The sequence below is a fragment of the Corvus cornix genome, chromosome 1 (assembly GCF_000738735.6).
Source record: "Corvus cornix cornix isolate S_Up_H32 chromosome 1, ASM73873v5, whole genome shotgun sequence".
NCBI classification, from domain to species: Eukaryota; Metazoa; Chordata; class Aves; order Passeriformes; family Corvidae; genus Corvus; species Corvus cornix.
The window spans coordinates 36206067-36277856 of NC_046332.1; the positions used below are offsets into that span (position 1 = coordinate 36206067).

At 38.9% G+C, this 71790-nt stretch overlaps 3 protein-coding genes across 5 annotated transcripts; 2 read left to right on the forward strand and 1 right to left on the reverse strand.

The window, feature by feature from the left end:
* Positions 1 to 1681: 1681 nt before the first annotated feature.
* Positions 1682 to 33615, forward strand: LOC104690326 (N-acetylated-alpha-linked acidic dipeptidase 2-like). 3 transcript variants are annotated; one of them, XM_019286761.3, is made up of 20 exons: positions 1682 to 1815; positions 3323 to 3434; positions 6377 to 6563; positions 8138 to 8239; positions 9063 to 9188; positions 9862 to 10048; positions 11141 to 11234; positions 11517 to 11615; positions 13298 to 13383; positions 13989 to 14108; positions 14505 to 14587; positions 17448 to 17511; positions 20316 to 20383; positions 23762 to 23853; positions 25289 to 25379; positions 26039 to 26303; positions 29549 to 29630; positions 30061 to 30177; positions 30628 to 30720; positions 32308 to 33615. In XM_019286761.3, exons 1-20 carry the CDS (start codon positions 1728 to 1730, stop codon positions 32495 to 32497), a joined length of 2346 nt encoding a protein of 781 aa, XP_019142306.2. In that variant the 5' UTR covers positions 1682 to 1727; the 3' UTR covers positions 32498 to 33615. The 3 variants fall into 3 exon arrangements, with proteins under 3 accessions (XP_019142306.2, XP_019142307.2, XP_010399383.2); XM_019286762.3 differs by having other exon boundaries at positions 8174 to 8239; XM_010401081.4 differs by lacking the exon at positions 30061 to 30177 and having other exon boundaries at positions 1683 to 1815.
* Positions 33616 to 40241: 6626 nt separating this feature from the next.
* CHORDC1 (cysteine and histidine rich domain containing 1) lies at positions 40242 to 56518 on the reverse strand. Its single transcript, XM_039563068.1, has 11 exons — positions 56363 to 56518; positions 52943 to 52992; positions 50851 to 50907; positions 50208 to 50368; positions 49548 to 49648; positions 48563 to 48621; positions 47479 to 47549; positions 47097 to 47202; positions 45978 to 46097; positions 45282 to 45344; positions 40242 to 44754 (listed from the first exon to the last, which is right to left on the reverse strand). Exons 1-11 carry the CDS (start codon positions 56424 to 56426, stop codon positions 44611 to 44613), a joined length of 996 nt encoding a protein of 331 aa, XP_039419002.1. The 5' UTR covers positions 56427 to 56518; the 3' UTR covers positions 40242 to 44610.
* Positions 56245 to 63677, forward strand: LOC120411024 (RUN and SH3 domain-containing protein 1-like). The gene is made up of 2 exons (XM_039563078.1): positions 56245 to 56701; positions 63102 to 63677. Exons 1-2 carry the CDS (start codon positions 56425 to 56427, stop codon positions 63122 to 63124), a joined length of 300 nt encoding a protein of 99 aa, XP_039419012.1. The 5' UTR covers positions 56245 to 56424; the 3' UTR covers positions 63125 to 63677.
* The last annotated feature ends 8113 nt before the right edge of the window (positions 63678 to 71790 follow it).

Sequence of the window (71790 nt, forward strand, 5' to 3'; positions counted from 1 at the left end):
GAAGACAGATTTACACTGTATGTTACACTTGCATTTAATTGTAACATAATGTACTCCACCTGTGGCCAATCCATGGCGTGTAAGAACATGTCACAACTAACAACTTACAGTAATAGGACTGTATTTTAAGTGGTAGAAGCCACTTGGCTGCTGCTCGTTGTTCAACCTCAGCATTGCTAGTGCCCTTGTCACTTTAAAAAGACGTACGCATAGAAATAAACGCATTTCATACATTCTTGCTGTTGCTATTCTTGCCTTCTTCCTCCACTGATGTTATTATCATGTGAGGTCTAATTTTGATAGTAATCTCCAAAAGCCCTTGTCACTTTGCTGTCTATTATGTGCCAGTCCTACACCTGTGGTGCTATATAAATGCTAATAATACATCAATATGCTCATTCTTTTTGAATTCTGTAGGTGGAATTCCATCTGGTTTGTATATGTCAATTCAGATGCTGGTGTGAAATGTCATTGCTGTTCAGAATTTGTGATGGCTTATGAGCAGTTGGGAAATGACAGGAAAAAATCACAAAACTGGACGTGTTTATCATTTGAACAAAGACATCCAGCCCTATGCTTAAAACAGTGGCTGTGACTGGTGCAGAATACCCAAGTGGTGTAATTTTTCTCTGAAAAGCCTTAGTTTAAGTAATTGGGACATTAACCAGTCTTTTCTGCTTTTTCTGAATATTTTCAGCTCATCAAAATGTATTTAAGAAAATTTTGATACTCGGAGTACTGACGTTTCTTTCACAAAATGTATCTACTTTGTCCTTTGGGAGTGAGTGGTAGGAATTTGGAGCAATCCCAGGCTCCCAGAAAAGCGTTCCTGCCTTCAGCCATATAACTGGTCTCAAATGGGTGAGTCCTCAGTTCCAGAAAGGTCAGTCTTGGCTTCTGTGTCCCCATGAAGGGACTCAGCAGCAGGGAGTGATGTGCAAGGTCAGAGCAAGTTTGTGCAAAATGTAACGATTCTATGAATGTATGTTTTGACTATTCCTTGGGCTGCAGTTGTTTCCTTCCCCATGAGGTACTGATGGATTTGAATAAAGTAGACTAGGAAAACTTGGTCTCGAGAACCTTGTAATTCTAAGTGCAAGTTGCTAGAGAACACAGGAAATAAATTTGCAACTTTTCCCAGTTGCAAATTGGATGATATCTGGAAGTGTTCTTGCTGGCCGATCTAAATTCTGTTCTCAGCTGCTCCATGTACACATTCCTTGCTAACGATTAATGTTACCATGGATTAAAAAGGGAAGCAATTCAGTGTTTCATTGGTAAAGAGAAAACAAGTTTTCCCTTAATTTCATCTCTTGGCCACTTCCACTGGAACACATTGTGAACAAGCCTAAAACAGGAACTTTCAAAACCAGAAACTCCTAATAACTAATAGAAATTAGCCTCTTAAGTAGTATATGTGCATTGTGTGGTGCACAGCCTGGATACATATTTGTTACAGAAGATACACATGCAGCTACACAGGAGCTGTCTGGTGGGGTGAAGCTAAGAAGTGGAAGAGTTTTGTTTCATTTGGAAAATTGTATCATCATCGCCTAGCGATTAAGGCTGGTTAGGCAGCGTGAGAGTTGAGAAGCAAAGAAGACAGGGACAGCCCTGGGGCTGTGGGTGGAAAGGGGAGGAGGAGAAGGAGGAGGAGGAGGAGGAGGAGGAAGGCAGCTGCTTGCCAGCCCTCAGAGCCTGCCAAGCTGCCGGCCAGTGCTGACCGTATGGCCAGGAGCAGGAGCAAGGCCGCCCTCCGTGCGTGGCTCGTGTGCCCTGGGCTGCTCGGCTGTTTCTTGCTGGGCTTTCTTACAGGTGAGTGCAGAGACCCAGGGGCTCAGCCCCCGGCTTCTTTCCCCTGCACATACTTGTGTGCAACGCCTGATGTGATTAACTCACCATCAGGGAGATTATAGCGCTCTTTAGCGACATGGTAAAGTACTTGTCCCACTGCTTTTCTAAGAAGTTTTTCTCTCAAGCATTTTTGGTCTTTAGGGAGTGAGGAACAGAGTGGTTCCGTGCTTCAGCTCAGGACGAGCCCTGGTGAACTGGCAGCTTCCCGAAACAGGCAGCCAGGCTTTCAAAGAGGAAAGATTAATACAAGAGTTTGAGACTTCAGCGATTGCAAGATCTCCCAGATTGTTTAAATTTTTATTTCCTGTTTTTTACTGAAGATATATTTAAATACTCCTATTCAGTTGCTATTTTAGAAATTAAGGGTAGAATGTAGAGAAGGAGGAGGAGTTTGACTGACAGCCAAGTTACTGAAATTTTCATCATGCACAATGAACTTTGCTAGAGATTCTTTTCTGATGTCACTTGCAGCATTTGATTTTAAATCTAAAACTGCACGTCCTTTTTAAACTTGTGTTGTAACACAAACCTAAGGCTAAAGCATGAAAGAAAAATCCATGAGGGCTATTAAATATATAAAATATTAGTTTAATTTAGGAGATCCCTGAGCAGCAAATTTCTGGTACTTGTGCTGTGCTTATACATTTCCCTGAACATCATCGTTTGGCCCTGCTCCAAAACAGGACACTGGGAAAAATGGACTTTTGGTCTGATCAAGCATCACTCTTCAGTTCAGAGAGTTACTACAATTGTATTTAAGTGTAACAGATCATATATACTGTGCATGTGACAGCACATATATTTGTCTTTCTTACAAAAAATTTCCCAGTTTGGGATTGTCTAGCTATAATAATAAAAGGATTTTTTTTTTGGTTGTTATTTTCTTAAGACAAACTCATACAGTTGATATACCCTCTCCTACTACTATTTATGGTTAATGAATAAACATTTTAAAACTGGATTGGGTGACAGTTAACTTTATTCTTTTAATTGTTAAATAGACTAAACCCACCCTTCCCCAAGTCTGTAACTATTACAGTGCTGTCAGGGTGGCTGTTGAGTCCTAGACCTTCCATTTAAATATGCTAACATATATGTTTTAAAATATATGCATAAACTAAATAAAGTAAATTCATCATGAGTATCAGGAGTTCAAACCTCACACTGCAAACAGTTAATTGAGAATTCAAACTATAGTTTAAAATTAATGAGAGACAAGTGCCTTAAAAAGGGGATTTACCAGGGATTTAGGGTGTAGTTTTTTCATTATGTTACTTTTAGGTATTTCAGTCAATGAAATATATTTTACTTTTCTGCTTCACTTCTCTGAGCCTACAGACACTGACAGAGGGTGCTCTAAGCTCTGCTCATCCTTGTGGTTTTAACTGTTTAGTACCACAGGTGGCACCTGCGCTCAAACATGTGAGGACATTCTTGCTAAGTCGGAAACTTTTCAAATGTGTTTCAGGATGGTTTACAAAACTGACGGAGAAAAACCCCAACTCTTCAGATGTCCGTCAAAATGTGAAACAGAAACTTGTGGCTGAAATGAAAGCAGAGAACATCAGGAAATTTCTTCGGTAAGCCTTGTGCATCCTGTTTTTTGAACAATGTTATCAGGCAAGAAAGCCAGAAAGTAATAACATCAGCTCCAAGGAAGGGCCTCTGAAAGCAGAGCTTTTAAGATGCTTTGGAAGTATTTAGTTTGTATGGAATGTCTGAGGGAAGAAGAGAGAGGCTTACAACTCTTCTGTTCCCCCTTCCCCATTTTTGAAGTTGCCTTTTTGAAGTGGCTGTACTGTCAAGTGTACTTCCCTCAGCTGCATTACTGCCAGTGCTTACCAGTCTTCATGATTTCCCATCTTGGTTTAAAGAAGCATGCCTTTTTTTTCTTGCAAGTGTCTGAAGCTCTAACATCAGATACCTTTGCTTTCTTTCAGACTGAGATGATTTTACTGTATTTGGGATACAATGATTGACATGAATTACATCTGACTGATCATCTGCTCAGTGTCTCCTTAAACTTTCCATTTGAGCAGCTAGTCTGAGTAGAAAATTAATCTGTTAAAAATTAATGCTACAGATTTGCAGAGCACTGAGTTGCATGTATGCTTACAGCTGATATTTCCTTTAGTGTGGCCATACTGGATAATGTGCTGTTAATTGGGAGCTCTGACATCCCATTATACCCTGTCTTCTGGTTTAGAGATAAAGGGCTCTGTCCATGGTCAGTGTGCTTGTACAGTTGATTAAGGTTTGCATGATGCAATTGTTAGTAAATAATCTTTTTTTGCATCCCAGTGCATCCATGCAGTTCTTTCAAAACATCTAAAATGCTAGGGATAGAAAAAACCTTTTTTTTTCCCCACAGAAAATGAAAAAAACACACATTATTGTGTATATTTATATTTTCTACAGAAGAAAAAATATATTTATGTGAAAAGTAAATATATACAAACTCTGGTTAAAAAAGTGTTGGTATTCAGCATGTAAGTCAGCAGCTGCAACAAGAACATCAAAGGATTACTGACAAATTAGATTTCTATACATTTATTCTAAACCCAAAAGGTTTCATACCTAATATCAATTAGCTTTTTAAGTCTACAGGCCTAATCTTATTTTGTATTTCTTGCTTTCAGTACATTGCAGAGTTCCTGAAAATTATGTTTGCGTGAGAATCAAGGCAACACAGCATGAAACAGCTCTGTAATTATGCCAAAGTCTCTTGGCTGTGGGACATTAATGGCTTCTCATTTGTCTGCTTGCTTTGGTGATGGGCCAAATGCTTCATGCTGATTGGGGTTTTTTTTTGCCTAAATTCAAATAAAAATCAGGAACTGCAGAAAAATTGTATTAACACACTATCCAAAAAATTTGTTAAAAGCATAAAAAAATGTGAACTTGAGAATTTTGGTCCATGTTCTTAGTTTTTCACAGTACTAAATCTGCTTTTATCAAGTGGGGAAAAAATCTGTGAGTCTCAGAAAATGCAGACACTTTGGTCTTAACATTGTATCATAGCTCTGAAAAGGATTAAACTGCTTAGAAGGGAAAATGTGGAAAAAAAAAATCATCATGTGTGTTTTTCCTGACGGCATATGTAGTATTTAGTACACTTAAAGAATTAAAAGGTACTTAAAATGCTTGTGAGAATTAAAGTGCAAGAAGACAACAAGCAACAAGGTTTGGCAAAGGTTGCTCCCAGACTTTGGTGCGTACCCACACAGTTTAAAGAGCGGGGATGGCAACAGCGCAGAGGGTGTGGTATACTTAGAGAATCTGGATGCATTCAGATCTTGGGGCCAGGTGGGACTCATGTGAAAGACCTTGATATTATGATTGCAATGTTGCTGTAGTTGAGAGGTTCTGATGATTGAAGGAGGCCGCAGGTGGCTGAAAAAGGCTGATATTGTGCCCCTCCTTTAGTAAGGGCAACCTGGAGAGACCGTGAGCTGGTCGGCTTCAGGTCTGGAAGGGCGACAAAACATCCTTCTGGAATCTGTTTCCAAACACATGAAGGACAGAAATACAGTTAGGAACAGTCAGCATTTATTTCCTATTTGTTTGTGTGATCAGCACGATTGCATTCTGTAAGGAAATGACTGGCCACATGCATGAGGCATTATAGTGGCTGTAACATCCTTGACTTCAAAAAGGCTTTGAATATCATTCTCCTTTGGAAGCTGAGGAAGTACACACTGCAGAACATGGGCTGAAAACAGTCTGAAGTGATATTAATCATGGTATTTGCTACCACTTATTAATGGTAATTAATAAGTAATTGCTGGTATCTGACATCTGTGGGGCAACCATTGACAAGTAGCCTGTTGGGAATTGGAAGCTGATGCTGAGTACCCGGCTGACTGATGAGCTTTCACCATTACTTTCTTGTTCAGTGGGCCGAACAAATTGCAGACAGATTTCTTTAGGGTAGTCCAGAGGGACTGGATCCTGTTCCTGACTGTTTATCACCAGTATGTGTTTTCTGATATGGAAGTAAATGTTAAGAAGGATTTTGTTACTCAGGCTTTTGAAAAAGAAGAAAAAAGAGCAAACCTATGCAGATAATTTAATGTAATGATTTTCAAGTTAAACTTATTAGGACACTTTATACCCACAGTACAAATCCATCATCAGATACCAGAATTTTCTGGAAGGCTCCTTTCTGAATGTGTAGCTCTCCTATATTTATTTCTGCTTCTTGCATACTGCTAATATTCTTTTGCTGAATATTTGACACTGATTTTCATTGCTTGTGTGTAGATGTGGCCATTCTTGTCATGCAAAGAGAAAAGTTCAGCTGACTTATTTTAAGGCCTGAGGAAAGATCCTCTGCTCTGACTATATTTTCTACATGTCATGAAGCAGACTCTGATGAGCAATCATGTTATACAGCTCAAACTTTAAGACTTTACTGTCCATGGAATGTGTCTTGAAGATTAGCTTTATACACACTGATCCTATTTCACTATTGTATCTCTCTGCATTTGATGCTTACTAGTGGTTTTCTGTTTTATTTTAGCTCATTTACCAAGTTGCCTCACCTCGCAGGAACTGAAGAGAATCTTCTTCTTGCCAAAAAAATTCAAGGCCAATGGAAGGAATTTGGACTGGATTCAGCAGAACTTGTTAATTATGATGTGCTTCTTTCATACCCAAATGAAAAGCAGCCAAACTACATTTCAGTAATTGATGATCAAGGGAATGAGGTGATCTTTTCAATGACAAAACTATATTTATGTAAAACCAAAAAAACCCCAGTGACTTCCTGTTAAAAAAACAGTGTCTTCCTCTGTATTCCTACCTACTCAGCTCAGCATGTGCTTTATATTATTAAAAAAATCCAGTGCAAAGGGAATTCATATTTAGAAATGGTTTTCCAGGCTATGCAGAAAACACAGCAGAGTGGCTGAGATCTCAGTGCCTCATAACAGAAGAGCAGGGATGTGTGGTGAGACTGCAGTTAACACCAGTAAACCATAAGGTGTTAGAAGAGTTCAGCTTAAGGATATATCTAGGCTAATTTCCTGCTTCCATAAACAGCCTTAAGTGGATGCACAGGGACGTTTAAGAACAAAGAAATGTACTTCAGGCATGCAGTTCTTCCCAGTGTCCTGCTGTTTTCAGCTCAGGGCTTTTCCAAATGTGCTGCAATTAGTCTCTTGAAAAAATCCTTGTTAGACCTTTTCCAAGTATTTATCCAGTCAGTGACCCTCATTACATCTCTCTTCCAAGTACCTATCCAAACCCTGCTTGAACATCTGCACAATATTTGCTTCCACAACATACTGAGGTAAGGAATGCAGAGATATTGTCAATTTTATGTAGTATTGCCTTGTTTTCCTTGCTCTGAACCTGATTCCACTGGCTTCCCATGGTGTCTCTGAAGTTAGTGTTGGAAGTACTAATGAACTAGTCAGTCTATAGACATCTTCTCCCTTTTGAATACCCAGGGAAATAAAGAAGTAGATGTAGATTCTGACAAGGAGCCTGAGCAAGGAGAGGAGGTGGAACTGCTAGAGAAGCATCATAGCATATAGGTAAGGATGAAGAGCCAGGATAGAAAGTAAGGAATATGTGCTCAGGGATGACATGAGCTTAGAGGTGAAAGAATGAAGAAATTCTTCCAGAAACCCTGTAACAGTGTCTCAATTATAATCTCACAAGGTGACAAAAGGTGGTCATGAACCTTAAAGCAACATGAGTTTTACAATACATAATGATAAAAGGCAATATGTTTAACTGGAGCATTACTAGAAGAGACATGAAGAGAATAATAATAATAATAATAATACAGGTGGGAGAAACCACAAAAGACACCTGGGATGGCATGGATGAACCAGGTGCGTTTTACTGTCCCCACTTCTTGGCAATTTTCAGTTACTTCTTTCCTTAGGTTTAGGCAGTGGCTGATGAACATCTTCTGACACGTGATCCATCTCTTTGTATTTATATCTGCATTCTATTACAAAAGTTCAGCTCTGGATCCCTAGCTGTGTTTTTGTTTGAACTTGTGTGCTAGTTAGAATTGTATTTTTGCTAGCAATTTATGAAATTTATAGTTTAAAAAGCTAACTAACTTGGCAAAAGCCAAGGCTTTTGATATTTTTCATCCATAGGACTGCAGTATTTTGAAACAGTAATTATTTGACAAAGATCCTGATGCACAGAAACTGAATAACTGTCTCTTTTGACTTTAGTTTAAACTATAACTAGCATTTGCTTAGTGTGTGAATTTGTGCCTGGAGTGTTTGACCAAAGACTACTGTTATTTTTTTGATAGGTTTTCAATACATCATTGTTTGAACCACCTCCACAGGGGTATGAAAATGTTACTGATATACTACCACCATATAATGCTTTTTCAGCACAAGGAGTGCCAGAGGTAAGAAAAGAAATTATGTCAGGGTACTATTACTTATTTTTTGAAATACTTTCTGGGACAGTTGCTCCAACTTCTCAAAATATTTGTTGTATTAGTTTTAATTACCATTTGTCTTAATTAAAGAACACTTAGGCACAGATAGGCCACATATTATGCAAAGGTTAGAAGTCTTTTATGACCAAAAAAAGATCTTTCTTAAGTTGCTGGAACTCTGAATCACATAACAAGTGAAATGTTTTTATCTTGATGGAAAATTTAGGATACATCTCAGATTGCTCCATATTATTCAGTCATATGTAGAGGAGTTGTTTAAGGCACAGGTAGAAGTAGCAATATTTAAATCAAGTTGGAAGACATTTCAGATTAAATGAATGCCTTCAAAGGCCACAAAAGTTCCTCACTTAATCTGCTAATTCATTATGAAGCAGGTCAGGGACAACATTGCATTGGATAAATAAATGAAATTATATAGCAGTGAGTGTTTGTGTATGCAAAGCATGCCACTGCTTTGTCACAGCCAGAGAAGTTTGTCGGTTTAGCAAAGTACATTGGTTTATTTTCCAGCCTGTTTCTAGGACTGTTGTTAAGTGTGGGATAATATCCAAACATCAGAAACTCAAGCCAAAGCTTCCTAAAGAATATTGTGGATATCTTTTGCTACTGTTTTTATGGGCACTGGATCTCATTTGTAGAAATGCAAAAAAAAAAAAAAAAAAAGAAAAGTCCTCTATGATACATTGTGAATGAAACTGCATTTCTGATAATGGGTATTTTGTTTGTTCACTGGCCAGTTGCCACGACGTTGCTTTTCTTTTCTGCCCAGGCAGATCTGGTGTACGTGAATTATGGTCGTACAGAAGATTTTTTTAAGCTGGAGCGTGAAATGGGAATTAACTGTACAGGAAAGATTGTCATTGCCAGATATGGGAAGATCTTCAGAGGAAATAAAGTAAGGGTTGTGTTTTAATTTTTCCTCCGTGGGTCAGGCACTTTCATGGTAGAGCTTGAGGGAAGCAGTGAGGGCTGTTTGTTGGAACATATGAGCAGAAGGAAGCCTGCAATGTATCCATTGTGACTGCAGTCTAAGAATAACTTCCAAAACAATAAAACCAGATGAATGTATTAAACTCCTGAGACAGAGATGACTGCAAACTCCCTAGGCAGTTCTTGCAAGAGAATAGTTTAGGCAACTGAGTAGTTTGTAGAGCCAAGGCTTTTGATACTTGCCATCCATAGAACTGCAGTACTTTGAAATAGGAGCGTTTTGACAAGGAGTCTGATGCACAGAAACTGAGAAACTATCTCTTCTGACTTTAGACAACAAATCTGGCAAAATTTGTGATAGTGGGGCAGTGGGGACAGTGCCTCAGTTTTATGAGTGAGGTTTTGTGCCTCAGTTTTATGTTCTGTGCTTTATTTCATAGCCTTGACCTATGACTAAAGGTTTGACACAAATAATGAACATATTGTGTTTCACTGTGCTTGGTCCTTCTGCTGAATCTGGGGTAATTTTCACTCTTTCACATACTCATCTTCTTGCATGGAAGCAAATCTCAACATTCAGATTTATTGCTGCATTAAAAAAAAAAAAAGCCACATCTTAAAAGCAAATAATTTCACAGGTTAAAAATGCCATATTAGCAGGAGCCCAAGGGATCATACTTTATTCAGACCCTGCTGACTACTGCGCACCTGGAGTAGATCCTTATCCAAATGGCTGGAACCTTCCAGGTGGAGGAGCCCAGCGTGGGAATGTTTTAAACCTGAATGGGGCTGGGGACCCTCTAACACCAGGTTATCCTGCAAAAGGTGAGTGAAAGTTCTGTAGCCTGGGCCATCAAGTACTTTATAAACTGGTGCTGAAAGTGTGTCACTAGAAATTCAATTATTTTCAGTACAGATGCAGAGAAAAATGCTGCTTGAAATTATTATTGACAGTGGTTAATTTCCTATTACATAGCAAGTTCTATCTGTGTCATTCTAACTGGTTTCAGTTAGGCAGGGGAAGAAAGTTCCTAGCAGAATCTTGGTATGGTCCCACCCTTGTGACACTTAAAAAAGCAGGGTGTGTAGGTTTACAGACTGAGAAGCAGCAGAAAATGACTGAGAATTTATAACCATTTTAAAATATCTGTGTTTCTCAAGAGGACCAGTTTAAACTAGATTGTACCCTACCATCAAAGAGGGCTAATAGCTTTACATGGAGGTATGTTTCCTTGCTGATCATAAATTCCAAGCAGAAAACCAGTTTAAACTCCTTTTTAAGGGGAATTAAATTCCTGTAGCAAAAATAATAGTAGCCCGGAGTCTTTCAAAAGTTGGCACCATGTGCTTGTCTTGTCCTTGTTGGCATCCTAAACTCAGTCTGAACTAGGTTGCCTGCCAGTGCTGTCTGCTGATGGGATGGCTGTACAGGGGTGCTTCTGGAAAGCTCATGGGCTTGTGTGACCACTGTTGGGGGTGTAAGACAACCTAAAACCAGGTGAGATTGTGTGTGCCAGGCCTACCAGACTCAGAGGGACATTGCCTGTCTTCAACCCAGGTAAATGCATCTGTGGATGTTCTCTGTACCTTGTCAACCAGCTGCACAGGTGCCATCTTCACCTCACACACCAGCTTGGTTTCCCCACAGCTAGCCTAGAGGAGAAGTTATGATATGGTTGGACTGCAAATGTAAGCTTGCATCAAGCCTGGGGACTTCTTTTGCACAGCTGTGCAGATGCATTCCTGGGTTTGTGGTTCTGTCATTACAGTTTGGTTTCCTAGAAGCAGTATGTGAGAAATGATGTAAGAATCAAAAAGAAGCATATATGCTTGTGGCTGCACTGCTCAGAAGTGTTTCCAGTTTGGCAAAAGTTGCTCAGAACACTATAAACTTGACATTTTGTTCTGGTTTCTCAGAGTACACTTTCAGATATAAAGTTAACGAAGGTGTAGGGATTCCCAAAATCCCAGTTCATCCCATTGGATATCATGATGCAGAAGTATTACTGCGGTGAGTATACATCAGTCCTCCTCACCAGAAGTCAGTATTCCCAAATGTATAGATAAATTTTTCACAATAAGATGGCAAAATCTATGCTGTTACTTGTATTTGCTACTCTTTTGTAGTAATGTGTGCTTCACAAAATGTGAAAAATTCAAAGCAATCTGTTTTTTGCAATAATGCTTTTAGGAATTTTGTAAAGCCATCTTGGTTTTGCTGCAATAATTATTAAGGGAATTTAAGATTTTAGCCTACTTGTCAACTACATTTGTCTTGGTTTTCACTTCACAGTGCAATGGGAGGACCTGCAGCACCAGATAGCAGCTGGAAGGGAAGTCTCAATGTGTCTTATAACATAGGGCCAGGATTCACAGGCAACTCTTCTACAAGGTCTGTTTTAATACTTGCCTGTTTATACAATATTGCAAAAACAAAAAAAGAAAAAAAAAGAAAAAAAATCCCCCTGAAGGAAAGACTCTGAAATGATACATCTAGAGAGACTTGGGAGAAATTTGCTACCTTCTGCTACAGTTACATTTGGTGATAATTATTAGAATTTGAAAATAAATTACATTAAAAAAAGATCATAGATTAGCAGATCAGGCCACATGACAATGACATTTGGCAGTAAATTGCAATAAATCTAAAGATCACTTTTGTGTGACTTTTCCACATAAAAATAGTTTCAGTTTACATGAGTTATTATTCAGTGAGGACTGGTAGAGGACCTCGATGAACAGGGTAAAAATGCTATATCATTATCACTACTCCATCTCCTGGATAACAAGAGTATGTCTGAATATTTAATTTTATAAAGACTTCATTTATCATTATTCTTTCCTGCTCTGCTTTAACACTAGCTGAAAATGAATAAAGTAGGAATAACTAAATAAGAAAGCATATTTGACATAATTACAGTGCTTTTTAGAGTATCTTGAAGAACAACAGTGAGAAAACAATATGATTCATCTGCAAAACTTTATTATTGAATTCACTTTTTAACATCTTCCTACTTGGCAGAATAACATTTTTTGTAAATATGGATTAATTCTGCACGTAACTTCTTTCTCAGAGTAGTTCCATATCAAAATGAAGCTTTTGATTCTAGGTAGAAAGTCACTTGCACATGGAAAGTGTGCACATATACGCATGCCCAAGGCACTGGTGTCAGTTATTTTCTGGGCAAAGATCCAGTGGCTGTCCTGAAGTAGGTTTTGATTTTGACAGCCATGCAGATCTGCTGCTGAAAATATAACTTCAAATGTGAAACTCCTGAGGTTTTGCCAGACACAACCCCCCCATTGTTTGGTGCTTTGCTTCTCCTACAGGTTAAGGAGGACGAATACTGTATCCATTTTATCTCTCCCAGTACCTGGATTCCCTTTGTTTTTATGACATTTCACAAGTGGATTTTATTGGTGGGGGACAGGGAAGAAAAACCTGTGCTTCTAGTGGAAGGTTTCCTGCCTCTAATGGAAGATTACCTGCCCATGGCAGGGAGGTTGGAACTAGGTGATCTTTAAGGTCCCTGCCAACCCAAACCATTCCACTATTCTATGACTGACAAATCTTGTTCACTTAGGTCTGCTGTCCTAAACAGAGATTTCAATTTATTCCTGGATGAATATTCCTAATGAACTTTTCTCCAAGTTCTATATTATTACATGGACCTGTGCTAGAATATCAAAATGTATTCTTTATAAACATATGCATATCCACAATTATCATTTTGGTCAAAATGTAAATATATTTTTAATTACTGTGCATGTTTTTCAGTTTACTCCTCTAGTACACAATTATCTGATTGGCTCCCATAAATAAAAATTCAACAAATTCTGTAAATCTTTGCAAATTTATAGACTGGACCAGCTTGTAGGGTTTTTTCTAAGGCATCACCAACAGGCTAAGCTGAAATAAAAAATGGGACTCTGAGACAGCATGACAATGCTGAACACACATAAAAAACACAAAGCAGGACAGAGGCACAAACTCTGGTTTATATGTTAATATTATTGGCTTTTTTATTGGCTTATAAGTCAGAAATGGATATTCCACACTGCCTTTCATTTCAGAAAAGTCAGAATGCATGTTCATACAAGCAATAAAATAACACGAATTTACAACGTCATTGGCATCCTCAGAGGAGCTCTGGAACCAGGTGAGCATCAGGTGCTTGATGACTTTAATTCCTTCTTTATTTGTGTTTGTTGAAGTTGTACTTGTGTTGTAAGAAGCTTAAAAATTTTTAAATGCCCATATAATATGGAGTCTTAAGAAATTCTTAATAGTTTTTCTGTCCTTCCCATCACACAATTTTTCATTGACATTCCCAAGAATGCATTTTAATGGGAATGTTACAATGGTAGATGTCAGAGATTTTTTTTTTTTATGCTGCCTGCCATTTTACAGTAGGTTTCCCCTTACATCAGTCATACATTTTGCCTTTGCAAAATTTAACATCATCCAAATTACAGAAAACTAGTGATGATTTGGGACCTTAACATTATACTGTTGATACTTAGTAGCAGGTCATACACATGAAAGACTTTTGGATGGAAAAATATTTATTAAATATTTCTTGTCTTTAGTTGCATACCTCAGTAGAGTAAGCGACTGATTGCAGATTCCCCTAAAAAATAAACTTGTAGCACTGGTATTGATCTTGGAATTTCATTTGATACAAGTAAGGATGCAGTCAAAAAAAAATACGGGTAATCCATGTGCATTTTTAATTATGCCTTGATGGTGTATGTTTGTTTCCAGACAGATATATTATTTTAGGTGGTCATAGAGACTCTTGGGTGTTTGGTGGCATTGATCCAACGACTGGTGCCGCTGTTCTGCAAGAAATTGTACGGAGTTTTGGTAAAATGAAGATGGAAGGTAACTTACTACAGGTGTGAAGTAATGGATATGGAAAACAGGAGCTTTGAGGGACAGTGTTTTCATAAGCTGCTGTATTGATTTAACTTTTCACCTCCAGAGAAAGTTTTATTTCTCATTATGAAAGATGCAAATTCATTGAAGAGATGCATATGTAGCATTGTGTGGTAGTTGGGTGAATTTATTCCCTCATGAGCGTAATGGTACCCTCTTAGCTGTGCAAAATGAAAATATTGGATTAAGAAGAAATGCCTCTACAATAATGTATTCCTCTAAGGATTTTGAGAGGATTTTTTTACTGTTATATCAGTTAAGTGCTGTTTTTAAAGCAATTTCAATTAACTGTAGTTAGTCGATTTTTAAGTTGCATTTTCAAGTTTAACTATGTGATTGCAGGTTGGAGACCTAGGCGAACTATTATTTTTGCCAGCTGGGATGCAGAAGAATTTGGATTATTGGGTTCTACAGAGTGGGCTGAGGTAAATAAAAAACTGTGTAAAGCAAAGCAAAACTTGGAAGTGTGTTGCAGGTGGCTGCAGTACCCAGCATCTATTCCTGGACTGCAATCAAAAACTTCAGGGTAAAATTGGAGCACAACAGACTCCTTCAGGTGCTGTGAGGCACTCATATATTTATATAAATTACCTACCTACCTACTGTCTTACAACATAAGTGCACTAACTCTTCTAAGATTTACAAATCTCCTTTGATTCAAAGCTAATATTCTGCAGTGGTCTCTATGTGGTAATCTACCCCATCATTTAACAGAATGATAGTATTTTATATAACACAGACCAGTCCGTTTTCTAACTCTCTATTTGAGAAATTCCTTAGTTTCTCTAAATTTAAGTCCAGGTCCTGAGGCTGTAATCCATCAGCACACCAAGCCCTTTGTATGAAAATCAGTCTTAGTGGGCAAAGCAAAGGATAGGTAATCTGTGAGTGAATAGCTCAAAATTCCTGTGAATTCCAGCATTGTAGAGTCTCAGGGGCAGGACAGTCGATTAATTCTGTAGGAGGATCCCTGACTATATTCCTGCCTGAGAGAAGAATGTTGGAAAATTCAGAAGTGAGGTTCTGAGTGTTTCTGTCTTCCTTTTCCTATTGGGCATGTTATTTTTATCTTCCTTTTCCTGCCTGAGAGAAGAATGTTGGAAAATTCAGAAGTGAAGTTCTGAATACTTTTATCTTCCTTTTCCTGTTGGGCATGTTCAGTTCTTAGTGGATTGTTCAACCCCAATAAGAAATATAGGTCTTACGAGAGTTTTCCTTGCTTTGTCTGTAAAATCCAAATTAGAAATAGAGCAGGCAGAAATTTGCCTGATGAAACACATTTCTGCTGAACTATGTCAATTTATTAGTATTCAATGGTTTAATAGAAATGTGTTGTCTTGTTCTTCTATTAGAATTTTATTTACAAGTTAATATTTAGCTATGTGGATAGAGTTTTCAGAATCCATAAAATAAAAAATTTTAATCTTTTTAGTTTAGTTTATTGGCATGTATTTCAGCAAATCACAAAATTACATAGCAAAATGGCACATGTCAGAGGAGGTAACAAACCCAGAAATAGGCTCCCAAACACCAAAGAGATTCCATCATTCTTCTGTTAACAAAACTGAGATTTTTATTCCTTCAGATTTGCACTAATTTTTTCACTCATAAGTTGTTTGTCTTCCAGCTGTAACAGAGTCTCTTCATCTTACTGTTGGTTTATGAAACATTAGAGGAAGAAAAAGTAATTTAAATTATTTTAAATCATTTACTGAGAAATTTTAAGGAGTTGGCATTAAAGTTTCATCCCACCTGAACTCTACTGGTGGCAAAGTGTGCTGTATATAAAACTTTATTTGTGATTTCTTTGTCTATGTATCTCTGCATACATTTACATGCTGTCAAGAAAAAACACACAATTGTTTTAATTATGAGACATACAAAACAATGATACTTAAAGGATCAATTTCTCTTGAGCAAGTCATTAATAAATTAGGGAGTTTTCTTACGTTCTATTTGTTAAATATTGCTACTGCTGTTCTGTGATGAGTTTTGTTTAATAATTTGGTATCTAGTAATCTGTCATTCATTCTTCCATGAAATGGCAGCCGTATAAGGTTAGAAAACTGCAAGTGCAGTTCATATTTGAACCTGTGTTTTGATATTATTGTTTCCTTGCTTCATCTTGGTGGTGTGCATTACTACTCTTTTAGGCCTAAATTAGATTCAGTTTCCTAGAGACATTCCTCACAGCTTACATTCCTCTTCTCTGCAGCTGCCAGATCTGTCATGTATTAAATCTCAAGGAAAATTAACCCATGATATTCAACGTCTTCTGTGTAACAGAAAGAACTGTGATTGTGGCAGCATCCTTTTGCTACACAGATGATCTCCACTGCTCATAAACAAAGGACTTTCTTTTGCTGCAAATATGATTTAGCATGCAGGCAAGGCCCCATGAAGGCATATACAGGCTTGCTCCCTCCCGTCATGTTCTTTTGCAGGGTCTCCTCTACTGTTTTTTTTAAGATATTAATTTCATTAATGTAGTGTGTAGCTATCAATTACCAATTAAAATTTTAGTTCCCATGACTTACAAATTATTAGTTGGGTTATTAATTGAATGAATCAAGTAACAATTGCTAACCTAATTAAAATATCTGTCACAAAGCCAAAACCTCGTGGAATACCACTTACTGAGTAGAATATCAATTTCAAACATAATTACATGTTTGCAAAAAAAATAAACAAGATGTGTGTATACATTTAGCATGAAAGCAATGCTTAGGGGACTCAAAATAGTCAATCAACTGCATTTTAGTAGGGAATTTCGGGCTTTGACTTATCCTTTTTTGAAATGGAAGGCTGTAGAAATGACAGGAGTGCTTGGTTTATCAGTGTTAAAATTGAGTTCAGTGCTGGGAGCACATATGAATAACTAGGGATTAAAAGCATGGAGGAATTCTGGCTGACCTCACAGTCACATCTTGCATGTTCAGAAAGTCCTGAAGTGCAGAGCTAAAATGCATGTAATAACCCTATTTTACCATGTTACAATTCTTTTCAATAATTTTCTTGTTCCATCTTGCTCCTGTGTGATGCAGCAGGCAGCACCTACATTTTGTGGATGTTTTCCACAACAAATTAAGTCCCAGAAAGGAATAGTGAATTTCATGTGCCCAGATCATTTACCCATCTTCAAACAATATAATTAGTAAGGTACACAGTAGTAATTATCCTGACTGAGATCTTAAAGGCAATGCTGTAAAAAAACAATGTACTTAACATGCTCTTGACTAAATTCCACTAATCGAAAGTAACACATTTACACATTTACAACCCTAGGAAAACGCCAAAGTCCTTCAGGAGCGGGCAGTCGCTTACATCAACACAGATTCTTCTATAGAAGGTGGGTCTTTTATTTTTAACCTTACCTTACTTCACAGATGTAATTTTTAATAGTTCTCTGTGAATTATTTATTGCTTGAGATAGGTATTGTGCTGTACAGAATAAGTGTTGCAAATACAGAATTAAGTGGAGAGAGAGAGCAGTTTAAATTTTGATGTTGCTTTCTTTGGCAAAGAGTGCCAACCATGAGCTGCAGTCCACATGTCTGAGTCAAGAACGTCTCCTCTGAAGGAGTTTATTATTCTGTGCTAAGGAACTGAGAATTCTGTATGTTAAACTGTCTCTTAACAGCATTAGCTCTAATTTACAATTGTAGTTTTAATATATGACAGTCTGCTCCTTGCCCTGATCACAGCCAGCTCCCTTCCCTGTGGCGTTATAATATTTTGAGACAGTAAATTATTATGATTATAAGACCTCAGGCTTACACTTTGTGGGGGTGGGAGACGCTTTGGTGCTTTGAAACAGTGTGCTCACCTTTGTTGATTGCCAGGAGCAGGGAGTTATATATTTATTACAGCAGGACTTTTCTAGAAAAATAAGCACTGAAGAGTGTTTCACAAAAAACCCTTATGCACCATTATCCAACTATGGTTGTCCTTCAGACTATGAGAAGAATATGTCATTCAGGAATGCTGCTTAGAAATTGGCCTTTTTTTTTGAGGCGGCCCAACACTATGATCTGTATCACAAAATCCTTCTGAAAATAGGCTGTGCTTTTTTACAGAAAGACCTTTGTTGCTGTTGTCTGTGCTGAAATAATAGAAGAGTCCTGTGAAGCTGCTCTGCATCATAACCTCAGTTATTCAGGGCATTACTCTTCCCATGTCAAACCCAACTTATTTGGGCTTCCTGCATGAGAATAAAATGGATATCAACAGGCATATTTAGGAACTCTTTTTATTACTGTCAGCTGAAAATTTTGTCTGTCACAAAAGGATTGTAAAGAAAGAAAAGCCAAACCCAGTTTCTAAATGCTCAGTTGGAGTTGGGGAATAAGGAGGGTTAGAGCTGTTTCTACATTTATGCTGCCTACATGCTGTGTAAAAAGTAGAGCTGAATTTCATGCCTAGAAAATCTCACAAATGAAATAATGGCTTTACAGCTGCTTCATATTCTCACCATGGATTGTAACGCATATTTTTTAGTTGGTTTGAAGCCAACATGCTGCTGCCTTAAAAATTTTCTTCTAAATCTTGATTATTCAAACATGTCTCTTGCTTCATGCATTAAAGAAAATGTGAAAGCAAAACAACTGGAAAAGAAGTCTGTAATAAGGAAAAGAACACCATGTTCAGTGTGCTGGTTTAAGTATCTTGGACATTTTGTTATGATCCAGTTTTAAGGTTCTTAGAAATGCCTCTGCCCAAATTAAGGTGCAAACGAGACCATATGCCAGTGACAATACTAAGGGTTTTATTTGATGGTAAATATGAGAGAGAGAGAGAGAAAGAAAGAAAGAAAAAGAGAAAAAGAAAGAGAGAAAGAAAGAAAGAAAAAGAGAAAAAGAAAGAAGGAAAGAGAGAAAGAGAGAAAGAAGTAGAAGATAGGTGGGGGGGACAGAATAAGGAAAATATCACCACTCCATGGATCCCAATGATGTTGGTTGATCCTCTCCAGCTGCTCTCTCGGTGGTGAAGGTCCCCCCAGAAGGCACAGAGTCCCATGGGTGTACATGCTCAGGCTGGGTGGGCACGTCTGGCCATGTCCCCCTGGGGTGGGGTCAGTCTCTCAGGGCAGACTCTGGGTCTGTTGCACCACGTGCAGCCCTGTGGGGCCAAGCCTCTCACGGGAATGTCCCGTGGATGTGCCCTGTGGGGCTGGGGGTTCCACAGCTGGGCCAGTTTGTGTAATGGAGGATGGGTGTTTATTGCCTCTCACCGGAGGTTGCACCATGCACCCAAAACCTCCTCCTCCCCCCTCGGTTGGGGGGAGTCTGTGTAAACCTGGCTTCTGTGAGCTGTGCTCTCCCCCCACCCCAAACTCAGCCAGGGACAGTTGCAGCTGGTGGCTTTGGCCTTTTGTGGATGCAAACCTTTCCCTCAGCCCAAGATGACTGAACAATGCATTTCCCTTTATCTAATCAACAGTTTGACTTTCAGTTCAAAGTCCCACTCTTCAGGGAAGCTGCTTCGGTTGTAGCTTCTTTATAATGAGCAAAACTTTATATTAATGTTTGAGGCATGAACTATTTTCAGTCTCTTGACACATCCCTCACCTGACTGAGCAGTAAAATCCCCTGTAGACACATAGCATCCATATACTCTTTTGAGATTTTGTTTTTTTTATTTATGTTCTTCACAACACTTCTTATACCACTTTTTGGACAGCAAATCATTTCTATTTATTGTCCTATGGCAATGAAAAGAAGCAAAGCAGGTCATTGTTTTAAGCACTTTTGTAACTTGAATTTCCAGTTCTCAAATTCTGACTCTCCTTGGAAGTGGTATTTTTTCCATCACCTTACTTTTTTTGCCTTCGGTTTAACAAAAGCTTTGGGAAGTGTATGAGTGACAAGGGCTTGTAGCTAATGAGGGATAATTAGGCATACTTTAGAGCTATGGGAAGGCTTAATTACATTACTGTGGATGTACTATACCCAGTACATCATCGTCATGTAGTGGCAGTAACTCATACAGTGAGACCATGCAGCCTATTTCTGTATATATTCTGAGGCAAGATATGAATTCTTCCCTTAGAGTCAAAAAGTTTATCTAAGAAAGGACTGCTGGGTTTAATCCACTAAGAAGATAATGCCACTGGTACATGAAGGGAAAATTTCCATGTCTTTGTTTTATTTTCAGGTAACTACACATTAAGAGTTGACTGTACCCCTCTTCTCAACAAACTGGTGTATAATCTGACAAAAGAGGTACAGAATCAGTCTATTTTTTCTGCATTTCTAAGAATAAGTAAGATTCCAAGTTTATTTGGTGAAATTGGATTATTGAATAATGTCGGATTTATTTTATTGCTGCGCTGGAAGAATCTTGATCCCACCAAAATGAATAGCAAAACATCCCATTGGCAGTAAACAGCCCATGCTCACAGTTCCTCAGTATTCTTAAAGGGATTTAAACATTGACATAAGTGAGATCTTATTTGCAATATATAGTAAAAATAATAATAATAAAAGCAAGATGGCAAAACGCTTCAGCAAGATCCATTCTCTAAAGTGATAAGCATTGAAGGAAAAAATTTTCACATTGGCTAGCTATCATTTTCTCTCTGTCTGTTCCCCTGAATCTCCTCCATATCTCACTGAGCCCCTGAAATATGTGATAAATACTGAAGGATTGAGAAGGTTTTGTAACAGGTCTGATGTATGGATTTGCATGATTACAAGTGCTCTAACCGTGACTCCTTTACTTTCACCTCTCAGGATACTTTATCGTAAGGCTGAAAGGTTGTGATCCATTAAAGCATGGAACTTTATTGGCCGTGTGAGGAGTTAACCAGATTAGGCACCTCTCATGAGCCACTGCCACCATCCTCAGATGTGGATTCATCTCAGTTAACAGAAGACAGCTCTGTCTGACTTGAGCGACATGGGCTCCCTGTAAAGGCATTGGGTAGAAATAGGTGCCTTAAGGATGAGATTAATTTGACCAAATGTGGTTGTCTACCTTTGTATGTGCAAAAGTAGACAACCTGTACTATTGTATAGTACTATATGTACTGTTTTCCCCCTGATCTTAAGGGAACTCAGGTCACTTGTTCCAGTGTAAAAATCTGCCCTGCAACAGGACTTGGTAGGATGACTCCAGGTACCCATCTCCCATCCTGCCAGATGCATTCATCCTGAGTTATTTTGAAACCCAGTATGCTTTTACCACCTGAAATGCCACGGTTTAGATCTGGCGAGATTTATCTATGCTATTCCCATTATTTCCTTTCCTTTCCTTTCCTTTCCTTTCCTTTCCTTTCCTTTCCTTTCCTTTCCTTTCCTTTCCTTTCCTTTCCTTTCCTTTCCTTTCCTTTCCTTTCCTTTCCTTTCCTTTCCTTTCCTTTCCTTTCCTTTCCTTTCCTTTCCTTTCCTTTCCTTTCCTTTATCAAGGGCCCTTGCTGCAGGGCCCTTGATAAAATAATTTACTTTCCCCTCTTCCCTCTCCCCTCTCCCCTCCCAATTTTCCTTTCCTTTTTCCTTTTTCCTTTCTTTTATTTTCCAATCAGTTCTTTCTATCTTAATCTTTCATCCTTGCAGAGGGAAGAAGCTGTGCTGTTCAAATATTAGCTCTGACACTTGGCACGCTGAAGAGAATTCTCTTCTGACTATAAAAATTTTCATGTCCTTAGTGCTGCAGGGCCCTTGGTAAAATAATTTACTTTCTGTCTGTAGTAAGCCACTAACTCAGGAAGACATTTTCCTGTGAAAGATAAACAAAGTTTAAAAAAAAATGCTCTGGGCTAAAAATAGTAACTTGCTCTTGATCTTAAGTCAACTATTCAACTATTGCTGGTTAGAGTAGAAAACTGACATTAAAGTACCATGCAAAGTACTTGAGACTGACTTTAAAAAAATTAATGCCATATTCACTGTCATTTTAGCTTTTAACAGTGGAAGCATGATGTAAACAATAGAAAACCTGGCATCCTGACCCCTGATTATGCATGTCCAAAGGAAAGTTATTTCTGTTCCTATTAAGGAGTCCAACATCCAGTTATCCAACATCCAAAGATCTCTTTGCTCTTCTTGTTTTTTAGTGAGCCAGTTCTCACCAGAAAGAAGTGCAGTGTGCACGTGAAGTGTTTCCTTTCAGGGAGTTCTCATTTAAGTGTGGTCCCCAGCATACAGATGGGACATTCACCTATTGACTGTCTTTTTGGCCCTGCTTTACTGCCAGGGTTTAGACATTTGGTTAGCACCAGAGAGTGTCTGCAATAGTTCAATTCCAATTCCCCTGTGATTATCACTTCTCCTTTTGCATTTATACTTAAAGAACTCTGCATCTTCCCTTGAGTTAGCAGGAAGCTTATGCTGAGCTTAGATTGGGATCTAAGTCAGGGTAAATATTATGTTTTACTATGCTCTCAGTGTTGTATGAAAAAGCTGACCAATGCTTTTTTTACATGACCAGAGCTGTCGGAATAACATCTTTGCCAGAGCATAGAGTGCTTTTGCTCCCATATGTCAGAGTTCAGCTTGCTCTTATTAATTTGCCATTTTCACTTTAGCCCTAGGACTTGACCAAAGTACCCTGAAAATGACAGCAGCCAAGCAGTTATTTCACAAAATTGTTATTTTCCTGCTAGCTGCTGACAGAATCTCAGAGGTCAGAACTCTTTGGAATTTCAATTTGGACTCTGTATGTTTTTCGGTGTCGAATTTAAGTCCCAACAATATGGTGGGACTGTGTATCTATCCATGAATATTTATGCTTTTTATTTTGGGGGAAAAAAAAATACATTCCTCTGCACATAGTAACTAATCTTATAGGTTTATATTTAAATTTAAATTTAAATAATTTTAAAGGACAATGTCTATTAAAGGTTCTTTAAGTGTAGGTGGAGACCAGGGCTGGAGTCTTGATTTATTTTCACTCTGCCACAGATTTTCTAAGAGCTTTGGTCAACTTATTTTATACTCTTTCATAGTTTTGTTGGCAGCATGATGACAGCACTAATACTTACCTTTTCCATCCTGGTTACAGAGATTTTGGGGGTTTTTTTAAGGTAAGGGTGACACCTACATTTGTACATACAGTGTCTTGCACAATGATTCTCCAGGCTTGGTTGAGTCCCCTTGGCACAGCTGTAATATGCCTGGTTTGGACCCTTCCTTCCAGTACAGTTCTTTTGTACCTTTCCTACAGAAAAAGCAGTCAAATTTTAGGTTTAGCTGTGTTGATAGAATATCGCTGCGGTGCAGGCCAAACAGGCTTGTGGTTGTCATCTCCCCATGCCTGCTGAAAGGAAAGCAGCTGGGACACCCTAGTTTCTGGAGAAGTCCCATAGTATTTTATATGCTGTTGTGTGTGTACACGCACATTCCCCCTGTAGTAGATGAGCTCCAGGTAGCATCCTAAAGTTTTTAACCTGTTCTTTCCTACTGTCTGAGGTTGGTTCCAAGTGCCTGTGACACGCTTTCCTTGTTGGGAATGCATAAATGTGTGAAAGAGGCGCCAATATTCACTTCCCTGCACGCAGCAACACTGCTGGTTAAGAACGATGCAGGGAGCTGTGAAGATGTCCTTTGATAACAAATCAAGCTAGAGGTACTTCCAGTGAGATCTAATATTTCCCTCTCCAGATTTTAAGCCCTGATGAGGGTTATGAAAATAAGTCTCTTTATGAGAGCTGGCTTGAGAAAGATCCCACGACTGAAAATAATACCTATCCCAGGTAAGCTCTTAATATGTTTGGGTTTTTTCCCCCAGTATTTTAATCATATCATGGCATGGCTACTCACCAGAATTTTTCGAGGTGTGCTACTTATGGCAGCAACACAAAACCTTTTAGCACAAGGTGACTCTCTAGCAATATCTTTTATAGTAAAATAAAATAAAATTTTATTATTTTCATTCAATGATGGTGACATTATTCCTGCAGTAAAATGAAACCTCATACTTTAAAAAGGCCTTTTTATTAGTAGAAATGCAATGTGGAAAGCAATCAAAAAAAAGCAGGGTGGGGAAAGAGTTCAAAACATAGTTTAGTCACCTACTAGACAAGATAAAATCAAAATTATTAGGATAATCAAATGCTCAGTTGAAAAAAGCTGCCTAGAGCGGTAATTAAAAAGCAGTAATTAAGAAACTTGTGATAATTATTCCTTGTTTATACAATGGGTGTAAATGTATTATATTACAAATCTATGTATGAGTGTATTAAGACTTCATATTTGAAGGTATTAAAACTCCAAATCACTCTTTCAACCTATGACTCAGAAAGGCTAAATCTTATTCACAGTGTGGCATTACTGATGTAAGGTAAACAGAACCGCCCCTTTTTGTGATCTGACCAAAATGCTCTGCAGGTTTCTGGCCCTGCTGAGTTTCTGGATTCATTAGACTCACCGAGATGTCTTCCTTTTGAAAAAGCTACCAGATCCAATCTTAGTTGATGCAAACAGCTCCTTGCAGAAATGTATACTAACTATGTATACTAACTTGAGCTGAACAGAAAAAACTTTTTTTTTTAGCTGAGAAACATTAATTATTCGCCAGGCCAGACATGTACACCAAAAACTGAACATCAAACGTAAATATTTGAAAATACTTAGAGTATTACGTCTGTCTACTGCAGTTTTCCTCCCCCTGCCACGCCGCACCTTCCCACCAGATGGCAGCAGTGGCCCGCAGGTGCCGGGTGCAGACCGTGCCTTCCGCAGCGGGAATTATTTATCGGTCTTGGATTCTGCGGTGGAATGTGCCAAGTACACAAACACATCTGTCTTTACACACGCTGCTGCCCAATTCGTATTAGTTTGGAAATAGACGATTGATGTTTTAAGACGGCAGAGACATGTCTGGTACAGTTTTATGGCTCCTGTGCATAAAGTGTTTGTTTGTATTTTTAATGTCATCGCTGCCATAATTAGGATTGCTACAATTAAAAGATCTTCCTAGCAATATTGGATACTGAATCAGAGAGTTGGAATAAAATCAGTTAAGTAATTAAGCTTGCCACGCATCTAGTCTTTGATCTTACTAGTGTCCCTGATGTGCCCTTCAGAAGAACTGACCTCAATTTCTCTGAAAAATCTGCATTTTGCATAAATTAGTACCGTACTGTTCAGTAAGTGCTCTCACTAAGATGTTGCCTTTTCAACATGCAGAATAAATAAACTGGGGTCGGGCAGTGATTTTGAAGCTTACTTCCAGCGACTGGGAATTGCATCAGGCAGAGCTCGTTACACCAAGAACAGGGTAAGTCTGACAGATTGCTTGAAGAAGTTTGATAGTGCTGAGCAGTCATCCTGTTAAAAGCATTTATTCATAATCAATTAAAAAGCTTCAAAGCATCTTTGAATGGTTTGTATATCAGTGACACTTCTTAATTTAGCAAGAAACCTAAATGTTTGGAGAATAAAACATGTTACAGTGATATGTATATCCTATAGGATGTCAAGTTTACGGAAAGGTATTTATGGAGTCTGACTGAAGGTGGATAGTTTGTTCCACCATGCTATTAATAGTCCTCTTAATATACAAATCTTCCATAGTTGTGTTCAGAAAGAGCTACACAAGGAAAAAAAAGGCTGTGATTGAGGACTTTTGCTATCCAAACTCCAAACTGTTTTGACTCTTGGAGAAGGCAATCTGTGCAATGGAACTGAAGGCTGGTCTGTGTAGGTAGAGAGAAGGAAGCCTGCTCACTTAATCCTGTGCAACAGTCCATGGATTCAGGTTGGTTTAATTTTTTAATAGGAACACACAAAAATGAAGGATAGTAAATTGTGTTTTGTAGCAAATAGCTTTTTTGATTTGGAAACCATAACGAAACATCAGAGTCATAAAGTGATCAATACATCTCCTAACTGCAGTCAGAATACAGAGCACTGACGAATTTTCTTGCTCTTTTCCAGAAAGCAGACAAATTCAGCAACTATCCTGTTTATCACACTGTTTATGAGACATTTGAGCTAGTGGAAAAATTTTACGACCCCACCTTCAAGAAACAGTTAACAATTGCCCAGCTACGAGGCAAACTGGTTTATGAACTGGCAGATTCCCAGGTCATTCCATTTGACTGTAGAGACTATGGAGAAGCCTTAAAAGGATATAGCAACAGAATTTATAAATTGGCCAAGAAGCATGAAGAACAGCTGAAACTTTACAAAGTATCATTTGGTGAGTTACAGCCACAAGATTATTTCTTAGGTGCATTAATTAGAATCGTGCAGGGACATGTTACATCTGTCACAGCTCTGCAAATTTATTCCTTTCTTTCCTGTTTGAATTTTGCCATCACAGTAAAGAGCCTCTAGTTTTTTTCCTAAACACAACATAGGTTTGACACACTGTCTTGATGAGAGAGTTATAACAACTTTCATGCATATTATTAATGACAGGCATTATTAGAGTGCTCATGGGCAGTCAAGGACCTCAAATGTAGGACAAAGAGGTATCTCAGCCTGCTTCTCCCTTCCTTGCTTGAAAAAGAAGACAAGTCAAGTGCTTATGGCAACTGCTTGGAACTTGAGGGACACGGGTGATCATTCCTCTTCAGCCAAAGACTTCATCTGACCCCAGGGAGCTTCACCATCCCCCTCGGTGCCTGGTTGCCATTTTTAGGCCACAGGAGCACTTCTCCAGCTCTTCTGCATTAATACATCCATTCATACATTTGCTGGGCACTTGAGCACATTGGTCTGGAGCACATAAAACAGGTCTAAAACAGCAGAGTGTAGCCAGGCTGGGATAGCTTCCACAGTCATTTTCTGTCTCCCCTTTTTTTCTTCTTTTTTCCTTCTTGCCTCGATCGCTCCTTGTGTTTCTGCACCAAGGAGATTATTCAGTCAGTCCTAATTCACTGGCTATCTGACAAACCCATGATTTAGAGACAAAAACTGCTTTTTGGAGATGCAGTCCTCGTTTGGGGTGTGTGAAACATTGTAAGTAACTCAAATTGAACCCACATTCGGGGGAAATTAAAAATTACATTTGAAACTTCATGTAATGGTTTAGGTGCAAAACTCTTGACTATTTTAAAAAGACACCCTTTTTTGTAAAAAGGCCAGTTGAGACAGAGGAAGCCTTGTGGGATGGATCATCTGGTCTGAGATTCTGCAAAACACAAGGAATTATTTCAGTATGTTCTAGTGTTCACTGCATCATGTCTTGTAAGATCAAATCTAATTATTTTGCAGTAGTGGAATATCTATCAAAATTTCTGTGAAATAATTTATTTTCATTGTTTGAGTTTCTATCTATTTTCAGATTAGAAGTTGCACAAACTACTTCCAGACCAATGCATCTATTCTTGTTCCTAGAATCTAGAAGCAATCTTTTTGATTGCTTTTTTTGGATCTTTTTGCTTTTCTTTTCACCCAGATAACACTGAAACTTCTCCTTAACAACTTTATAAATGTGTCATTCTGACCATTTTTTTACAAGGCATGTTTTTCAGTCTTTTCATTATTTTCATGGCTCTTCTCTGATGCCTGATGAATTTTAAATTATTTCTTGAACGAACCTATAATTTCTAATTTATTTATTCTATTGCACCAGAGTACATTAAACAACATAGGTGGTTTTTACAATACTGTGAAACTTAAAGTTTATTTCACTCAGCATTTTCATAGAATTGCTTATTGACAACACTGAATGTCAGAAAATTGTTAATTAAGTCTGAATAAATCATATAATTGTCCTTTAAAATAATAGATTAAGGTTCTTATTTGCATTTAGATTCATATTTTAGCTGTTCCTCTGCAACAATGAAGGCTGGAAACCTTTTTTTCATAAAATATGTGCTTGTAGCCATATGCTGTCAGGAAATAATGTTTTCAATTGGGGAAAAAAGAAATGTGATGTTTTCTAAAATAGCCAGCATTGACAACACCGAATAACTAGCAAACACAAACAGAAAGTTTCTTACATATTTTCAGATGATCTTCTTTTTTTTTTTTCTCTCTTAAATCCCCTCCTACTGCTTCTGAAATATAATCTGTTGCTGTGATATAGCCATGGTGTCAGCAGGGCAGAACTCTGCCCCTGGGAAACTTAGAGCTCTTGCCACAGGGTTGTGGACAAGTGTGAATTCTCACCCTCACGAGGTGATGTGTCCCTCTGTGCTGCAGTCCATAAACAACTTGGATACACAAAATCTGTGCCTCCAATTGCATCAACTAAACAACAGTATCAAGACAAGAAGAAGCAAGTGTAGGCTCGTGATGAATAAATAAGTTTGCTAGAAATAGAAGAGCAAATGAGACTGAGGAACAGCTTTCAATAGGAGTCCTGGGAACAGAAAGCCTGTCATGTGAAATTGGGTGATAAATGTATAAACAGTGAAGGGATAACAGTTGCCAACGGAGGACTGGATTTAGGAGATGATCTAATCGTATGTCCTATCTTCCTGTGCAATCGAAGAGAGGATACTCTGGTTTAGCTGAAGTTTTCTGAAACCTGTGGGCAAAATTTACAAGTCTTAAACTTTCCTTCTTTCTAATTGAGTTGAGTTTTGGTGGGGCCAGAAGTTAGCCTCATAACATCCACCTGTTACTTATTCTACAAAAATTACTTGCATAAATCGACACTTTTCCCAGGTCTGTGTTAAATAGAGCCTTCCGCAAGAACATCATCACAGCTGCTACTGCCATTAAAAGGAAGGCCTGCTGCTAATAACTAAGTTATTCCACATGTCTTGGACGTACTGGCAGGGAGAGGGCAGGAAGAAGCAGCAGCCATTCCTGCCAGCCTGACTGCACACAGCCAGGCAAACCCCTGGGGTCTGAGTGGCAGCGCGGCGGGACAGCACGGAGGGCCATGGCAGCGACACCTCCTGTGCTGCAACTCCAGCGTGCAGAAAGCTCAGGACTCGGCTGCTTTAATCCACCGTGTCTGCCACTGTGTGCCACGACAGCTGTGCCTTTTGTGCCTCACCTAACACTGCTCAATGCACGTTATCACACTCTCCTGTTGTGCTGTGAATAGGACATCTTTCTCCTAGAGTGAAATCCTGCTGTTCTTCCACAGCCCTCTGGAACAGCTGGTATTCTTGATGGAAGTCAGGCTTTTTATACCTGAACACTGCAGGGCATTTGTTCAACAGGAAACTGCAGAGCTCTCAGTTTGCAATGACAGCCAATTTTTTCCTTGCAAGGCAGAGGGAAGATGTATGGTTGTGAAAGCTTTACCAAGCATTCTGCTTTACTGTTGGTTTCATTGCAAAGGGTACTTGCTAGTAGTGCAGCTCTTTAAAGTCTGCATTAGGGAAACCTCAATTATACAAAGACAATTATATAAAGACAAGAAAATTAATGCTATTATATCAGCAAGACAGACGTAGATCTTCTCCCACTGGGCTACTGAAAGGTATATTTGGCTTAGTAGATACTGTGAAGTTGTTAATGTAGTCCTTCCATTCCTAGATCCTCTTTTTTCTGCTGTGGTGAACTTCTCAAAGGCTGCTGCTGAATTTCACAGGAGACTTGAACAAGTTGACAAGAAAGAGTAAGTCTGAAAAAAAAGTTATATATGTATAATGTATATATTTACATCTATTTATATACATAAATATATGTATATATACATATATACATATATAGATGTATATTTATATACATCTATATATTTACATTAGGTACCCAGAGTGGAAGTTCTTTATGTCTTCTATTATACAAGGATTGTCTCTGATTAGTGTAGAACAGAGCCCTTGAACTCTGAGTTAGGCAGTGTCTGCTAAGATGAATTAGCAGCTATAAGAATGTTTCCTGTGATTGATAGTATGAGCTGTAGAGCTTATTACTAGTATCAGGTTGTCATTAAAATTACTGTAATGCATGGAAAGGCAGGTAGCAATGAAAGTTAGACTTGGACTGAGATCTCTATTTAGACACCTACGATTGAGTGCTGTAGGTGATGCCAGAATTTGTACTTTCAGCACACTTCAAGGAGAGGATGATGCTTCGGAGTATCTGAGATGCTTTCAAGCTTTCAAGCCTAAGGGCCCTGCAGGACTACTGTGCCCTCTGAGTGCAGTGACTGGAGGCCACATATGGTACCAGTTGTGTTTAGGCAGCTGAATCTCTTCCTTACTATGGTACTGTAAAGATTAGAACAGGACTATGGACATTTGGCTTATGGGTGGACACCAAAATTTAACTATCTTCATCTTGATGTATATCTCAGCCTTCTACTCCCCTCTCTTAGGTGGCATATTTCCAGTGCCATTTAATACTAAGCAAGTATCTGACACTCTCAGGAAGTTTCCCATTTTATTTTGCATAGTGTGAAATCTTGTTGAGTTTTCTAACACAAAAATACCAATGCATTAATATAACATGGATTCAGTATCTCCATTTGCAAAACCTCATGGTTTTTTGTGAACTGTAGACCGCACTTGTCTTTTTTTTTTCTTTTCCTGCCAAAAAAAAAAAGAGAAGAAAAGTGTTTTAAATGAAACATGTTTCCCCACTGTGTGACATTTCTCCACCTCCCTCTCCTGCAGTTCACTTGCAGTGCGCATCATGAACGATCAGCTGATGTTGATAGAAAGAGCTTTCACTGATCCTCTGGGCTTGCCAGGAAGGAAGTTTTACAGGTGAGGCTAAAAGTTTCTTGACCTGCTGTCTGAGGCACTGTATTTTTGCAGCTGACTGATCAGCTGAATTGCTGTATAGGTCTCACAGGAATTACAGTTCAGCACATTGCTTTAGGTACAATCCAGTGAGTAGTGGACTTTGTTTATAAACCTTAAGGAGAACTCCTTGGCTACATCAGTCTCATGGAGCCAAATTCCTCTCTTTTTGCTCTCTCTATATTAGCACAACACCATCATACTCTGCCTTTTACTTGTAGGTGTTCAGTACTACTGCTGTTACAACGTGCTCTTGTGAACGAACATCTGCAAAGTGAGGACTGAGTGGAAAGTGAACTGTATTGAAAAGAAATGTGAAAAGAGGGTAGAGTAGAAGGGAGACAACAATGAGAACAGATGTGTAGTGAGGGTCAGTTGAAGAGAGAAGCCAAGAAGGGAGAGCTTGGGGAGAATTTGGAGAGGGAGAGACCTTTCGACACAGGACAAAGGCCCGTGTGCTGTGCTGCAGAGCCCCATCTGTTGCAGCTTTGGCTGCTTCTACAGGTGCTCCAAAAAGCTTAAACCACTAACTACTATATCCTTTCTAGAAACCCAGTGCTTTTATTAGGAATACCTGACGAGAACCCAGCTTTCAGTGTCAGGCATGTGACCACCTCACTTTGCTCTCAGTATCCCCCTTTTCCCAATGACTGGATATATCTGACTCACTGATGCATGGCTTTCACACCATGCCAGAAGTTCTCGTTCTCAGTTCTTCAGGTAGAACTGAGAATCACACTTCCATCCTCCTAGGATAAACTGTCATTCACACTTCGGGAAGAATGAAATAATTTCTTTCTGGAGTTCTTGTTGGGTGTTAGGTATTATTTAGAGCTGTATGGGATTTTTAAATTATTATTTCTTACTTGCTTGCATTTATTAATGTAATTTTAATGTTTCTTTTCATTTGGGAGGACTCTTTCACATGCTGTGAATGTGCTTCGATACTTCATAGTTAAAATCAAGTTGAGGAGATCTGTAGCTATTCATTATTTAGGAAAAAACCCCACACCAAAAAAATAAGAGTGATATTTGTGCCTTTCTGATCCAATATGATCACTTCTTTTCTGAAGAATTGATGCTTTTCTCAAGAATTCACCCACAGATTTTTTTCCTCTCCTTTAAAATTCCCTTCCCAGGTAAGTAATCTGCTGATCATCATGCACTACTTAGTTGTTTTTGAGGTTTCTGTTCCATTTCTCACAACACACCTATAACTAGTTTTATTCCCTGTTCCAGACTGCCAAATTACTTTGACAAGTTTGTTGAGCTCCCATTTTCAAAAAATGTAACATGGTTTTGTTCCTAATTAGACAAATGCGTCATTTCTTCCCAAGGAGAAGGCCACCTGACCTAAATCTGTGCCCTTTCCAATAGATTTTGCTCTTGGGACTGCTCCTGTCCTTTTAAATACCAGTTTCCTGTGTATTTAGTAAGTTCTGATCTTCCTGGGATTCACAGCTGCTCTATATAGCACACATACAATGAACACACACCCCAGTAATAGTTTCTTTTGTTTAGTATAATTGCATTTTCCTTCTTTCCCCACAGACATGTTATCTTTGCTCCAAGCAGCCACAACAAATATGCAGGAGAATCCTTCCCAGGAATCTATGATGCCATGTTTGATATCGAAAGCAAAGCTGATCAACATGAAGCCTGGGAAGAAGTGAAGAGGCAGATTTCCATTGCAGCCTTCACTGTGCAGGCAGCAGCAGGAACACTGAAGGAAGTGGCATAAGATGATGGCTTTGAAAACTCCCACAGCAGAGTCTGGCATGCAGAGTTATCAGGCTACTGCAGTGGTCCTGTCTCCCTGAGTGCCTGCTCACCTGAGTCTCCAGCATCCCAAACTGCATGGCAGGTGAGCAGAGCTCTGTGTGTCAGAGAACTCCTGAGCTAGGAATTGCTGCCTCTCTGGTACTGACAGAACTGTAGCTTTATGAACAGCCCTGGATGGAAGCAAATCTGGATGTGGGGAGAAGTGGGAAGCAGGGGAAGCAGGAACAATAATTTTCTGCGTAAAATTTTCTGAGAGATCTGCCAACTTTGAGGACCCAATATTTTGGATGTACAGTTGCAAAAACCATTACTTGCCAAGCTACCTGCAAATTTTGTCCATCGCAGTGTTCAACAGCACACATTTTGACAGAAAAAATGTAGCACTTGGCCTGTCCATTTGTCTTGTTCTGATAATTACTTTTATAATATTAGACACCAAAGGCATCTCTGCATTTCAGAATCTATTCTGCAAGACTGGTGAATGCTTTTTACACTGATTAGCTTGCTTTTCCTTTAAAAAAAAAAAAAAAAGTGACCCTCCTACTGATTCCCAAAGCAATACAGGTCATTCTTGATAATCAGGGAAAACAGCTGCTTATATGGAGAAATGCAGAAGCATGTTCTCAGTGGAGTGCATGTCCATCCCTCTGAAAGTCACTATGCATCTCCCTCCTTTATCTGCACTTTGGAAAATAAAGATTTTGGGGGGTAACCAAAAGCTGACCTCCCTGCTCTTTTTGGCACTTTCTCTTGTTCCAAACCCATGGCAGCTTTTGTTCCTATTTTTGTCTGGGCAATCTCTTTCATATTTTTTCCATCTGAAGGAGCTCGAGGACATTGTTACTATTGACATGGGGCTTGAGATAATTCTGTCTTCAACTAAGACCTGAAGAACGTTTCCCAGCAGGAGCTGATTTTGAGTTCAAAAAGGAACTGAAATGCATGGGAAGGCCAGTTGTACAAAACCATTTAATTTGTATAAAATGGAAAAAAATAAATTCTTGCTTCATTTGCCCTTTTGATGTAATTCTCACTTACATGCTTTAAAATGAATAAAATTGCTAGAATTTTACTGAACCACTTGTGGGAACTGACACTAACCAATTTCTTCTCTTATGTAAAATATACTACAGTTTTTCTCACAACCATAAATTGCACCAGGTTGTGGGAGTAAAATCCTCTTTGTTTTATGGGGAATAGAACAGATGTGGTACTAAAAAGGACAGAATTAGAGAAGCAGGACAGAGGAGTTGTTCTCATCTCAGATGCCTTGAATTCAAACAAGGGAACCAGAAATTACTTCCTGTGGGAGGTTGTTTTGGGGGATATATGCCACCAAGAAGAGAGGCTTTCACTGGCATCCCCTACAATAAGCCTTCATGGAAGACAAAGAATTGTGTACTTGTGGATGTTGTCCTCATAATTTACTGTTCAATTGCTTTTCACAAGTCAAGCCTTAGGCACATAAGGAGGAAATTGCACTTCCACAGTCCATGCTTTACCTCTTTTGTTGAGAAATGGAGTGCAAAACTGACCTTGCCAGCCTGCGGATAAGAGACAGGAGTAGTTGATGCTGGGGCACAGAACAGGTGATTCTCTCCCTCTGCTCTGGTGAGGCTCCACATGGAGTGCTGCTTCCAGCTCTGAGGCCCCAACTTAACAGGGATGTGGGCCTGTTGGAGCAAGTCCAGAAGAGGCCATGAAGATATCAGAGGGCTGGAGTATCTCTCCCATGAGGACAAGACTGAGACAGCTGGGATTGTTCAGCCTAGGATAGAGAAGGCTCTGGAGAGACCTTGTTTACAGCCTTCCAGTATCTAAAGGCTGGAGAGGGACTGTTTACAGGGACTTGCAGTGATCGGACAAGGGGCAATGGCTTCACACTGGAAGAGTGTGGGTTTAGAGTAGAAGAAATTCTTTACTGTGAGGGTGGTGAGGCACTGGCACAGGTTGCCCAGGGAAGCTGTGGATGCCCCATCTCTGGAAATGTTCAAGCCCAGGCTGGATGGGGCTAGTGGTCTAGTGGAAGGTGTCCCTGTCCAGGGCAGGGGGTTGGAACTAGAGGATCTTTACGGTCCCTTCCAACCCAAACCATTCTATGATCCTATGAACAGTGACTACATTTTTGTGGTTCTCTTTATTTTTACCTAACTGAGGACACTCACAGTTAATAAGTTCATCTCCACATCTGTAGCTGAACTTATTGTTTAAGGATATCTTGCAATGATGTGACTGATACATAACTGCACTGGCTTTTTTTTTCCCTTTCTCCGGATCGTGTGCCCTTCCTGCTCCATCATAACATTAACTGCAGTGGGCAGTACTGAATGTGCCCCCAAGGGAGGGTTAGGATATCTAGATGGTGGAAAAAAACATTAGTGCTCCTTCCTTATGAGCAGCAGCCAACCTTGAATCTGACAGTTGTTGCTGCTGTAGCATCATCAGAGTATAAGGCAAACAAGGAGTTTCCACTAGAAAGGAAGTATTTGATGAAACTTGCTTCCTCCTTCATTCACAGAGATGTATAAGGCAGTGAACAAATGTTTCACCAGTAAACATAGTCTTTCAGTGGTAGCTAGCCTTTGAGGTTCTGTACTGTTACCTTGCTGCTGCAAAAGAACATACAATCTCTCCTCGTTTCCCTGTGCAGTTTGGAGCTGTAAGAATAAATTACAGCTCACAACAGGCTGAGTGCACAGCTGGCATTGATCGCTTTGTTCCTCTTGTCAACTTAATTGATAACTGTGTGAATGTGAGATTCATCATAGCCAGCTACATCCTGAGAAGTATACAAAATAGATTAAATCTATTTCCATTCCTGTCTATTAATTTCTACTGAGGGAAGCGACAGCCAAACACTTACAAATAAGGAAACCAAACCACTTATAAACGGCTTATACTAACTGATTTCCACAAAATCCCTTACTCTTGGTATTGAAAGGATCAGTTACTCAGAGCTCCAATTGCCTTACCTTCCTCAATGAGTAGGATCTTATGTTCTATAGACAAGCAAGTAAGCCTCTGTTCCTCAGTCCAAAGCGTAGCTCTGCCTGCCCATAATTTTAAGGTGTGGGAAGGGACTTTTTCACACTCTCTTTACAAATGGATAACACTAGATCACCTACTCGGTCCTTCCCCAATTCCATTTGCACAGTTCCTTCACTCAGCCTGGCTGAAGCAATCAGTGAATCCTACAGCTGGGAGAAACTGACCCTTCAGCCTAGACTGGGGCTGCTAAACCATATGGCAAAATAAAACTTGGATGAACAAAATATCACTTGGATATTTGGGTTGTCAATTGTCTCTTTAGAAAATCAGTTCCAAAGGGACAGTGCCTGGAAGTTTATTTCAGCCTGGAGACAAACTTTTTTGGCAGGACCTGTTGCATTAGTACAAGAGGTAACAGTTTGAAACTGGAGCAGGGTCAATTTAGATTAGATACAAATAAGATTTTTACAATGCAGATGGAGAAACACTGGAACAAGTTGCCCAGATTGATGGTAGATGCCCCATCCCTGGAAACATTCAGGGTGAGGGTTCTGAGTAACCTGATCTAGTTGAAGATGGCAATGGGGTTGGAGTAGATGGGCTTTAAAGGCCCCTTCCAACCCAAACCTTTGATCCCATGATTCAGATTCTCTTATGGTTGAAATACCTTTGGTTTGTCTTTGGAAAGAAATCTGTAACACTGGGTAATGGAATCTCCTGGTGACACTGTGTCAAACTTACCTGGGGACCTCTTCCTGCAGCTGGTAGGAACTGGACATACTCAGCATGACCTGTGTTTTTCCTCTAGTTTCATTCATGGGATTTCTATGTACAGCTAACAGTGCTATTGAAAAAGCTGAATGATGGTGAACATCATGAACTTCCCTATGGCAAAGCAGAGAAGACAACACTTATTAAATGGAATACAGAAATCTTGCTTCTGCTGTTCTGAGCAGAACCAAAGTGCTCTGTTCCTCACTGAACAGCACCTGCTCACAGGAAGTGTCCTTAGAGAAACCAGTAGGAGCTGAATTTAGTCTTTGTTAAGGTAGAAGATTGTTCCCATTACACCACTGAGACTTGTGCCAGTTAGAAACTATGAAGCCAAGGATGCTCCTGCCAGCATCAATACAGTGCTTCTCCTGATGGATCCTGCACCCTTAAACATCTTCTTCAGCTTGGGGAGCTCAAAGAATCTAGGAGGAGGAAGAGGAGGAGGAGGAGTAAGAGTGCTTTGTTAGGCACTTCATGCGGAAGGGCTGGACCTGATACAAATAAACTCCAAACACATTCCAACCTCTCAGTAAGGGAAAGAACACGAGAGGCAATAATAGAAAAGCATTTCACAGGAGGGTATCGGATAAGAATAGACTTGCTAAGTTCACATGGCACCTTCCCCAGATGTGCTTTGCTAGCTTGCTGACAGTGCAGCTGACATAGTCCTGATGCTGCCATCCACATTGCTTCCAAACTTGGCTGTACTTTTAGAAGTCCCAAGTCACAGTTGCTGACTGTTCTGACAACACACCCTTACGTAACCCATAAGAAGCAGGAGTTCAGGCAGAGGAAACATGGTCAGCTGTGAACACTGAACACTGAAAGATTTAGATCTCTCTGAGGTCACTCATCCTATCAGATATTTCTGGAACCAACACCTCCCTACTGAAGCACGGCTTTTGTTTCCTCAGCTCTCTCCCAAGCCATATTTCCATACTCTCTGCCGGAGCCTGCATGCCTGGACACCTCCTGCCTGTGCTAAAGCTCTCTTCAGCCTGCAGCACACACCAAATTACTCTGGCACTACCCGTGCAGGAGTGTGGGCACTGACAGTAGGGCAGTGCTGCCCACTGCCACGGCAGAGGAGTCAAACACAAACATCCTGCCAGTCTCATTACAGGCAGAAAGAAACCCACTTCGTAAGTAAAGACAGGTTCATTGTTGGTATGCTTGAAATCATAACTGTGTGATCAAAGAATAGTCTCTATTAGAAAAGAAAAAGAAAGAACAAAGCAGTTATAACATTTATGAGCTGATTATCTTCCTGGGATCTCCACTATTCAGAAGTGCCCCTTCTCCAATCATCCCATGTCTGTGGTTCTCTACACCACATCCCATGCCCCAGTTTTCAAGGCCCCTGCTTGTATCCTTCTGCAACATGGCACTAGAATCAGAAGTATGTTGCTCTACACAGTAAACCTGCTTTAGTTTTAGTAGTTATATAAAACTATGTCTACACCAAGTAACTATAGAATGAGAAACAACGTAAACCAATTAAGACAATAGATACCTGGCCATGAGAAAAATTTAACAGCCAAACAAGCAAGAACAAAGCTGCAGGCAGGTTAAAAGAAATTCAGACAAAGCAAGCCTGGCAGGTTTGGGGACCCTGCAGAGCTGGAATGAAGCTTCTGCCATGCTGCCAGCCATGGGAATCCTGTGTTCATTGAACTGTTAGCAGAGATCAGCACTTGGGGACTACTTTGGGGAGGTCACAAATTTTTTAAAGAACAATCATTAAGGACAGCTACTTTCCATAGTCATATATACACTTAGTGTTCAGTCCTGGTAAACCTGAGAAATGGATGAAACGAACCCAGCTTTTCTTTCTGTATTTTCAAACCACCCCTGCCCATCTAACTCAGTCTGACTGGACTCTGGTTTTGCAAATATTCTTGTCATCTACAGTCTGATAAAGAACAACTTGCCTGAGGACCAGATATGTATATAGGATTCAGAGTGCAACTGCAGAACTCAGCACTTGCCTCTCAAGCAGCTTTACACTCTTAAAGCACAATTACCAGAAGAGAAGAAGCTGGAGGAGCTGGCCAAATCTATCAGCTCTCCCACAGCTACTGCTCAGTCTGCACAAAACTCTATTTACAACTTCAGGGAAGAACACCCGCAATGCATGGAGGAAAAGGGAGGACGTACAATGCTGCAGGTTGCAATATATTCCTGAAGAGTTATACGTATTTAAGTACCCTCATGGGACAGTTTAAGGTAAAACATATGTGCATTATATAATACAATTATGAAATACAAAAACTCGTTAAAATTACACATGGTTTAGCTTAAGAATTATCCACTCAGCATTTGGGTATTGCCACTCAACCACACTGAAGTTTTTGGCCACTTTCCATTGTACAAGTCCCAACCATACCCAAGTCTTCAGGCAATGTGTGCCAATACAACTGTGTAATAATAAATGAAACAAATTTAATTGGCTGTGTTGTAAAGTAAAATGTTGACGAAAAATAACAGCAAAAGAAGTGCTGATCAATGCCACGGTGCTCACACAGCAAGGAGATGAACTCTTACAAAAGTATGTGAGGAAACTATGAAACACTGTCAAGTTTAGCAATTGGGAGTTGTTGCCTTGTGTTATCCTTATCATGTTTTCTCTCAATTATCTCATTTTTCTATTAATATGTGAAAATCTTTCTCTTAAAAGCTTATTTTGAACTACATTTCAATATCCTCCATTCATTTTACCAGCCTTCTCTTCTTTACAGTTGTTAATTACTCTTGGAAAGCAGAAGCATCCCAGTTAAGTTACTAATCCAGTGAAGTAAAACTGGTAACAGAAGAGCTGACAAGCTTCCAGTTCACAAAGCTGCAGTTAAAGAACTTAAAACTACCTCTTTATTGTAGGTTTTGCTCATGAGTAGACACTCCAAATCTTAACTGCTTTCACTATAGGCAGAACACTTAAAATTTGGAGTTTTATGCATATAATGATATAACCTGATTACAAGGCATTCCCTTAAAAAACCTCTAAAATTAAGTCCCCTGGGGTACAGAAGCACAACTCTGCCTCCTTATACACAATTTCCCATTAAGGAGGAACAAATTAAGTTAAGCACACTGGGCACATTAGGTTAGTTTTCTCCCAAGCATGGAATTCAGCAATAATATTGCAGTATCAATATTTATCATAGGTTTAAATCACATTTCAGAGAACAAGGTTACTGGACTGAAAGTATTTAATAGATCATTGTAAGGTAACAGCTCTGCCTTCAGGTAGCTTTAAATGAATTTTGTTGCAATGCAGCTTTCATTAAAATTTAACAAGTAACTAATTTTCCAAATACTTGTTTCCAGTAGGTAACAACAGTATTTTATTCAAAAGGATGCTTCCTTTTTTGCTTAACACTCATTTGACACAGTAACCTGTGGATTAGTTGGTAGTATCTGTGACAGTACCTTGGTTACCTGTAGTTAAAACATCCACCCAACTTTGGGAAAACACCAAGTATTTATTACCATAGAAGATAACAGGCTTCAAGAGGTGAACCCTTTTTCTACACTGAGTGAATGCCAGAGGTTTTGAAAAGTATCTTTTTTTTATCCGAGCAACAATATCTTCAGCAACTTTAGAAACAGCTGCTGTATCTGGAATAATTCCACTTCCATTAAGTTTGTGACAGCTCAGAATTCTTGGACTGAACTATTTCTGTGAATGAGAGAGGCCCGCATCTCAGTAACCACACTCGGATTTCTGCAAAACTCACATATCCTGACTAGGCTGTAGCATTAGAAAGCAACAGGCAAAGAAAGGACATACACATGGGGAAAAACCCCTTGGCGATGCAGTTTCCCTCCTATATAAACTCACATGTGGAAAATGTCCACTTACATTTTATTTCAACAACCATGTTGCAAACCGACAGGGAAGTTCTCACCCATAACAAAAGAAGTCAAAAACCAACCCCAAATGCAACCAGCATGTAATAAGAATTTTATTGAATACATTTAGAAAAAAACTAGAGCATGAAGACATGAGATTAATTTCTGCATGTAAGTTTTACGAATGTGCAGAATCAAACAGCCATGCAAAAAGTCATCTCCTCTTCAACTGCAATTCAAGACTCTTATCATGGCAAAATTATTACCGCCCTAAATCAGTGTTCCAGACACATAATTCATTACTTTAAAAAGGATCTCCTTCCTGGACAGAGGTAAAAAAAAAAATTTGTAGCAAATTCTGAAAGAATAATGATTAACAGGTAAAGTATTTAATCAATACTCATGCCATGTTTAGAGAATGCAAGCCAAAAATGCATCATTATGTAGAATAGCTAGATTTTTTTTTCCAAGGCAAAGTTCCTAGTAAAACTAATTCCTAAACTACTGAAATGGTGACTTGATAATGTACATGATCCAGAATACCATCCAATGGAAGATTTTTTTGTCAGGTTGTATCAGTGCCATGTATGAGCTAAGAGTCAGAGTAGCTGAACAGCCCTGTGCTTAAGTGTATTAACATTTAACATAAATTCCAATTCCTCCAAGAAATGTTGTTACAGATACAAGATCGCAGAATTGTTAAGACTGGAAAAACCTCTAAGATCACAACCACCAAGGCAGCACCACCACTATATGTTCATTAAACCATGTCCTTAAGTGCTATATCCATGTTTTTTGAACACATCCAAGGATGTGCAGACTGCACTGCTTCCCTGGGCAGCCTGTTCTAATGCCTGACAACCCTTTCCATGAAAAGCATTTTTCCTAATATCCAATCTAAACTTCCCCTGGCACAACTTGAGGCCGTTTCCTCTCATCCTATCACTTGTTACCTAGGATGTAATGTTAGGGGTACAAAATGTGTTATGTTAGGTAGGAAAATGGGCTTATACACGAGGAAAAAGATTAAGATTCCTGTCATAAACTTGTATACTCATGCAATTTTCCATATTATAAAGGGATTATGAAGGTAAAGTTTTATATGCACCTGGACAGTCAGTTCTGACTTGTGTAACATGCTTGTCTACACGTGTAACACATAAACCCATACTGAAACACACTACAGCTCTTAAACACTTATAAAAATATAGCTAGACTGTATCAACCTAATCAATTTGATAAATACAGCACAACTTTTGAAAACATGAAAAAAGGATAAATTCAACACCAAGTACTCCTGTTCATACTGGTTTGCAATTTAGTGTCATATTAGACAGGTGAAAGACTGTGATCAAAAATCACTTTGCTTACTTGACAAATCTTGCTTTTGGGAAAGTATGATTAGTACACTACAGCTGGCCTCGCCTTCTCTCCACACTTACTAATAAAAGTTACAGCCAAGCCAATATTCCATCAAAGTGTCTGCTACCACCATGCATGTCAAGATGTCATTGCATGAAATACCAGGATCACCATTTTCCTTGGTATGTTGAAGCCTGTTGTGAGCAACTGCTCAAAACACACAAATTCACTGGTGATACAGATCTTGCAGCTTCAGGACAGAGGCAGACATATGGTTATAAAAAACTGCTAAGAATTGCTGCAGTTAAACAGACAGTTTATGGCAGTCTAGGCCATGTGAAGGTTTATCTTTCTATTTTGAAAAGGATCCCAGGCCATAGAAACTATGCTATTATTGTAAAATCAATACCTTCTTGCCTCACCAAAGCTGGTGGGGGTTTTATGGGTTCTTTAATTTGTTTGCTTGCTTTTTTAAACAAGATAAGTTTTAGATGTGGTTTTATTGCCACTGGTAAGGAGAGTCATAACAGAACATCTGAAGTATCTTTAGTTTTGTGCTGAAAGTATAAACAACAGGAGAAGAGCAGGAGGAATGAATAAAAAGCAAAACCAGAATTTGGGACCATGTTTAAAGGAGCTTTCTCCCTCCACTTATGGCCAAGGTGACTCAACTACCAGCAGAATGTAGTTTGGAAGGGTGTAACAAGTAGTTACAGGATCCCAAAGCCTGCAGGAGTCACAGCAGATGGTCCATTCATCCACATTTCTCTCCGTTTAGGGTACTAAGGCAGAATATGACTCATTTCAAAACAGAAATTCTGTTTTCCCAAGGAATTCCATTTTCCACGTAGTTCTTTAAAATGGGTTTTACATTATGTAAACCTACTGCATGTGAGGATGCAAATTAAGTGAAAATTATGTTTTCCACATTTTTAACATATTTAGGATATTTATATATCCATATGGATAGACACATTTGAACTTGCTTGAACTTTATTCTGGCATTTAAGCACTACTAATTTTGCTGTCCAAGTTCAGAGTTCTGCACACACAAACACAGATGGCATGCTAGCAGCTACAGCTATCTAGAATTTTTCATCCACTGATGTTCTCAGTGTCATACTAGTAAGTGCCCCACTTGTTGGTTCAGAACACATCAGAAAACATCTGTTCAATTTTCAGAGGACTGCTTGGCAGGCACACATTTTATAAACTTGTACCCTATCATTCTGCAGTACCTGACATTTTCAATTAAAAAGAAAAAGGAAAAAAAAAAGGCATTATTAGAGGTTAATACAATCTATTCAGCAGATCTTAGAGCTGGAATTTTTAAAAAGGGCCCAAGGGAGTAAGCAACCATGCTCAAACTAAGTGATCGAGGAAAATGGATCTTGAAAAGAAGGCAGAGAAGCACCAAAACAAATTTTATGTATGTGTGTATATATACATACATGTTACATTTGTATCACACCGGTGTTACTTTCTTGGTGATCAGGGATGGTTTCTTTGGTAATGTATTTCCTACTACTTTAAGCATGAAGTAGGACTTCAAGTACTATTAGAGACAGAAGTCTGAGCTCAAGTCAAATTATACCCATTGGAAAACAGCAAGATTCTTAGAAATCTGTATTTCACTTCAGAATGCCTTTACAACACCCTGTATTTTTCTTGGCACTATTCCAGGTTCGCCAAGGCTAGTAGGTGAGCATCCATCATTTTCACAGTCCACAAGACCTCTTCTTTACATATACAGGATTAGGCACAATTAATAACAGTGTGCATTTTGTGTTACTTTTATAGGAAAACATTTTAATTTCAGCTGCAAGCCAAAATTAAGGAACTATTCCAAGCAGAAAGAAAAAGCAACATTACTGCATGTGTTGCTGCTTGGATAAAAAAAAAAATAAATCTCATCTTTACAACTATCCTGCTTTCAGCCACATACCTTTACTGATGAACTGAAAACAAAACTAAGGTCTTGATTTCTAATTACCTCAAGAGATACAGTATTTTTTTAAGTATTTTGATTCAAAGGTACAATTACAATTTGAGACAGACATTTTAAAGCATGTTGTTTCTCCTAAGATTTGTCCTGTACATAAATGCAGTTCTTACATTACCATCCTCAGAGTCAAAAGATATACACATCTATGTGGAAATTATTTTACCAAGACACCTACAGTGTGTCCTGGCTTCTCCTACTACACATATCCACCTACTTTGAGAAGAGTCTTGAGATTTTCAGTGTTGTAGAATAGGATAGAATATACATTCTAAAGGCTGTCAAATATATACTTTGGCAATTTTATAATAGTTTGCTGTTTACATACTCTTCACAGCTGAAATGCTAAGTTATCCAGCCATTTCACTGTCCATTTGCTTTTTTATTTAACTATTCAAATAGCAAAAGTAAAGGAGTTAAAAAAAAAAAATCCCTTCTTGCCAATTTTTAAAATTTTAACCTGATCTGCTTTGATACATGAAAGACAGCAGGAGTCAGCAAATACTAAAATCCTTGGAATAATACCATTTATTTCATCCCTCCATAGCCAACAGGTATTGAAACAATCCTTCGTTTCAGAACATGGAAGTCTATGAGAGTACAACTTCATATTTCTGTTTATGTAACCTTTTACTCTAGATGTGGAATTGCATGCTAATCAGTTCAAACTCTGATTTTTGTATCTGCATTACCGTATGCTTCCTAACAGTGTTGGATTTAACACGGGCTACTGAATGCATCCAGTCTAAACAGAACAGCTGAAAAACAAAGACACCCACTGTGAACAGAGAGCACATCTACTGGGATAGTCAGTGCATGGCAGGGAAGGTTGCAAGCAAAGGGCAATAGCTGTTTTACTCCAAATTCCCATGGAGACACTGCATCTAGCATAAACATACCCATGGGAGCAAGAGCAGAAATAACTGTTACCCTTTTAAGTTTACACCCCCATTTACTGTGCGTCAAATTTCTTTCTAGAAGGGAACAGATGATCTAGCATTAAAAAAAAAAAGAAATCTATACAAAAGTTAAATATTTGATTACAGTAGCAAGTCACCACTTCATCATGGGAAATAACTTGTCTCTTGGAATCGTTATTGATCTGAACCTTCCTGTTTTGGTTGTGTGTTGGATACTGGTAATTCCAGACTTGCCCATAGAAGGGGCTCTGCTTTTCTCATAGTGAGCTCAATCTTTGTAGCAGTCATGTTCACGTAACTCCTCTTTACATCGATCACCTGCAACAGAAAAGGTATTTCATGCTTCAATTCAACAGACTGACAGATATTTGGGAATCAAGTTAGGGAGTTACCCCATCACTAAATTTCAGTAGATGTTTATGTAGATGAAGATCCCTCTGGTATCTTGAGAAGTCAGCTCTTTCCCATTCCCAAGCTATGGAATGCTTATGGCATAAATATGTGCCTATGCATATCTAACATATACATTGGCTAACATACATAAGCATGAGTTTTCTTCAACACCACTACCATGGTGTTGGGACCAGAAAGGACCTTGGAAGGTCACCTTCTGTGCAAAGCAGCATCCATTATGATGTCACACTGGATCTCCTGGGGCATTATATTTGGATTTAAATGTAACTACTCAATGTCATGCAACTGAAATTATTTCAATAAACAGAGTAATGAGGAAAACCAAACCATTTTGAAAGAGAGGAAGCTAAAGGCTTATGTTCTGTTTTCCTTCTGGGATTTTTTGTTTGATTTTTTTTTCTTTTTAATAGAAAAAAAAATTTTATACTTACTCCCCATAACTTAACACTGCGATGAAACTCCTTTTCTCCTTCAAATACAATATGGATATTTATCTTAACAGGAAAAACAACAGAAGATTAGAAAATTTTATCATGTTAATAAAACATTTGACACCTCAAGCATGTTTAAGCAAAATATACCATGTAAGGGCTAGGATCCTACAATGACCAAAGTAATGAAAATGTCCCTCAGAAACAGAAGTGAGTATCTATTTTAACAGATTCTGACTGAGTTGCAGTCAACAGTGGCCACTGGTAGCTTATCAGTTTAGATTAAGAAATCAGAGAAGCATATTTTAACACCTGTGTAATATTAGTAGCTGTGAAACAGCACACAATGAAGAATGGTATTAAATTCAATTAAGTCAAATACAATTAAATGATGAATCTATAATTATTCACACATACCGTGATGCAAATCCATCACGCTTGGGTTTTAATTATGGAAGTCAAATTAAAGTTGTTTTTTTTTTTTTGGCATACTGTATTGAGGATTTTAAAAAACCCACACATTAAAGTGCAGATGTCCAAACAGAAGGGAGAAAAAAAGATATACATACTTGAACAAATGCAAATGCCAAGAAAAAGCAGTTACTCAAAAAAGAGTCTTATGCTATCTCCACCTTGTAAATAAAGCTGAGCAGATTTTCCTAAGTTCAAGTTGCTGATCTTAAGGTAGAGCCTCACCATTGTGCTATTAGCTTCTACGTAGCTCAGATCAGGGACAGAGTTTTTAGCATACACAGAAATAGTCACTTCTCCTCCAGTCTGGTGCCAATCATGCCTGCATGGAACTACTTTCTTACCCTATATAAGGAAAAAGGTACAGAAAAAAGGTACAAGATTAACAGCATAAACTATTTCTAATAGCCAAATGGCATAACTAATAAAGGACTGTATTTCATCTTCACAGGAGACTCCACTTGCAACTCTTCTTACTAAGTATTTCAGTATCTGCCCCTTAAACAAACTACAACAAAAAAAGTGTTACTTGGTGGATCAACTTCCTTTCCAAGACTACAGTTAGCCAACAGTTTATAGAAAGGAACTGAATGAAGAAAAACAGTGTCATGACTCAAAGAATGCTTCATATTCCTGCAAAAACATTTGTTACCCTCTGTTCTCTGATGCAGAAAAAATAAACTATGAAAAAAGCCCTCAAAAGAAAAACATAAAGCTAAAATAAAAAACCCCTTGTTGGACAGAAGCCCATTATCTCAATACACATACAGTTAATATACACATAGTTTCTTTAAATGTGGGTAAATTCTTTACTCTCTTTTTCTACAGTCTCCTGCTTTAGGCTCACAACTTCAGCTGTTTTTTAATCCCTGCTTTCTGCACTTGCAAATAATTCTTGAACAAAAATATAAATCTTCAAAGCAAGCAGCAATTATAAGATTTAAAGGAAGTAAAGGATTTGTGAATTGCTCTAGAATAACTACACTTTTTATCCCTGATGTTTGCAATGTCAAACCCGTTTTGCCTCAGCAACAGACAATATACTCATAACAAGAACTTTGTGTTCACCTGTATCCATCCTGTCACCACATAATGTTTTTCAAGTGTTTTGTTCCATTATTATATTCTATAATATTCTTAAAGAATCAAGTATACCTGTACCGCAGACTACTTCACACTCCATTTCTCAGTTTTCCTGCTGTGCACAGTATCCTCCACATTATGTCAGAGGTAGTAATCTGTAATAGCTTAGCTACAGTAATAAGTCAATCAAGCTACAAACTGCATTTCAGTATTCAAAACTGAGAGTGGCCAATTACAGAATGCAATCTTAATGCTACTTACTGCATCCTTTTTAGTCCATACGTGTGTTCCTCTTGTGCAGCCTTCTTGAGCTAAAAATGTATTGAAGTCAGAAGTTTTTCTTTTACAACAGCTCCAATACTTCATCCTTGAAAGTTTGCAAAGTAATTAACAAACAATGTTTAGGACACTATTTACGGTGAACATTTAAGATCTTTCCTTTATGCAACATTACTTTTGCTTTTGTATACCCTCTTCAAGCATTGCCATTTTTGTCTGAAGAGGGAATACAGAATAAATCAAGGTAATATCTACAAAGAAAGCATGAACACACAACAGATTAGTCAAAAAAACCCTGAAGGTAACTAAATACTAACCCTTCACAGAATATAGGTACAAAAATGGAAGTTAGCTGAATACTAACCCTTCATGGAATATAGGTACACCAGAATGGTATATACATACTTCTTCTGTGCTGTGTGGTCCTTCGTATGTCTGGTGGGACAAAGCATTTAAAGTATATTACTGTTACAGGATTTGGAGCAAGGAAAAAACAAAAAAAACCCACAACACAAACCAGAAATACTGACCAAAGTACGACAAAGCTTTTGGGTAAATAATCTAGATCTAATGGCTTGTCCTAGCTTCTCCAAGTAACCATTCAACCTTCATTCACAGAACAAAGCCACTGCTAAGAAGCTGTACTTCGTGTTAGTTCAATGGCACACATCAATGGTGACACCATCTGTGATTATAAAGGTCACTTTAGATCCTCAGAGATATCCGTGTTTAAAATACTCTGAGCAGAGGAAACAATAACTTACCTTGAAAATAAATTAAATTTATCATTCATGAAACACATGAATTCTCAAAAGAAAGTAAAATAAACACTACACAACTTAGCCACTGAATATCAGATTAGTTCTTCCCAACACAAAGACTGCCAAAGTTCTCCTCCCACCAGAGCTTTGATAGGTAATGCAAAATCTGTCAGGTAAAATAGCTATTTAAATCCTAATGTCCCATTTTGCACAACGCAAGGGTGTCAGTGTAACTTTCACTTACAATGACTATGTAATATAATGACTCATTTTGGTGCTGGAAGTGTTAAAACACTGACTTTTTAATTCTTCCTTCAGGAAGCATGAACTGATAAGATCAGTAGATGCTTCTGATCTATATACAGATTATCAAGACCAACTCAAGTGTTATCAGTAAGCCACCTCTCACCAATTTTATATTTAATATTTTAAGTTGAAACATGTAAGTAGCATGGATTTGACAAGCTTACTAATTAGAAGTTCATGACAGGTTTAAAAAAAACAATCTTAAGAGTTTCTGCAAACAACTCACATTTGTCCATTCTAAAGCATGTTATCAAATGTGCATTTGTTAAACCCAATGGACTTTGTGCCTTTTCCAAATCTACTTGTAGCACACAAAAACTGCTGTTAAAAACTCACTTAATAGCTGAGCAGCTGGATTTAGAGTACAACTGAACTACTTACTTTTGAACAGCCTGCATTTTTACATGCCGTCCCAATCTTGATTTCATCACTATCTTCCTCTGTAAACAGAATATTACAGAAAATAGAAAATGAATTGTGTAACCTACTGAACACTTCGCTTTTATTAAGAATAAAAATGAGCCAAGGAGGAGATTAGAAAAACCTCCCTCTTCAAGCTTCTATTTTCTGTCTGGCATTGAAATCTGCCAGAGAGGTACAAAGAAACATTCTCAACACTGTATTACCTAAGCATCAAATTCTAGGCTCTGTATCTTTACACATTTTAAGTGGGGTAAATAAAAAAAAGGTAAAGACAATCATTACAATCACAAGGGAAGAGAACAATTGTTCACCTTGTTCAGTTTTGTAGAACTAAGAATGTAAAAGGCTTCAACTGCTGTCTATAAATACACACAAGGAAATAATCTGGGTACCATGGAGAAAGAATAGCTAAATTAGTTTGGCAACAGAACAAAAGAGCATAAAATAGCCAAACCGTAGGTTGAAATTATAAAGTTTCTTAAGGAGCAATGTAGTTCTGGAACCTAATTCCAAATAAAATGTGGGAGGAAAAAAGAGGAAAAACAGATGAGGGAGAACCAACTAGTCTTCAGAGGGATTTCACCAGTTTATGAAGGCTTTATATGATACTGTGTCTGCAGCAATAGGGAGTAAAGTTCATTTCTTGGTAACTCTGTCAGTCACATATTCAGAAATGGATGCTCCCATTACATCCATTCTAACCAGGAAATCTTAGAAAAAACACAGTTCAAATAATGTTAAGGACAATGTACTGCTCCTGACAACTAAGTCTCCATGTTAACCACATTTTAACTGCAATCGAGATTCCCTGGACTGGAAGGTAATTCCCAGATTAAGAACATAATTACATGAAACTATCACTTCAGAAATTACAAGATCACCATTTCATTTATTTGTGTGACAACTAGAATCACACACCTACCTAATCTCCCTGTTTCCTTACCTTTTTTCCCTTCGTTTTCTGATGACAATTTCAGTTTATCGAGAGCTTGTTTCAAGGAAGCTGACACTTTCAGCTGCAAATTTGTCATTGGCTCATCTGGGCTAAAAAAGTCCATGCATTAGTGTCAATTCCATGAAAAACAATTTATAGAAGACAAAGTAGTAACTTGTAATCTTCCTACAAAGCTCTTCCTTTCAAACCTCCCTTCAGCAAACAAACTACATCTGTAAACACTAATCCTTATTGTTTATGAAAAAAGAGACTAGAAACTTAGAAGGCAGTCTTGGCTTTCAACTGGAAATCCTAAATACTCTACAAAAATAAAAAAAAATCAGAGATACAAAATAATCTAAATACAAGCACCCCAGGATTATTTTTATTAGTTTAAACCACTAAACACAGTTACTAGTGGCATTTTAAGCTATGAGGTTATAAACCTAAATTTTTACTTCTTGGGATCTCAGTGCTGAGAGATACAGTACTTCCTTGTCATAACCAGGATTCTTTTCTCTTATTTTGAAGCTTAAGAAAACATCATCACTGCTACCAAAACTAAGGTCTTCTACATTGTATGAAATGTGCAACATTGAATAACCAAACAAGCTTTAACTTGGCGAACTGACTACAAATTTGGAAAAACTTCAGTTTCATGTACCATACCTTGGCCTTTTAATTGTTTCCAATGGTTTTGGTGCCTGAATTATGTGTTCTTGAAATCTGGGTTTCAGTTCAGCTAGCTCCTTTCGTTCAGAGGTAGTTTTGACTTCTGGTTTAACAGGCTCAGGAGGTTTCTCGCTGTTATGGAGACCCTTTGTACAGCCCTATTGTGGAAAGCATATGTTCATAGATATATATAGATATATGCAGTGTACTTTGTGTGCATTAAAAATTAACAGAAACTGCAACAAGTTTTCTTGACTCATTTCTTCAACTCCATCTTCTCCTTTAGCCCACTCTAAACACTGGTTGCAAAGGAAATCCTACTGCTAAAGTGGAAAATCTAACTTGGATGTAAGTTAAAAGAAAAATGCATACTTTCTGCAGTCAAGCAAAGCAGCAATAAATGTTGACTTTCCTTCTTTATTAGCAAGTAGTTCTATCAAAACCTATTTAGATAATTTTAATCATTAAAGCTTGAAAATGAGACGACTTCAGCATTATATGAAGAAAAATAGAGCATGTAAGAATTAAGACTGTTTCAACAGAAGTAGGCAAATTTAAAATATATAAGTATACATACCATTTAATATTAATCACTATCATTTGGTAAGTATAAAAATTGTAAATAATCATGAGTACATACCACAATGCTTAAGAAGTCAGAAAAGTCTGTTGTTCTCCTCTTACAACATGACCAACCCTATAAGCATTTTGGAATAAAAACAACACAGCAATGACTACCAGATTTGACAACAGCAGAATATTAATTATATTCCTTTAAAAGATGTGGCACATCAAGATCAGCAAATGTTTTCTTCCTTATTGTGGATATTATTACCATCTGCATTTTTAAAAGCCACAAAACTCTTCTAGCTTGCTCGTACTGCCTTAATCAGAAAAGTTCAGTAAATGTGAGGCAATACTTGCATGACAAGTTAGGTGCCAACTCTGTACAACAGTAAATAGGAACGTTACTTTGTCTCATAAAGTAACATGTAAGCAAAACAAACAAATACTACACCTGAGACCAGGCTCACCTGTGCTCCAACATACAGGCCCTCTTCCAAAAATGACAGAGATTTTTTTTTTCTTTTCTTGAGCACCACTCAAATCTTCCGATTGCTTATTTCCCACCAACAGAGCTGGATATGTGCATTGCACAGCTATCCAACTACATCAATCAAGAGCACTTTTTACTATATAAACCAGAAATTTAATTTTAGAGCAAATTGCCTTGCCACTGTGAATAATGTATCTTAGATCTCAAAGAATCTTATTAGAGGCAACAGCTTGACTAATGCACCACAGCTTTGAAAGCTTAAGTTGGTGCAACACAATGGGTTTTAGGTAGGTGGTTCTAAAATACCCTCAAAATATTAACCATTTCCACGATTGAGGAGACAAATTCACCCTGCCCACCCAGATTATCTAGAACTCATAGCAGGAAGAAAACTGCTCATATGCAATTATGATAAATTTTTAATTAGGCCAAGAGATTGGAGAAGGATAAGGGGGAAAGCAGTACCTGTTTATAAACAGTGCATACATAAGAGAAAGAGGGAGTAAATGTAAGTTTTTGAGCTAACTGTATAATTTCTCTCTTTATAATTATGTAGAAGATTTTTGTACTGTGCTATGAGTACAACTATAATTTTGTACAAAACAAATTGCTATAGTCTAAGCAACTGTACAGTATTTGATCTAAGAGTATTTGTCCAAATTTGCCAGTGGCACACGATGGCCGACTCCAGAGTCAGGTACTGCAATATAAGCAACAGCTCACAGCAAACACACCGCCCAGCACAAATGCAGAAGCTTTCACAAGGCCAAAAGACATCACATTGCTGGGATGAGATGCACTTTGAGTAGAAGCAGCTCCTTAGTATCAAGGAAAAAAACCACTCACCCTCCTCAAAGCTCAGCTAAACAGCAGTTTGGTGTTCTAAGAGAAGTCACTCAGGCTACATCTATACTAATAGAGTAGAAAGTGCCAGGCTCCATCTTTGGACACCAGATTTCTGACCACACACAATCAAATTATTAGAATGATTTCCAGTACTGTTTTGGCAGCTGTATCTCAATGGATTCCCTGTAAGCACTTTGTAGGCATCCAGGAGATCCTGAAGTAATAAAACAGTTTAGCACAAAACCAAGCATGGGCTGTGCAGTTGGCCTAAGCACTGGAGACCAGTCACAGGTATATTTAATTCATCATTGAAGATGGAGCCCAAGAATCCTGGACAGCTGCATAAGAGGCATGGGTGACCAGTCCCAATTTAACCAACATACTCATTTGGCTGATTAAATGAACGTGACTGTTCTTTACAGCAGACAAATGTCACATACACATTAGTGCCCTGGCCACATTAGACCACAAGCAGCTGCTCTGAATTCCAAGCAGGTTAATTAACTGAAAGAGTATGAAAACCTCTCAACAGCTCCACAGTCCTATTTAGAGGACCTAATTAAACTGCCGAGAGACCTAAAGTCAGCCAACCAACAGGAAATAAGTCATCTAGACTTGCATGGCATTTAGACCATATGAGCAGAGTTTTAAATTTCTTCTTCAGGAATGAGTAACTGTGCTTTTCTAATTTTATGGGGTTGCTCATGATAGGCTAAACATCAGTTTCTGAATACTGAAAGATCTGGAATTAAAAAGAAAAAGCAGCACACTATTTTACACATATGAAAAAACAGAAAGATAATACTTAAAAGGACAGTTGCATACTTACTTTGAGAGCATCATGAAAGACAGGCACACCTGGATGGTATGTGCATGAATCTAGAAGACAATAATTATTATTAATATTGAGGCATACCAAGAATCTTTATTCATATGATTACAAACCCAGCAAAAATGTCACATTTGCCATTCATGTATGCCATGAGCTGCCCCACTTCCCGAGTGCACATCATTACTCAGAAAAATCCAGACTCCACAGAAGAAGCTCTGTGAGTGCACATATTAAACATAAATAATCAGGACTTTTTTCTTCTTAAGTATTACACAACACAAACTACAAAGAAGGTATCTAAGACAAACTACTACTTCCACATGGAGCAAGTAAACTTTCTATGGACCATCCCTGGCCTCCATCAATAATCAGGCCTTACTGGTAATTTTGCAGAAGTAAAACGGTGACCCTAAGGCTGAACCTTACAGACAGAAAATACTGGTTTACTGCTTCAAATACATCTATTTGCACCTGATCAGAGCTTTCTATTGAGAAGCATTCTGTTAAAAAATTCTCTTAATGCAAATAACGAGTTCACAATTTTAAGCATAATTAGCTTGGTTTTTTTTTTCAATATCTGTAGTATCCTAGGCCACCTAAGGACTTGAACCCAAAGGTTAGTCTTCCACATGCATAATTTTTACATGTCAATACTATTTATCACTAATTAATTCTGTACAAACACTACACTGAAACACAACCTCCATTAATTAAAGTCTTTATATTCATAGACGTTTATCAACATTACACAGCTGGTCCTTTTTTACTTGTATTCCTTTCACACATAATAGAATTGCTCTGATTATATAACATCTCACTGACATTACTGCATGGGTAGTATTTTACTGATCTGATTCTAAACACTATCTTCTAGCCTTTAAAATAAACACTTAAAATTAAAAGTGACACAAACACATAATAGGAAGCAAAAGAAAAAAGTGATAAATAACTTTATTAGCAATCTGCCTACAGATATTTAATAGGCAAAAACCCAACTCAAATATGGTTGTTTTCTTCTTTTTTATAAACATGTAGATTTTTAGAGAAATCTTGTTTTGTACGACTTGCTTTGATTTTATATTCAGTGCCTAAGTCTAATACACTAATACAGTCTGAGGGACATCAGTTCCCACCTTAACTCAAAAGGCACATATTTTGGGACATTGGTCCTTCAGCAAGACTTACAAATATAGACATAAACCTCTATCAATTTCTTCAGTTTCAGAATGAAAAGCTAATACTGGTAAACCTCACAGCAAAATTAAAAAGAAAAAAAATGGTAATTTTGCATAGAGACCAAGACTTCACTGTTAAATTAATAAAAATATAAGTAGAGGTTATTTTTTTCCAAAAGTATAAAATTATGTCATTAGAAGCATCATGAGAGCAAAAATAAACTCTGTTTGTAGCAAAGATTATTTCTGACTCAGAAGACTTAAATGAATATTTCTAATTCTTCATAAGCATTCATCAGTAGAGAGGTGCTGTTAATAACTGCAACTGTTTTAGAGACCAGAACCATCTCATAATCAATTAACTCAGCGGTGGCTATGCTCCAGCTCACAAGGCAGACACAGAGAAGGGTCTGGTCGTCCATCTGGCCAAGGGCAGTCCTTTTTCCTTGCTCCCTGGAGCCTGCTCTGCAGCAGGTACATCATGGAGCGAATGACAGCCCGCTTGGCTGCTGCCTCCTGAGCGCCCTGCGTGCTCCACGAGGGAAGATACCAGCACAAGGAGCTCTGCAATGGCTCAGCAGAGCCAGAGGGATTTGTCCACTGAGCAGTCTGAGCATTCTCCCTGCTAGAGGACAGCAAAACATCAGCTTGTGTGCGCTCATACTGAGTCCAACAGCTCTTGTCTGACAAGAAGAAGGATCCCATCACACGCTAAGTGGGGGAAACTGGAAAATTAGGATACAAGCAGATAAAGGCATATTCTACTTCTGATTTGTATGGGATCAGATTCCAGACTTTGGTTGCTATCCTACATTTGTCACTGAGAAAAAACAACCCAAAACAAGTTACCTCTCCACTGCTGTTAATAACTTTCGTTCACCAGGAAAGCCAAAGTATTTCAAAGCCATTTTCTCTAACCCTCAGATAATTTTTGGAGACACAAGTACCACAATTTTTCAGGTCTTTGTCGTTGCTTGTTTGGGGCTTTTTTGATGTCAATTTCATAGCGAAACTGATCCTACTGTGTACATACTGCCATCACCTTACTGCTATCATTAAAGCTCAAAGTAGAAATTTGTAGGGGTCACCCAAATGCAAAACCTGGTTCTCTGTAGTGATCTGTGAATAATTACATTTACCTTCAGAACTGCTTAGTCTAGGACACAGGGATTCCACTATATGTTTCAGTCATTTACTGAAACTAATTTCATCATACAAAATTGTTTTCCCTAGCCCAAGCACCACAGAGTTAGCATATGGCCATGCCAACCTGACTTAGTTTACTACAACTTGATCACAAACCATAAAGAAATGATACTTTTATAACGAGTACAGGTCATGAAGTCTTAACAAGAATTTTTTTTTTCTTTTACAATAAATACCCCTATTTGCTTTGCCCTTTGTGGTGGAAGAGATCACTAAATGGAAGCATTCCACAACTGTGCCTGCTTCTCCTGCTACTAATGTTAGCGAGTCCTACTCAACATGCTGCCCACCTCTTTGGAAAGCACTTAGCTCAGAAAAATAAACACATTTTATTGACACGGTTCTAAATCACAGAAAATGCACAGGCTAGAACATGTTAGACTACTTCTAACCCTGGGGGTCACTAAAAATTAAGTTTCTAGAAATTTAACCAACAGAGTTACTTCATGAACGAGGTGAGGGCAAGCCTTCTGAAAACTCAGATCACTCTTCTGCAGCCTCTGCGGGATTGTGAAAACCAAAATGACAGAGCTTTAAAGATGTTTCACCAGGATACCCAGCACACACAAGAGAAGCACTGCAAGCGCTCAAGGCACTTAGCAAAGTAGACACACGAGTGCCCTTCAGACACATTTAAATACCTGCTGCAAGTCCACACACTTGGACTAAAAAAAAAAAACAAAACACCAAAACAAAACCAAACCAACAAACAATAAAAACAAAACAAAACAAAACCAAACAAAAAAAGCCGCTGGTAACTGCGATGTATGCAACACCCACAGAGGCCCTCAGCAGAGAAACCTACGTTGGCCTTAAGAAGCTTTAGCACACATGACAGCGATGAGCAGCGCCGGGCCAGCCCCGGCTCCACACGCGTGTCCCCGGGGCACCCCGCGGGCTGGGTGACAGCCTCGCAGGGCCGCGCAGCCGGGCGGGACGGGCTCACACCGCCCCGCAGAGCCCCGCAGGCCGCCCCCGCTCCCCGCGCTGTCAGCGGCACAGGCACCCGCGCCCCGGCCCCGCCCGCCGCTCTCACCCTCCGTGTTGCTCTCGGGATCGAAGCGCTGCCCGCAGCCCCGGTTGTAGCAGAGCAGCGACATGGCCACGGCACCTCCTGCCCCGCCGCCCGGGAGAGCTGAGCCCCCGCGGTGCACGGCGGAAGGAAGGAGGCAAGGAAGGAAGGAAGGAAGGAAGGAAGGAAGCCGAGCAGCAGCACCGGGGGCGGGGCAGCTCCCGCGGCGGAAAGAGCCGGCCGGAGCCTTCCGGAATCTTCACGAAGCTTCGGGGTACGGCGAGAGCGGGCGGGGAGCCGCGCAGGCGCTGCTGCGGGGCCGCGGAACCGCCGGGCGGCTGGGCCTGCAGTGGTGCTGCGGATGTGGGTGAATGCTCGGCCGCGGGGGAATTTCTGGCGCTTTTTTGCTTTGTTTTGGTTGTTTTGTTTTTTTTGTTGTTGTTTGTTTTTGTTTTTGTTTTCTTTTAATATAGGTATTCTAAGTCACTTCAGAAAAAATTAAAAAAAGGGCTACGTAAAAACCCCAGTAACTAGAAAGTACTAATACTTACTTCCTAAATGCCTGTGAGTTTGATTTGAAATAAGTGCTCGTGTGTGCGTATCAAAAGGCTGTGTCGTCTGCACTGAAGCAGAAACCGGCGTCAGAAACCTACTATGAGAAATACTGCTTTATGTTTAGTTCTCTGAAAGTTTGCCTGGCTGCTCCTGACAGCTGGTCAACTTACATATCCTCTATAGTGTGCATTATAGAGGTTGTATTTAAAATCATAGAATAGTTTGCAGTGGAAGGGACCTTCAAGATACCTAGTTCCAGCCCCACCACGGTAGGCAGGGACACTTGACTAGACAAGGTCACTCCAAGCCCCATCCAACCTGACACTGAGCACTTCCAGGGATGGGGCATCCACTGTCCCAGTGCCTCACTACCCTCACAATAAAGAATTTTTTCCTAATACTGAATCTAAAACTTCCTTTCAGTTTGAAGCCATTCCTTCTCTTGTCACTACATACTGTTCTAAATACATAATTAGGGACGTCTACGTTTCTGCACGCAAATACAAACTGATTTCTCGGGGTTAAACATCTTTTGCACAGCCTTTTAAATAGAATTGCCTAGGAGTACAGCATGTGATAAATCCTGAAGCACACGTGCACAGAATGAACAATAAAAGGTGCCTCCTTTTAAGGGATAATCAGGAGACTGCTTCTGATGTAGCCCCGAACTTTTGCAAACTTAGGAGTTTATGCCTGATGCGCTCTGCTGGCATCTTTTTCTGTGTGTCTCACATAAAGATACACGTTTGTTTGAGCCATCAAATGCCGAGTGCTTACCTCTGCTCTGCAGTTCCCATTGAGGCCTCTTGTAGTTTCAAGCAGAAAAAGCCCCTCACTCTCTTGCTATTCACCAGAAGCATTTTAATGTATAAATAAAAGTGGTGATAAGAGTTTGGAAAGAAAGGGGAGATGTAAGAATGCTTCTCTTTCTATATAAAAGCATTTAAGTTGTTTCTTTTTGTAAGATGCCTTACTTTATAAATAGAAGATTGACAGAAATGTTGCATATTTAAAGTAGGTGTATGTACATCATTACCATAAGGTGAAGAATTGTCCTTAAAACATAAAATTCACCTGTTTCCCTGTCAGTGAAAGTGCCACATGAGAATAAAATATGATTTATATCCATAAAATAAGTTCTGTGGTATTTCTGTGACTGTGGTTGCATTTCATCCATAGTGTGCAAGCATACGTCCGTTTTAGAAGAAATCAACATTTTGTTGGCTTTGTACAATGCAAAAAAAGTTATGCTTCTGTAGAGGCAGCATCAACTTCTGTTCTAAGAATATTTTTTAAAAATTCAAGAGGAGTTGTTTAAGCAGCATGGTATTTACTGGATTAAGCAGTAGCATTCCTATGACGTTAGTAATGGAGTTTGGTTCTAGCACTCGGAGAAGACTTGTGAAAAGAAAAATACAATCCATGTGTTCCCAAAAAGTATCATGTGTATATTCCACACCTGTTTGCTGTCTCAGTGATATGGAGACATGCCTTTATATCTCCTAGACAGAAATCAAAAAAGAATGTATTTGCTTCATAATTCAAAACTCTACAGCATATCACATTAAATAAAAATTAATATGAAAACTCAATTTGTTGTCAATTCTAACACACACAGTCAGATCTCTGAAGGTTAACGAGCTGTATCCATCATCTTTGTACGTGACATTAAATACAATGAGGTTTTTTGTTTCACAGAACACAACAGAAGCAAACAATGGTTTGTAATCAACTCTTGAAATCGCATGTATTCAGCCTGTACAAAACACTACAAATTTACAGTACATAAGACTCATCTCACAGAAGTCTGCCTAGCTTCAAAAAGGCATTTTCTGTGCTTGATAGGAAGGCTTGAGAGGCTTTCAACCCAGTTTTGTAAAGATAGAAAGTAACTTGTTCAAATAAGATTTAGATATTCATCTTGTGGGCATGATAGACTTAAATCTAATTTATTCCTGTATATTTTGTGTAGAAACCTTTCATATGAGATAAAGATAATTTTGATAAAGATAATATGAGAAAAAGATAATTTTTATGTGTTTTGTCCTTTATTTTCAGTTTTGAAGTTGTCCAGAGTGTTAGATTCCAGAATGCTAGACAAACTTTTATGGTGTCTTTAACAACTGGATCTTGTATTAGGTGTTCTAAGACATCTTATCTGAGAAATAGTTAAAGATTTGTGAGTGTACACTTTTTAGTTTAATTACAACTGCTCTATTTTTCTCACGTTAGAAATTCTACAATTAAACAATTTTGGAAGCAGTGTTCTACCTTGAACAGACATAGCACAGGAGAATGTACATTCTGGATTTTATGTATGTATGCACATGTCCTGACCTGATGAATGTGTTTTCTGGGTGACAGCAGAGGGATTTATCTCCCACCTCCCCCACCCTTTTTTTTTTTTTCCACAGAGCTAGATTCTGTAAAAAGACTTCCTCTGAAAAAAGCTACCCTGAATTTTTACCAGTCAAAAGTCATTCCATCTTGTCCATGGATTATGGGACTTAGGCATATTTCCAAGCATTGGAAATGGCGTGGGTTCCCTGTAGAACTGGAACCTATAAAGAAACAGGATGTTTCAGTTCACTTCTCAAGATGCAGAATCTGCTGATTTGCTTGCCAGTTTGTTGGGTGAGGAGTCTTTCATCCTGGCATCTTCAAATCAGGACATTGTTCGTGCAGAACTGCTGAACATGGGATTGCCCCAAACTAAATCAGTTTTCAATAAACCTGAAGGATGGTGAGGAGAAGGTTTTCAAGGTTCAAGCTTCAGGCTAGAGCTGTTGTGTTGGTAGCACCTGTCACACCAGCATATTTTGGCTTCTAATCAGAGGCAAAGGGCATTTTGGGCTCCCTCAACTTCCTTGGAACAGCAAAGGAGTCCTTGAAATCTAAACGGATTCTGAGGACTCATTTAAAATCAAGGCAGGTAGCTCTGTTTCAGATCTAGAAATATCAAAATGTGAAATAATAAACCAATCCTGTCTTTAGGAAGCTTAGCAGAGGTTTAAAATACAAATGTAAATCCCTGTAAAGCTAAAAGCCAAAAGCCTGCAGAGTTTGCAAGAAACTGTCTTGTTCAACTGAATATGTTCAGATTTGATGGGCAGAACATCTTAAAATGTCACATCTCATGGAGAAGCAGAACAACTGACTTTTTGGGAGAGAACACTTTTTTCCCCCTTCTGTCATTTTTTTAAATGCCAGGTTTTCCCAGGAGGTAAGAGAGATTAAACAGCATCCTCTTCTAATAATCCACCAGAGTGCTTGCTGCTAAAGCATGACCTGAATTTAAGTAGATGCTTCATTAAGGCTCACCACCTCCTTTGATATCAGACTTTAGCACAGGCTTGCTGTGCAATTGTTGGAATTCATTTAAGGCAGAATTTTCAAAGGTAATTTTCTAAGCAACCTAGGTGCCTGCAATATCTAGAAAACATTACAGTATTTTAGGCAGTTTTCAGAAGTCTGCTTTCCGGTGCTACTAAGGAGACTGGACATTTTGTTACTGAGTTCAGTAGGATATGGGATAATATGTTGATGGTTTCCATTTAAATTTTTCTATGCCTCTGACCTCGCTGCAGAAAGTAAAACCTGTTTGATGCAGTCTGTACAGCCATTCTCCAGAGTGCTGCTTTGTCATAACTTGCAGTGATGCATGTATTATAATGACCTTTTTCATCCTTCCTGCAGCTGAAACAAGATTGAAATACTACACAATCTGTGACTAATTAAACATAAATGCTATGGTGAAATTTTAAAAATTCAACTCCTTAGTTGAAAGAAGATACTAAGATAATTTTTGTAGATACATACAGTGCACTAATGCTGTGACCCAAATCAATCTGAACACAAAGTTGATGGATTACAGGAATACTGGTGGGAGAAGAACTGAAACTAAATATGCCATCCAGAGGGACCTTAACAGACTTGAGAGGTGGGCCTGTGTAAACCTCGTAAAGTCCAACAAGGCCAAGTGCAAGGTCCTGCACATGGATCAGGGCAATCCCAAGCACAAGTCCAGGCTGGGCAGAGAATGGAATAAGAGCAGCCCTGAGGACTTGGTAGTGTTGGTGGATGAGAAGCTCAACACAACCTGGCAATGTGCTCTCACAGCCCAGAAAGCCAACTGTGTCCTGGGCTGCACCAAAAGCAGTGTGACCAGCAGGGTGAGGGCAGGGATTCTGTCCCTCTACTCCCCTCTGAAAAGATCCAACCTGCTGCATTCAGCTCTGGGGGCCCCAGCACAAGAAAGATGTTGGAGCAAGTCTGGAGGAGAGCCATGAAGATGAACAGAGGGCTGGAGCACCCCTTTTTTGGAGACAGACTGAGAGAGCTGGTGTTGTTCATCTTGGATAAGAGAAGGCTCCAGGGAGACCTTAGAGCAGTCTTCCAGTACACAAAGGGAACTACAAGAGAACCAGAGAGGGACTTTCCACATGGACTTGTAGTGATGGGACAAGAGATAATGGCTTTAAATTGAAAGAGGTCAGGTTTAGGTTGGGTGTTAGAAAGAAGTTCTTTACTGTGAGGGTGGTGAGGCACTGGAATAAGTTGCTCAGAGAATAGAAGTGTTCAAGTCCAGGTTGGATGGGGCTTTGAGCAACTTGGTCTAGTGGGTGACATCCCTTCCCCATGGCAGGGGGTTTGGAAGTAGGTGATCTCTAGGGTCCCTCCTCCAACTTAATGGTTCTATGAGTCTCTAAATACAGATCAGATATTTAGAAGTTAAAGTATAGTAATACGTTCACTTTACCTTGGTGGATATTTTCATGGAGTGTTTGAGCTTCCATCTCCAGCTTTTTGTCCTTTTTTCTTCTTTTCTCTTGGAGGTGACTAACAGCTAAATCTGGTTGAAGTTCTGAGCACCAGTTTCAGCAGCAGAAAGGGCTTACATTAGAAGTGACCTCGCCTTAGTTCTGGGAAATAATGATGACCTTTACTTTGCTCCTCTACACTTTCCTCACGATTACTCTCACTTGCTCAGTATTACCAAATTTATTCAAGGTGCTCTCTTGGACAGGTCCCCACATCTGATGTTGTTTCCAAAATAAGGGTATTTTAAATGTGTAAATACACAATGTAAATTTCTTTGTCATAACGGTTCTGAAACTTGAATCTAACAGCTTCAGGCTTTTCTGGAGCTGACATCTGGCTACTTAAGACCAAAAGAAAAAAGTCCTGATTTTGTTTGGCAGCTACAGAAGTTTTAAGAATAAATTGTATTTAGAAAAGGTAGAAAAGGTCATAGCACAGCTAAGGAGGCTATGATCTGGTTATGCTTTTTTTCATTCAATTCACTGCAAGCAAGTGTATTCAAGTAAAGGCAGCTGTCCAGGATACCAATCCCCTTTGTTTCTGATGCTGTGAAGTTAGTGGGACTAATTGCACATGCAATGGGAGAAGTATGCAAAAGAATTTACAAGACTGCACTTCTTGTGAGATTTTTTGTAGTGATGTTAACAATGGATTTCTCTGTTCATTGATAATGAAATACATTGGGTTGAATCACAACACTTTTTTGGGAGAGAAAAGACGTGGAAAAAGCCCACTTAGTTTTATGTCAAGAAGTTTCGTTTTGATTATGAAAAATTTAAATCTTCCTAATTACAAAACAGAAAGGTTTGCAAAATGGCAGTTTAAGTTTTTGTGTGTAATTCCTATTTATGTATTAAAGAAGATGGGGCAGTAACATGTAAAGAGTGCAGACTGAAAAACAGCAAACGTATTATGAACTCGGTGTATGCTGGTTAAATAAGTGCTAAGAGTTTCTGTCAGCCAGAAGGTGGTAGCAGAATTCTCCTATAACAGCTCTGGATTGTGTTCCAGAAGGCATTCTCAATACAAAGTGATTTTGAAATGCGGTTCAGAAAACATATTTTTTTTAGTAGCAGGAACAAATAGCACTGACATTTTTTTCATTTGGCAGCATCTTTGAGTAGAAAAGTGTCTGCACTTATGCCTGAGATGTCATGCATTGGGAATGCATGTAGGATCTGTTACTTGGGTTTTGTCTCTGTTTTTTTTGCAATTGTAATTATGGTTTTTACAGACTTTTTAATGCCAAAGGGAGCCATTTATGGGGCTGAAATGACAAGAGATTTATTTTCCTCATAGTGTCACAAGACTGGAAGATGTCAGTACCATGAGAAGCCCAGATAACACATTATTTCCATCCAGAGTAACTCTTGTCATTCTTTCACAGATATAAACACAAATGCAGAGTGATATCCATCGGCTGGGACTGATGCAGCACCCCAGTCATACTCTTATCAAGGGTAGCAACTTGAAGATGCGAAGGGATAAGTTTTATTACTCTGTTTTATTGTTTTGTGATGCACTTATGATGGACCTGTCTGTTCTTATGACCCAGCCCACTGCTGGGTTGGGGCAGCGAGATGCCAATCAACCCCGGGCCCTCCCGTGGATCGAATTTCCCCGGGACACAGACTTGGAGGGTGGGTCGAGGGGTGGCTCAGAAGCTTAAGCCGCATCCCCCCATGGCTGTGCCCGGGTCCAAACTGCCTTCCCCTGTTCGGGAAAATTCTCTCTTACTCGGTTGTTCACTGGTTCTTTGTTGTTTCTCCCACCTCCTGGTTTCCTCCATTGGTTCTTGTTGAATTGTATTCTCCTCCTGGCTTGTAACTCATTGGTTGCCTTCCCTCTCCCCGCGGTTTTCAAACCCCCTATAAAACTGAGGGCAAAAGCCTCCCGGTGTGATTATGATCATTGCCATGTTCTGGTTGCTAGACTTCTGACAATAAACCTGTTGGAAGCCTTACCAGAAGCCCCTCTCTCTTCCTTTATCTCCGAGCAAACGTGAGCCGATACCGCCGGCTCCTGCCGTGTCTCCTCTGCCAAGAAGGCGGCGAGCGCGCCCAGCAGCGCCCCTCCTGATGCCGAGGTCGCTTCTGCGGCGCACAGAAGTAACACCGCTGGATTCTCTCTGACCTGGGGCACGCCAGAGCTCGTGCTGCGGGCACAGAACTGCGTTACTTGTGATACTCTTTGTGCACATAGCCATTCCTGTTTCAACAGAGACACTCTTCATCACTGCAAGAAACTTCTGAGAAATTCAGGCTATGGAGCACAGCCTGCCCCTCATTTTTTCTTAACCGCTGTGTCACAGCTCTGATGATACTCAGTACTCCTCTGCAGACTTCTTTAAGAAATTGTTCTGTATCTTAGAGATAGTTTCTATGGTAACTATGATTGTGATTTTTGTAGTTTGTTGGGGTTTTCTGTTTTGTGGGTTTTGGTTTTTTTTTTTTCCTTAACACTTACTGGATAGTTTGGAAATAGAGGGAGCTAGGCTTCAGTGTGACATTAGGAAGAGTCACCACAATAAAATAAGCTAGAAAAATAACTCATTCTGTGCTTGATCTAGCTATCAGTAAACTGAAATAGCAGTTCAAAAGAGCATCAGTCTCTTACTTATAAGCTGCCTGACTTATAAGTAATGAGGCTGGAGCTGCTGGAGCTATGTAGGAAAGAAAAAAAAGGAAGAGCTCAGAGCAAGCTCTGCCACTCTTACAATTTTGCACCTGATGATCTTTTTAAAATTGGCTTTTTGTAGTGACTGCAGCTTTCCTAGTCTCCTCTTGCTGCAGTTCTGATGGAGAAAAACATTCACCCAGAAGATAACAACAACTGACTATTATATCATGTGTGCTTCTCTCCCCATTTACTGTTCTTTATAGTATAAATATGAAATTGTTTGGGGCACTGTGTATACAGCAGTGTGTACAGAATTTCTAGTGGAGCCACAACAGTGACAGTGATGAAGATATGAAATGAGCTGGTTTAGAACACAGGAAAAGATGGCAGGAAATACAAATTATAAGTAGATATAGATATCAATAGATCTATAAGTATTAGAATACAGATATAGAAAACATGGCAAAGACCCAGTGGGTATGTACTGTGTAAAAGACATGCGAAGATACTGAGATAATCACAAATTTCAGACATTCATTTTGCATATATGCTGGGAAAGCATTTGTGGGAAAGGTCTCTTTTAGGCAAACATGTAGATGTTGTAAAGATGCCAGAGGTAAGATTGTAGATTACATTGCAACACCTGGGCATTTGAAAAGCCACACAGTAGTTTGCCAACAGCCCTGTTTTCTCTTGAGGCAGAAGCTAGGAGAGGGTTAAGCCAAAATGAACTTATTCAATGGAAATTCAAATACTTGTAATAAATAATGAATGTACTAAAATTGTATTTAGAGATCATTAGCGTAATGCTTACCAGTTCTCTGTCTGTATTTAACTGTTTCATCTAAAAAGAAGGAGACAAAATGTTTATTTTGGGGAACCAAAACAATGATATGAAATCAAAGGGGGCTGATGAAGGAAAAGATGCTCTTAGAAAATAGAGTACTTTGATATTTTGTCATTACTGTTAAAAAAAATACATTATCCTTCTGTTTTGCTGCAAAATGAGGGAAAAGGACCACATTATTCAAAAATGCTTTTCAGATATGGAGTTCAGTTCAGCACAGTTCTGAAGTGCACAGTGACTGCAATTTCAAATGTTCACAGTTACATTACAAAAACTTAAAAAAAAATTACAAAAGTGTAATTTCTATATAGGTACAAGCAAATCTTTTAGAAACAATATATGATTTTTTTATATCAAAGTCTGAGAAGTCCAAATGAAACTCAAAGATGTTCCCATTTACTTTAAATTGGTACTTGGCATCTCCTTTGGGATTAATGAATGTTATTATATCTTCATATAATGCTGAATGACTATTTGCTGAAAAATTGAGGTTCTTTTAAGGTCCCTTAGGTTGGGCACTAAATTAATTGGGTTATTTGAACTCTATTAGTCATCTGAAACAACTTGGCCTCTATTTCCTGCTCTTAGCGACTTATTAATGTGGAGAGGAGAGGAAAAGAGCAAAGGAGAAAATGTCAGCACACTTATTTGCGGGTAATGCTTCCATCTGGAGAGCAGTGACCACCACAATTCTTGCAAAGAGGCGGAATTGTACAAGCCTTCTGGAGAGCTGCTTTCCTAGAACTGAAGTGAAAATGCTATTGCAGTTAAAGGTAGAAAAGACCACATTCTGTAGTGTCCTATGTTGACCCCTTTGAAATTTTCCATTGCTGGCAGTGAGAGACCAAGTGAGGAATGAGGACACCCAACTGCCACTTGTCCTTCACACAGCTCATATTTCCCTTCATCCTATCACAATGATGTAATTGAAGTCTGCAGCCTGTGTCTATTAAGCTGTAAACAAATGCATCTGTCAGTCAGTGAGAAATTTTAGAAAGAGGAAAACCATGCAGTTCATCATATGTAACCACTAGGAGAAACTTAAGCACTGAAACTGCTCACACTGATCATGTTCTCAGGCATGAGCAATTAGAAGTAGGACCAGCAAAACCAGGGTATGTATTTGTAATTTCAGCTGCTGGGCTGGTTTCAGAATTCTCCAAAGAGGGATGTAAATAGTCATGTGACCAGCTGTTTAAGCCTAAATCTGTAATAAAACTAATGAGTTATTTCAAAATATATGTGAGCAGGCAATTAGTTACTAGAGGTGTTAAAAAAAAAAAAAAAAAAATCCGTATTTGTTGTGCAAGGGAAGCTGGAGGTCGTTGTATCCAGAATTTTGTGGTTGTAGAATAGATCCCAGTGGATGCAGGTGCATTGCACACCAAACTTGTGCGGGCAGTAGAAGAGCACAGAAGCTTTGGAACAGCTCTTCTGGGTGGATGCTCAGCTCCAGAACAAGTGATGTGATGGCCAGGTCTGCCTTGGATGGTCTCAGCACCATAGATCAAAGCCTCCACAGGAACAGTGCCTTGCAGTAATACCTAGTGGCAGATAAGCATGTGAGCAATGGGCCTGTGTAAACTACATGGTGTAGTTTGAGCACAACAGCACCTGCCAGAGGATGGGTTCTTCGTCTAGAAAGGCTCATGCACTCAATGTAAGAAGTGTGACGTTATGTGATACTAGACTGACCATAGATTTTACTAATTTCAAGCTTATTTGGTGAAATTGTCTGTTTTGTTTTGTTTTGTTTTTTCCCCAGATTGTTGCTCATATCTCTACAGTTGATGGCAGTTTCATTTCTGTGTCATTTTGCCTTTATTCCAGTGTGCCATAATCCTTGCTTAACATCTCCATAGAAAACTATATTAGCAAGCAAAATATCTGCACGCTACAACCTGTTTCAGAGCTTAAGGTTATGAGATGGGTATTTTCCTTATGATCTTCTAGGTATCTGCATTGCTATTCCACATTGGAAGAACAATCTCATCAGTAAGAACTGTGAGATTTCCCTGTTTTCACAGTTATGTGAATGCCACCCTTCCTCAAGTAATAATCACTTGCTAACCTTGCATTTGTTGCTCTTTCAGATTTCGCAGCCAGAAGTGACTCTGCTGACAGCTTGATAAACTGTTTGCCACTTATGATGGCTTTGCCTCTTCCAGGAACATTCTTTCCTGTGTATACTCACTTTGAAGAACCACCCTGGTTTTAATCTGAAGCTTCTGCACAAATTAGGCAGCCTTTGCTCTGCAAAATTACTGGGAGGAAAAGAGTGAAATTGTGGCTTAAGTAAAACATTGCCTATAATAAAAGAACAAGTTCATGTGGAAGAAGAGTTCTGTGGCACTAATAATGTGGGTGCCTCTTGATGTGGGTCCTAGTTTCACATGGGTCTTGGCAGTAAGATGATACAGAAGAAGATACAGTTTTCAGGTTATATCTTGCATTTCATTTCATGGTCTGCTTCGATTATTTTCTGTTTGCTTTTTAGGTAATTTGGTGCCAAATTTACCGACAGGTGGTGCTGCTGCTCTAAATCCTCTCTGTTCAGTCTTGATTTGAGAAAGTAATGTTGGCACTTGCATTTCAACATTCCAGAGGTTTCTCAGGCTCTAGAGAAAACCACTATGAAATATTACTCAGGTATAATCTTTTATATGTATTCCTGGGAAGATAATGACAATAATGAATCAGGCTCTTTTATTATAACAATGTTATTGTGCTTGTATATAACATCTTTCAAAACAATTGGACTCATCCCACATGTGAAAGATCTTGGACTGTCTGACTCTCCTTGCCATAGTGTCAAGTAATAGGCAATGAACGTTTTCTTAATACACACTGAAGTAATTATTTTCATACATAATGCTTGGGAACAGAGAGATACTAAAAATTACTTGTCTGAGTCAGGTGGGAAGTCTTTATCAAAGCAAGGAATAAAATCCAGGTAACTTGTGTCATACCTAATTTACTTGCTGTTGGTTGGGCGCTCCTTCCTTGAGAAATAATTCGAGAAAGGATTTCTGTCCTGTCTGGCACTGACAGAAAAATTACTGTAACATCAGAACAAGCAGGAATATGGTCCTGCTACCCCTCTCTTCTTTTCTAGAAGCAATGAGGCATAGCTATTTTATTACGTTTGTTGTCATTAGTCAGGGCTACTGCTTGTTTGTCTGAGGCTACCAATAAACACAGTGTGATTTATGCAGAACTGCTTGAGGGATGGCTTGACTCCAGAAGCACAGTTTAGCCTTTGTTTGGCAGTTGTTTGCCTAATGCAGAAAAATGTGTATGAAAGCTATGAAAAATGAATCTGTGCTGTAACACCCAGCTTGTAAAATCCACTTGATTTATCCTGCAGAAGATATTGCAATATAAAGGAATAATGAAGACAATGCCTGCCTTCATTTTCTCTTATTTTTTTGTTATGCTGTCATCTTCAATATTATTGCAATGGATTCAGGCCTACATGGAGTCATCATGACTAATGAAATGTCTTTAAAATCAAAGATGATCTGTGATGCTGAGCTTTGAAAGGTCATTTTTTAAATCTAATTGTAACATATGTGGAATTTTCTTTCTCTTGTATGATTACTCTGATTTAATCATGAACCGTAAGGGAGAGATGGGGTGGAAGAGAGAGAGTAGTAGAGCATTTGAAGAGGCATTGTTGCCTCTCCAGAAGTAGGTCATCCACCCTAAGTGCTGTGTTACTGTCGCAGGCTGATTATTGCCTGGTCCTTTCGTCTGTGGGGGACCTTAAAGCAGTGGTTTCCCTCTTGGGGCCTCTGAATCTCTGGAGATCTTCCTTCCACTTCCTTTGGATCCTTGGTCTTGGAGAAGGTATCAGAAAAACAAAAGTATATTTCTTAAACGTGATATACAGGGACTGCCATTTCCAATGAAAAAATAAATATATCAGGGACAAAGTAGGAAAAAGACAAAGTAGGAAACTTTGAAATCATAGATATTAATGATGGTCCCTGCAGAAACTGGGAGCAAGAGGGCAAGGAATGCAAAAGCAAAAATGCAGAAACAAAAGAGCTTCATGCTGAGAATAAAGCCCAGATTTTTCTACACCCAGGTGAAGAGGGCTAAGAAGGCAATTGCCTGGAAACTCTGAGCAATTAGATTAATCTCCATTATCGTTTGAATTTGAATCAAGAGTGCACTTTTGAATTGAACTGCCACCATCCACATTTTCTTTCCTTTTGTTCAGAGTAGTCTCAGAGCACCTAAACTAGAAACATCTCAGGTGAAACCAGGTTGGAAGAGGTATCCCAGGAGCACACCTGGTCCATTTTAGGTGGTAGAGAGCATTCAGGAGACAGTAATGAACTAGATGCAATCTAGTCCAGTAATCTGAAAGAAACCTCCTGAAAATGTGTGGTGCAGGTATCATATGATAATGATCATATGAAAGCCCTTGATGACAGGGGTTTTGGTCTGCTGATGGTGGTCACTGCTAAGTGCTAAGGACAGTGCAGCTTGGTGGGTGGTGTGCAATGGGGTTCCACCAGTGACCACTCTGAGGCTATGGGCCAGTCTTCACATGGAGATGCTTCCCAGTCTTCATGGTTTCGAAGCAGCCTTCCCAGAAACAGGCTGGCTCTCATGGTGTCTGGTACAGGTGAGAGCTGGGTGGGCACTGATTGACCCTGTCACTGTGGGTAAAGGTGAGCACAGAGCTCCAGCCAGAGAAGGGGATTAACATGGGTGAAGGGTGGGCATCCCACTGTGAGATGAGATAGCTGCAGCACCAGGGTCTACCTGGCTGACCAGCAGGGGAAAAAAGGTTTTAAGAAAGTTGAAGAGTGTGGCAGTCTCCCTGCTGGAGTCCTAGTTAGTTATGCAGTACTGTTCCCCTGAAATGTTCATATTGTCTTGCTGAAGTAGGTTTTTTTTTTTTTAATTTGCAGGTCCTGTTAAACACAAATTGGTTTAGCTCTACTACATAGTGTGAATAACTCTCTTCATTCCTTGATATTGCTTCCTTCAGGGTATTTAAACTGTGTTATCATCTCCCTTCAGGCTCCTTTTATCTGACAGTATATATTAAACTCCCATTTTCTCTATTTTTTAAGTCACAGTCTCAAATCTTGTCTTCATTTATTTGCCTGTTTCTTAAATATGTGGGATAAGCTGGCATATTGAATTGAAAATTTCTTATAATTCTAGGTAGATCATTACTGCATTGTATAAAGCTTCTCAGGATTTGACTTAGGCTGTTTTAAATATATCTACTGTTCCAGTTTCTTTTACACACCCAGGTTCGTTAAATTAGGTTTGTTAAATTATATATGCGTCTAATTTAAGGGATTTTATGGGTTTCTTTTGATTTTTTTGTTGTTGTTGTTGGGGGTTTTTTTGGGTTTTTTTAATTGATTTTGGTGTTTGAGTTTAGTGTTGCTTAACAAGTGAGATCTACAGAAAATGTGTTTGTTTGAAAGGCAAGTTGAAATTCTATGAAATATTTTTTTAACTTGATGTTTGTTCTCCTTTGCTTACATAGAAGGTCTGCAGAGTCTGCAGTCCTGCCCCAGGTATGGATGCCTTTGCACTTGGGCATAATCTCATTAGTATCACCAGGTCTTTCTACAGGTACTAAGGTACACCAATATAAATCCAGTTTAGGAATTAAAATATAGCTATGACAACACACAAACCAAAGGAGAGCCTTAGCTAAGGAAGTGATGCATGGTTGGAGGATGAGGGACAGTGGGAACACATGGAAACAGGAGATTGACAACCTGCACAGAGGCATTCTGCAGCTTCTGTGTCTGGAGGTTTCCAAGACCAGACTGGATAAAGCCCCACATAACGTGGTGTGACCTCAGATTTGGCCTTTCTTCGAGCAGAAAATTGGACTAGAGACCTCCTGAGCTTCCTTCCAACCTGAATTTCCCTATGATCCTATGAAAAAGAATGGTGATGTATGAGAAAATATTAATAACCCATGGGAATAAATCAGTGTTTACTGATCTTCCTTCCATAGTTGTTATTATATTAGATTTGAACAACCTCAAGAAAGAACATATTTTCATTTCTTTAGCAGTTGGGATCAATCAATTGCTCCCATAATACACACTAGAATACACTATAGAATATTTTCTGGTCATATCTTCAAATGGCAGAATCAAGTTTACAAACATCTATAGATGTTTATGGTTGACAATAGAGCCTGATTTAGGAACCACAGCGTATTTTATAAGTAGTTTGCTGAAGCAAATACCCTTTCATGTGACCATTTTAATCAATCATGATTTGTCACTGTGAAAGGGTCAGGACCATAAAATATAACAGTATATAGACTCCCTATTAAAGAATCTTCCAATCTGCTTTAAAATCCTGTAACCTTTTATAATCCTATAGCAAATTCTATAACACCTCTCTGTAAAGGTTCAGAATGCCTACTCACAGAACCTTGTGTTCTGAACTACCAAAACTACTGTGTGTGGGGTTTTTTTTTCTTAAATTTTAATAGATACATTCTTCAGAAGGTCTCCCATCTAAGTATAAATTTAGTCCAAGGCTTCTTGGCATATGACATCAGAGGAGATCACGACACTAGACAGCACAGACCAGGTTCGTGACATAATTCTAA

Excerpts from the sequence above, each read along its gene's own strand:
- LOC104690326 (XM_019286761.3), top strand. The coding sequence starts at position 1,728 with ATGGCCAGGAGCAGGAGCAAGGCCGCCCTCCGTGCGTGGCTCGTGTGC. Across the intron at positions 14,109-14,504 it reads TGGTAAAATGAAGATGGAAG|GTTGGAGACCTAGGCGAACT; the intron begins GTAACTTACTAC and ends ATGTGATTGCAG. Across the intron at positions 23,854-25,288 it reads GAAAATAATACCTATCCCAG|AATAAATAAACTGGGGTCGG; the intron begins GTAAGCTCTTAA and ends TTCAACATGCAG.
- LOC120411024 (XM_039563078.1), top strand. The coding sequence starts at position 56,425 with ATGGCCACGGCACCTCCTGCCCCGCCGCCCGGGAGAGCTGAGCCCCCG. Across the intron at positions 56,702-63,101 it reads CCTGCAGTGGTGCTGCGGAT|ATATAAACACAAATGCAGAG; the intron begins GTGGGTGAATGC and ends ATTCTTTCACAG.
- CHORDC1 (XM_039563068.1), bottom strand. The coding sequence starts at position 56,426 with ATGTCGCTGCTCTGCTACAACCGGGGCTGCGGGCAGCGCTTCGATCCC. Across the intron at positions 48,622-49,547 it reads AGAAAACGAAGGGAAAAAAG|AGGAAGATAGTGATGAAATC; the intron begins GTAAGGAAACAG and ends TTCTGTTTACAG. Across the intron at positions 44,755-45,281 it reads GCAGTGTTAAGTTATGGGGA|GTGATCGATGTAAAGAGGAG; the intron begins GTAAGTATAAAA and ends TTTCTGTTGCAG.